At 36.2% G+C, this 72,089-nt stretch overlaps 5 non-coding genes and 8 pseudogenes across 5 annotated transcripts; 11 read left to right on the top strand and 2 right to left on the bottom strand.

Annotated features, from left to right (window-relative positions):
• Positions 1-29,004: 29,004 nt before the first annotated feature.
• LOC149511939 (25S ribosomal RNA) lies at positions 29,005-30,842 on the bottom strand (annotated as a pseudogene).
• Positions 30,843-31,091: 249 nt separating this feature from the next.
• LOC149511938 (5.8S ribosomal RNA) lies at positions 31,092-31,246 on the bottom strand (annotated as a pseudogene).
• Positions 31,247-39,467: 8,221 nt separating this feature from the next.
• LOC149511937 (18S ribosomal RNA) lies at positions 39,468-41,270 on the top strand (annotated as a pseudogene).
• A 255-nt stretch (positions 41,271-41,525) lies between these two features.
• Positions 41,526-41,681, top strand: LOC149511936 (5.8S ribosomal RNA). Its single transcript, XR_016333429.1, has one exon. It is a non-coding gene; the product is annotated as a 5.8S ribosomal RNA (ribosomal RNA).
• Positions 41,682-41,910: 229 nt separating this feature from the next.
• On the top strand, positions 41,911-44,826 carry LOC149511935 (25S ribosomal RNA; annotated as a pseudogene).
• Positions 44,827-46,417: 1,591 nt separating this feature from the next.
• LOC149511934 (5.8S ribosomal RNA) lies at positions 46,418-46,573 on the top strand. The gene has a single exon (XR_016333452.1). It is a non-coding gene; the product is annotated as a 5.8S ribosomal RNA (ribosomal RNA).
• Positions 46,574-46,802: 229 nt separating this feature from the next.
• On the top strand, positions 46,803-50,161 carry LOC149511933 (25S ribosomal RNA). Its single transcript, XR_016333445.1, has one exon. It is a non-coding gene; the product is annotated as a 25S ribosomal RNA (ribosomal RNA).
• A 5,016-nt stretch (positions 50,162-55,177) lies between these two features.
• Positions 55,178-56,980, top strand: LOC149511932 (18S ribosomal RNA; annotated as a pseudogene).
• Positions 56,981-57,271: 291 nt separating this feature from the next.
• Positions 57,272-57,427, top strand: LOC149511931 (5.8S ribosomal RNA). Its single transcript, XR_016333444.1, has one exon. It is a non-coding gene; the product is annotated as a 5.8S ribosomal RNA (ribosomal RNA).
• Positions 57,428-57,636: 209 nt separating this feature from the next.
• Positions 57,637-59,827, top strand: LOC149511930 (25S ribosomal RNA; annotated as a pseudogene).
• A 7,104-nt stretch (positions 59,828-66,931) lies between these two features.
• On the top strand, positions 66,932-69,886 carry LOC149511929 (25S ribosomal RNA; annotated as a pseudogene).
• Positions 69,887-70,327: 441 nt separating this feature from the next.
• LOC149511928 (5.8S ribosomal RNA) lies at positions 70,328-70,483 on the top strand. The gene has a single exon (XR_016333435.1). It is a non-coding gene; the product is annotated as a 5.8S ribosomal RNA (ribosomal RNA).
• Positions 70,484-70,713: 230 nt separating this feature from the next.
• Positions 70,714-72,089, top strand: part of LOC149511927 (25S ribosomal RNA) — a 3,331-nt pseudogene continuing 1,955 nt past the window's right edge.

The following is a 72,089-nucleotide window of genomic DNA, read 5'->3' as shown; positions in this document are numbered from 1 at the left end:
TTAAACTTCATTCATATAAACTTCATGACAAATGTTATTTGATCCTTATTTATTATTAAGTTGTTGATGTTGTATATTGTATTCTAATCCAGCAGCACTAATATATGTATTCATCCATGTATCGTAATACGGCAAACATCAGTATTTGTATTCATACATTATCGTGCATACATTCATGTGTTTATGAATCATAGTTTGTTGTGTCAAGTATTCAATGCATTCATTCATTCATGCATATAGGATTTTTAAATAAGTTAGGTTAATTTTGAAAGCTTCTTTGCATACAGACTTAGTAACATGAGCATGTTAATTATGGTACATAAGGTTCAAGGATAGCTTTACCATTCAAGGATCCTGTTCAAATGACCTATCATCAATATAACACTACAGCATAAGCCAGATAAATGGAACAAAAAAATACAAATCGTCTGGAAAAAAATAGAGAAGGCCCAAGAAAAACTTGATTGAGAGTTGAGTAAAATTTTAGAAGCCCTAAATAAGTTGAACAAAGAGAAGATCGTAGAAAAAAATGCCAACCCATAAGACCATCTGTCACAGGATGTTGTTGATCTTTTTTATCCACCTAGTTATGACCTATATCAGGCTTAATCTACACAGGGCATTCTTTCGTAACAATTTTCTTGCCCAGCAGGATAAACCTATCCAGGAGTATCTTCTGCATCAATTTAAGGGTATTTTTAGAGTTATGTCAATTTTATCTTTACAAAAAAATGTGAAAAGAATCAATATAAGTCCTTAGCTTAGATCATCTAAAAGAGAAAGAAAAGCTGAGGTTGAAGGTGGTTAAGACTTTAGAAAGCTTAAAAGCTGAACAAAAGATAAACTTATTGTAGAAGAGATTACGAGCAATTGAGGGGATGGATTTTTATGGTTCAATAGATGTAGTTGACCTTTGCTCAGTTCGAATATAGTGATCCCATTGAAATTCAAGGTTTCAGAGTTTGAAAAGTATGATGGTACAAAATGTCTAATAACTTATGTTACTTTGTATTGTTAAAAAATAGTTGCTTACATAAGCAATGAGAAGTTGTTGATGCATGTGTTTTAAGATAGTCTTACTGGTTTTACAATTAGATGATACGTCCAATTGGACAAAATTCGCTTTACTTCATGGAAGGAATTGACAAAGGCATTTATAACCGAATACCAATACGTCATAGACTTGGCTCTAGATCGTCTCTCTTTGTAGAGCATAAAAAAGAAAGCCACATAATCTTTCAAAAAATATGCCTAAAGGTGGAAAGATATGGTTGCTCAAGTCCAACTACCTTTTATTGAGAAAGAAACCATCATCCTATTTGTTAGTACCCTAAACGTTCCATATTACGAAAAGAGGATAAGGAAGAGAACAAAAACTTTCACTGATAAATGGTGATCTTTGGAGAGATTATTAAAAATACTATTAAGAGTGGCAAACTTTAGGAAGGAGAAACCACCAAGAAAGAAGGGTTGTTTAAAAAAACAAAGAAATCAAAGCCTATGCTGTGAATTTTAATGGGTAACAATTCAAAAGCTATGCTCTATATCTACCACCTGTTCATCCTGCTTACTACCTTACTATTAAAGGTATTGTGTAAACCCCTTACCAATCATATCCACAACTAGCTTACCCACTAACCTACCAACTAGTCTTTCAAGTACCTACATATGGGTCTAGTTATATCACTAAATCAGCTTCAAGGCTCAACAACCAAACGAGTGATTTGAGGAGATCTCAGAATAACCAAAAAAAGGCATACATTGATCCTATCCCCATGACTTACACTGAATTATTTCCAAAACTAATTAAGAATGACTTGGTGTCTCCAGTTATTCTAAAACAATTGAAGCCACCATATTCCTAATGGTATGATGCTAAATGGCACATGTGATTATCATAATAGGAATGTGGGTCATTCTATAGAAACTTGCTCTGCTTTTAAGCACAAGGTGCAAAGTTTGATTTGAAAAGGCTTGGTGAGCTTTGATGAATTAGTGGGTTGGATGCTAATAAAATTTTTTCGCCTGATCACACAAAGGCATAATTTTGAGAAGGACAAGGCTGGTTGAAAGTTATTTTTCATTTTGGGATTTCTTTTATGTGATAAGGCTTCATTTTTTATCATTTTAATAAAATGGTAAGTTGATGCATTGCATTTCATTTTTCCTTTCATCCAAACCACTATTCCATACTTTTTTCCCATGTCTTTTTATTCTTATTCTCAAACTCCAAATGATAAATGTTTAGACAATAATAATAATAATTCTAGTATTTAATTTTGGAAACTCATTCATATTAATCTATAGAGACTATTTAAGCAAAAGAAGCAAGCTATTAGTAGATTGAAATAGATATGTCTTGAAAGCATGTGGTCTTTTATAATGATCTATGAGTTTATCTTTGTTCAATAAATAACTTTCAAAGAAAGTACTCATATCTAATATGAAAAATGACCATATTTCTTTTGTCATTCATGAAATTATCCATTGCTACCCATTTTGTTCATGTTATGATTTTTTTTCTAAAAAACTCCAACCAAGGATCACCCTTTACATTAGAGGACAAGTTTCGAGAAGAGACTTATTTGAAAAAAAAGAAAAACCAAAAGTTTACAAAAGGTCTTAAAGAATTGAGAGTGAAAAAAAAAAGAGAAAAAGTAAATACCACAAATGACTTAGGGCAAAATAATGAGAAATCTTTTGTGAGAAATAAGATGAATGAAAAATGAAAAAAGAAAATGAGATCATGAATAATAGGGCAAAGTGCCAAGCTACATCACATGATGGAGAAATGATCCTTTAATTTGAACCTTTTTAAACATATGTTTTGAGCCCTATTTTATTAATTATTTCATGATCCTATAACCTACGTTACAACCCTTAAAACTCTATTTTGATTAAATGTGAATGCTTGAATTAAATGATCATATATTGAGCTAAGGCATGCTTGTAATGGAGTAATGGAGTCGTGCTATGTTCTCATATTTTAGAGATTGATGTGTGAGAGATATCAATAATGGATGAAGTAAGAAAATAAAAAATGAAAAGAATGAAAATGTGAAAAAATGAAAAAAATGAAAATGTGAAAAAATGAAAAAAAAGAGAAAAAGAAACCTTAAATTGAAAACCCGAAAGGGTTATAGGGGTAGAAAAATATCTAAGCTAAGAGTTGGATAGGTAGTTTAATATATGGAAGATCAACGTCATCCAACAATCTTTCAAAGCTGCAGCAAAGTTTGATGAGCTCAAAATGATTTCAAAAGTCAATAGAATGAGTTTTTAAAAAAGAATTATGGATTAATGTTAAGAATTTTTTGAATATTCATTGTTTGGACATTGCTATACCATTTAAATACCATATCTGGTGACATGCTTTGAGTTAGTTCCTTTGCCTATTTTTTTGTACCAGGTTCATTCTTGTATTGATTACCTATCTCTCAATTCACCTTGTACTCTTATTTTTGCATCTCTAGAATAAATCAAGAAAATGTATGATTACATTATATTTGTCGTTAATTGAAATGGTAATGAATGAATGATAATGTTCATAAAAGATTCCTACGTTCTTTTAAAAAAAATCCAGGACAATAAGGGCAAAAAAAATGAAAGATGAAAGAAACCTAAGAAGATGAATTAGAAAGGCAAATAAGGTGACCAAGTGATGAATATGGTGGTGGATTAATTGATATAACCTATGAGCTATGATCAAATGATGGAAATAATGTGGATTAATTAAATTTATTCTGAAATGATTAGTGCTGAGATGCTAAAAAAAAATGAGATAGTGGAGTTTTAAGAGCCATATTACCACAATTAATTAGAATTTCATGATATTAATGTTAAACGCAATGTATTACATGCATTGTGTTTACGTTATTGTTTGAATAATACATGTATATAATTTGGTGAATATTTGAATCTCTATTTGGTTATGCATTTGCATCATGCAATAAACATTTGAATCATTGTTTAGAGTATGGCATCTACATTATGGTGAGAATCTAGATTATAGTATTTGCATAATGATCATGACATTCATTAAATAGAAAATTTTGACTATGATAAGAGTTTCAGGATCTTCATGAAAAGAAATTTTGAACCTTTTGATGAAGTCTTTTAAGAAGAAATTGTGAATCCTCAAATGAGGAAAAATATTTTATGAGAAAAATGTTTAATTTAAAGTTGTGGAGCCTTTTAAAGGAGTTTTTTTAATGTTAAGAATGATTTGTAAGACCTCTAGGCATAATTTTTAAAATTTTCAAATGAGAATATTTGAAAATTTGGTTGTGAGTCCTTAAAATTTTAATGTGAATCCTTGAAGTTTTTTAAATGAGAATTTTTTAATGTTAAATGAGAATCTTGAAAATTTGTGAATCTCCAAAGTTTTTTAAATTAGAATCTTTGAAATTTTGGATGAAACCCTAGAAGTTTTGAATGAGATCCTTTGAAGTATTGGATGTGAAACACCAAAGTTTTTTTAATGAGAAGCTTTGAAACTGTGGATGTGAACCCCTGAATTTTTCGAATGTGAATCTTTAAATTTTGCATGTGAGCCTTGAAGCTTTGGATGTGAATCTTTAAAATTTTAAAATGTGAATCTTTGAATTTTGATGCGAATCTCTGCATTAAACTTTGGATGCGAATCTCTTGAATACAAAGTTTTTAAATCCTTGCGAATCTCAAGTTCTTGTGAATTCAAAAAATTTTTGCGAACTTGATTATTCTTGCGAATCTCAAGCTTTTGTGAATATGAAAAATTTTTGTAAAATTGAAAATTCTTGTGAATCTAAAAATTTTTATGAATCTAAATTTTTGTGAATATTTGAACCTTGCTAATATTTGAATTGTGAGCTTTTGAATTTCAAAATTGTAATTTCTTGAACTCAAATTGTGAAACTTTGAGTTTCAACTTTTATTGTGAATTTTCAATTATGAAATTTTGAATACTTCGAGTTGTGAATCTTTGAAGTTTTAAAATTTCATAGTTGTCATCAAGTTAAGCCCGAGTGTGATGAGTGTTTATGTCTTTACACAATTTTGTTGCATAGAAAATGCACAAAGAGAGACAACTATAAACATCAAATTTAGTTTGAGATCTAAGCCGACTAAACCCGACTCAATTTTAAGCCCACATTTACATTTTATTTATATTTCTATATTTACCGTTATTCTTATCGTAATCTTTATTTCATTTATTATATATATTTACTTTATTTTTATCTTTATCTTTATCTATTCTTTATTTTATTTTGTTTTATTTAATTATCTTTATTAGTTTATTTTATTTTATTTGGATTTTTTTTGTTCATTGTTATCTTTAAAAAAAAGGAATATTGAAAATTAAAAAAATTGTGGCTCAAGTTTTGATAATTTTTGGAATTGATAAACTTTTGGTGATAATTTTTAGTTTAAAAAAATTTATCTTGATTGAGTTGAAATTTTAATAATTTTTGCCTAATAAATAAGCCAGCATTTGGGTTCTCGATCAGCACTCCACCATCGTAGCTCAATCACCACACTGCCATCCCTACTTGAAAACCAAACCAAATCTTCCCGGCCATATTCCACTTAGACTCAAAACCACCATTGTCCATCACCATTGTTTGCCAAAGCCACTTATAGAAAACAATCTCACCTTCACTGTTCAACCACCTTTAATTTCCCCAACCAACCATTCAGCAATCAAAGTCCCAAATTAAATCAATTTCTAGAAAATGAAACCCAAAAACACAGATAGCCATCAAATCCACCCACAATTCAAACTAGTCATCCATACTTCAACAGGATCAAAAGCAATCATTGAAACAAAACCAATGAATAGGACAATGCGTTTCGATGACCAAAAATACTGGGATCGGTAAAAGCAATGGTAGCTTGGGCTTTGAAAGGTTTTTGATTTTTTAAATAGCTTCGGTCAATAAGGCAAAGGAAGAACCGAAAACGAGGGAAAGAAAAAGAGAATAATTTGTTGTTGGCGTGTCAAGATCGACAGTGCATTTGGCTAGTAAAGGAGCGTGAGTCTTATTTTGCTTTGACAAAAAAGTAAAAGAAGATAAATGGGGATAAAGAAACAAGATGCCTAAAGAGAAGAGAGTTGATAAGTTTTATTTGGCTTTTTTTTTTTTTCTTTCTTTCATTGTTTATTTATTCACGCATAATTTGGGAAAGGATTTTTATTATTTGATATTAATAAAAAGCATAAATAATAAATAAACAAACCCAATTAACTTTTTTAAATAATAATTTTAATAATTGAAAATCTAAAAGTCAAGAATGGTTAATCTTTTAATAATTATTAAAGGAGAAATTTTTAGAAATTTTGTCAAAATAGTGACAAAATTAGATAAAGTGTTGATAGTAATAATTAGCACTTAAATTCAAAACATAGTAAAAATAATAATACAAATAAATTTTAGAAATAATAAAAAATAAAATTTGGAATAAGAATAAAGTAAATTTGATGATAAAATTTTTAGAAATTAAAAATGGTTGATTTTCTTAGAAATTTCTAAATAAGAAAATATTTTTGAATTTGACCTAAATGGTGAAAGATTTAGAACTACAAGATATTTCTAAATTTGGCTAAATCGGTGAAAAATTAAGAAATAAAACTTGTAAAATAAAGCATAAATCCCGAGGATGAAGTTCTTAGTAATTGCAAATGGATAATTATCTAAAAAAATTTTAGGTGAGGAAATATTTTTAATTTAATCCCAAATGGTGAAAAAATTATATATATTTTCAATAAAGGAAAATTTAATAAAAATAAATGATTAAGCATTTTTTCAATGATAGAGTCTATTCAAGAAGATAAATGAGATTCTTGAATACTCTTGAGGTGAAGAAATATTTTAAGAATTTTGTCAAATTGATGGAGAAATCTTATAAATTATTTTTAATATTTAAACATTAAAATTTAATAAAAGACCATTAGAACCACATATTGTTAGGATGATTTAAAATAAAATGGTATCATCCTTTGAATGGGCATGTGGAGGTGCTATAAACTTCTTTATATGTAACCGAACTCCCGAACCCTATTCTGATTAGTAATTCTAAACCTATTACTTAGGTACTCTTAGTCAAGCTTAGGATATCCTAAAAGGGATAGATTCACTTAGGTGATCAATCATATCTTAACAAAAAAAGTTTTGTGGTGACTCCTTAGGTTGCATTTAATTACAGGCTTACGGATCTATATGTTATGACAGTTAGAAACAAAAAGATCTATTACTTGTATGTCTTGTTATTGTAACAATAAGATTGCATGTAAAAGTACAAATATACATTAATTAAATAACATAATGGGTACATTGAGTAAAAGATATCAAAGAATAAATAAAAAAAAAAAAAAAGACTGACATAAAATTGGATTAAACATGTACATAATGAGAGATTCAATTTGAAATATGAGTCGAAGAAATCATCGGATAATTTATAATATGTTTTAGTTTTCAAGATTTGAAATATTTTAAAAAAATTGTGGGTTCAAAAATTAAGTTTTTAGGATTGCTAATAAAAATAAAATTTCACAAAAAAAATTATAATATCTTTTTTAATTTTTTTTTAGCATAAATGGTAACTTATATTTTTAGAAGTAGTTTATAGTAGTTTGTCAAATCCTCCTTGCTAAGTAGTTAGGAGATGAAAATTGTGGGAAGAAACAATTTTTTTCCTTTCATATAAAATGTTGTGTTTAGTTTTCATTGTCAGCAATGTATTACTAAACTCTAATACAATTTGTTTTAAAACTAATATGTGAGGCTGTTTATAAGGATTATAAATTACTTTATAATTATTATGGATAACTTATGAACAAGGAAATTATCATATAAATCTTTTTACCAAGTTAGTTGTAAATAAAAACAATTAAAATAATTGCCTTGTTAAAACTTATTATGCCTAAGCATTTATGGTTTCATTATTTTCATTAATGCAACAAGGTCATTGTAACAAATATATAACAAGTTTTTTTATTGTTTATTGGATTTAATTTTACATAATTTCTCCAACCAAAAAAGAATTATATTAGAAATTATAGTTTATATTTTAATGGGTAAAATAAAATTTTCATTGATTGGGAGATATTTCAAGACTTTCAAAATAATTTGGTAGACTCGACATGACAAAATCGTCGCAAAGGAAGTTTTTAATTTGCACGGTTAAGATTCTCAGATGTACACGTCCTGTGATTGTCAATACGGATAACCACCTCATCTTAGGTTCATCCTACCTCATCAAGTTGACGTGTTGTTTGGTTAGTAAAAGATGCAAGGCCACATCAAAGTTGACCTATTGCACGTTAAGTTAGACTCAAACACATTAGCTTTGGCATAAATACCCCTCTCCAAGTAAGGCTAAACAATCCATTTCTCTTGTTTTTCTTTCATTTTTTATTCGATTCAGATTAAGTTTGGATATTAAATGTTGTTATTAGGTTTTGATCAAAGTTCAGGTTGGGAAGTGAAAAAACTAAAAATATTCGAACTGAATTATATATTGTTATTAGTTTTTATATATTTTTAAAATTTTTATAAAAAAAATAATTATTTTATATCTAAATTTATTTAAATATATTAAAATTTATATTAAAATAATATAAAAAAATTAAAAAAATAAAATTTAAAATTGATGACTCAAATCGAATAAAATCAAAAAAATTTGGTTCGAATCTGATTAGTTTCAAAGGAAAGCCAATTCATATTTTGAAAATTCATGATACTATGGATTATCTGAAAAAACTAAGCCAAATACAAACCACTACCTTTTCCTCAGTTACTCATTAACTTGAGCATCGAAAGACAAACGTTGACACTGCTTCCAACCTTTGTTAACTAGTGTTATTGCTTTCAAGTGCTTGCTCTCAGTCTAGATTTTCACACTAACATTTAGTGCACTAAGTAGGGGACTTCGGAATGGCACTTAGGAAAGATTAATGGAGGAAAGAGATTCAGTCATCATGGTAGAAAGCACATAATCTGATATGAATCAACCCAACCAAATGACCTCCTCCTATCGCTATGCAATTTGATGTTTTGACCTGCTAGCTTTAAAGCTTGATGGAGGTAATCCAGAATACTTTGGCTCTATCTCCACACTAAAATAACCCTCTTTCACCACAAGAAACCCACCCCAATACAAAATTGCCAACTTACAAGAATAATGACATTGGTTACTCAACTTTGGAGGAGACTTTTAGAAACCATAACCCTTCAACTTCCATAACTAAGCAAACCACCTTGACCAAGCAAACCACCTTATTGGCAAAAGAGCTCTTAGTAAACAAAGAGCTAGAAACTCAAATGGTGGTAGTAAAAAAACAAATTAAGGACAAAACCTCTATGTTCATGGATAAGCTCAAAATGTTAGAACCCTTACCATTCACTAAGGGCATTGTCTGAGCTTAGCCTTTAGAATGCCTATAATTGAAGCCTATATCGTTACCTTTTATTCAATCAATCATTTAAAATTGTTTCAAACTAACATATTAATACAATAGATAGATAAGCCATTGATATAAAAAGCATTTTTAGCTACATTGAGATGAGTTGCTAGAGCTTACTACTCTAGTTTAAAGCCAAGGTAAATTAACTTATTTAAAGAGCTCATCCACTCATTCTTTAGGCATTTTAAGCGACAACATACCAAAAGGACTATGTTGAGCTTATTAACCATAAAACAAAGGAAAAGAGAATCATTGAGGGAATATGTTATGTGTTTTAATGCATAAGCTTTATAGGTCAAAGACCTAGAATAGTTAGTAGTTGTGGCTGGCCTAATGAACGAGCTAGACAACAAGGAATTCCATTTCAAATTCTTCGTCTCTTTAGAACCCTAAAAAATAAAAGGTTGAGCTACTACGATGAGCTAAAAGTATATCAATGCAAAAGAAACAATGGCAGTAAAAATTGACCTAAAAAAGAAAAGACATGAGACTTACCATAATAGTAAAAAACGTTAGAAAGGTCAAGAAAGACAATAAAAGTAAAAAAATCAGTCAACTTGGGGGATATTTAAAGGATAGAAGCCTTGATAGAAAATACAACTACTACACTCCATTAAATACCTCTAGAGAGAATTTTGATGCAAATAAAAAAGAGTTCCCAATTAAGGTGAACACAACAATGAGCAAGATATCTCGAGACCAAGAATAAGAGATATGCATTCCACTATGACTATAGTTATACAATAGAAGTATACATTGACTTAATGAATGAGATAGAAAATCTCGTGAGATGAGGTCGCTTAAACAGATATGTGGAAAATTAGAGACAAAATTAAAATAAGAGAAGCTTTTAGAAATGTGATTAAAAAGGGTAGCTAAGAAGAAGTTATGAAGTGCACCACGCTATTTATGATTGAGGTAATACGAATAAAAGGTTTGACCAACATAATGACTTTAGAAATGAAAAGGTAAATTATAGACATATTATAGGAGTCATGGATGTTATTATTGGTGAGCTATGACAAACAAAGAAGAAATTTGATAAAGATGATATAATGTCCATAGGTTTAATAGCAAAGAAACCCAAATCCTAGAAAAACAAGCTAATCTTATTCCTCGTAGAAGATCTTAAAGGTATTGTGATTGCTACCATAAGTGCATGGATCGTAACAAGTAATAGAGAAGTAAGTAAGGTTCATTCCCATGAATATTGTCGTAGAGTTAGTACTAATTACCGAAATTATAACACCCTAACTATATTCAGACTAATCAATATTTAATATGCAAGAACTAATTTAAAGTACTTAACTAAGCAAAATAGTAAATACTTATACAATAAACTAAAATCAACATGCAATAACTGGAATAACAACTTAACTAAACAAATAAACATGTAAAGATATAGATTAAACTTAAAACATAATGTAACTAACTTAAATTAACTAGAAATGAATGCAAGTTAAACTTATTAAACCTATGAACATACAAATTAAACTTAAATAATATGCAATAACATAATCAACTTAACCTAAACTTAAAATCCATAAAAAACATAATTGAATTAAACCAATTAACCCTAAGAATATTCAATTACTAAGAATCTTTAATTAAAAAACTTAAACTTGCAAGAACTAAGCTTGAATAAACAATAAAAAATTGGTTAACCCTAATGACATACAATCTAATCAAATTTAGAGGAATTAAACTTAAGAACAACAAGTTAACTTAGAATTGAATTAGCTTAAACTTAATAGCACGTAAACTGAATTAATTAGCCAATTTAAACATGTAAATAGAAAATTAAAGCATTAGCAAAACTTAAAAAGAATGAATCACAAGAATCAAATGTAACTAAAATAAAAAATACAATTTAAGGCGAAGAAGAAAGCAATAATAGGATTTAAAGTAATTTTGAATTGAAATTAAACAAAACAGAAACTTAAACTAACTTGAAAAGTAAAGTCAAACTTGAATAAATTGAAATCAAAATAAAGAAAACTTAAGAACTTAAAAATATAAAAAAAAAAAACTTAAAAAGTAAACTCTAAAGAACTAGAGAACTCTAAAGAACTAAGGTTAGCTTGTCATCATGATCATAAATGATATAAAGAAAACTACAAACAACTTGAAAAACTAAAGTTCAATGAAATAAAAACTAAGACTAAGAACTGGTTTGTCACCCTAGGTCCATGTTTTTTCTTAATGCCTACGCTAACTATTTATAAAACAAAACTATAAAAGAACACTAAAGATAGGTTTGGCAAACTTGAACTCTTTTTCTTGAAGAAGATTGGTTTGGTCTTGCTCAGTTTCTTGAATGTACAAACCTTGTTAAGATAAATCTTCAAATAGATAAGGTTGACTTAGATCTTTTTTTGTTGACTAGGATATATCTTGTATGATTGGCTAGTTTGAATTGATCAGGTTTGGATTGGTTGACTTCTTGAATTGAGAAATGATTTGTTCTCTTTTAAACTTTGTCAAGTAGCTCTCAATATCTTAACTTTGAGCTGCTTGCGATCTTATTTTTGGTAAAGAATCTTATACGATTTAATATTTTTATCAACTTAGTCTTAAAGTTTTTAGTCGCTTAACTCTTCTTGAACTTTAAGTATCTTAAAATTGAAGAATGGCATGCGACTAGGGCTTGTTGAAGAGAAAAGAATATGTTGTAATTACTTTTGATTGGTAGACTTTTAGAAACAAATCTTCAACTTGGAGTAGGTTTTATATTTGTTGGAAACTTTTTGGAATTAGAGTAAGATTTCTTAGAGAAAATAAAACTCTAAGTAGTGTTCTCCTTTTAACAGTCTATTATCTTCATGCAAATCCTAAGCTTACTATGAATACCAATTCAAACTAGGATTTCTTAGTCAATTTAAGAAAACCAACTCTAAGTAGGTTAACCAAGTGCATTTCCTAATAAAGGTAGGAATTCCAACTTAATTTAGGATTTCCTATCAAATGTGGGAATCCTTCTTGAAATAGAATTAGTAAAGATAACTTGGACTTTTCCAAGTATGGATAGAATTACCAAGTCCATCGTGCCACATAAGCCTTCAGATAATCTCTTTTGGCCAATGAAAAAAGACTTGTTACCATGTCATCCATTAGTAATCACATGCATTGCTCATTACAGAAGTTGTGCATGAAAAATCAAAAGAAAAATGGATAAAATACTAAAATTTTTCAAATTTTGAAAAACATTTTCCACCATTTTTTTCTTCAAAAATTAATCAAACAACACTAAAAAATCACCAAACCACCTACCAAACTAACATTTTATTCATGGAATATTAAATCGAACATAATGAAAACTTGACAAACCTACCAAAAACATAAATCAAACACATGGAATTTGGTAACATTTTGCCATAAAAGGGACAACAAGTTTTGGCCAAACACTTCCACAATCATATTCTCATTTCATTTCACTCAAACATGCATAGAACATCACAATATTCATCACTTGAAGGCATTTACATCATAAGGGAAAATTCATCAAACATATAGCAAACTAAAATAGCAAAGAATCCATGAAGAACTAGAACATGAACCAAACACAAACATATATCACTAACAAATTAAAAGTCATGTAAAATACAAACAAACTCTTCATTCCATCACTAGAAACAACATTTAAAAGCAAGTAAAACATTAAAAGGAACTAAAAGGAAGTTTAGCCATGGTGAGGTGGTTGGCTAACCTTTAAATGGTATTAATGGTAGTCTTGAGTTTCTTGTTACTTGATTTTATAACTTTAATCCAAATTATGAACTAGTTGGATGAAATTTGATTCAAGCTTTAATATTAAAAGCAAAAGAAAAGATGAACAACAAATTTCTAAAAAAAAAACAAAAAAATCCAATGAAATATCAATATGAAAATGTTATAAAAATGTGATGAACATGTAATGAAATGTAAAAAAAGAAAGTATAGATTATACCTCAAAGCTTTCTTCAAATATTTTTTTCACTATTTTTTCCCCTATTGTTTATGTTTTTTTTTCTTCTCCCCTATTTTTTCTACGTTTTTCCAACCGTTCTCCTTCTTTTTCATGAAAACCTCTATGCCTTCTTGAAGAAGATGGAGAGATATCCTATGTAAGATTGAATGCTAGCCTTTGGATCCAAAGTACATCTAATAGGCCACATTTCTCCATTTTTTTAATTGCAAGGAGCAAGCTTTCATCATTAGATTCACCTTCCTAAGATGATCTAATGCACACTGCCAAATATGGCATTTTAAAAACTATTAGGTCTATGTGAAAGGACTAAATTGCCCCATATTACAAAGATTTTGGTTTTTATGTCATTTCTTTGGAAATCATTGTCCCTTTGTTCATTTTTGAGATTTTAAAGTACCAAAAATTATGAAATAAAATGAAATTAAGATTTGAAAAATTTTATGAAAAATTTGACCTCAAGAAGGTCAAATTATGAAATTACCCTTAAAGGGATATTTTTGTAATTTCACACCTCTTAAAGTGTGTCTATGGTTTTTAATGCACCAAAAATCATCAATAATTCAAAAACTTGATCTAAAAAGTTTCACAAAAAATTGACCTTAGAAAGATCAAATTATGAAAGTACCTCTAAATGGTATTTTGGTGATTTTACACCTTTTGAGGTACAATTAAGGTTTTCAATATTCCAAAAATCATTCAATAATATAAAATCATGATTTGAAGCTTTTTGCAAAATTCTAACCTCGAAAGGTGAATTTACAAAAATACCCCTAAAGGGTATTTGTGTAATTTCACACCTTTTAAGGTGTGATCAAGTTTTTTAATGCATCAAAAGTCATTAAAAAATTTTCAATTATAATATGAAAGTTTTCATGAAAATCCAACTTTGAAAAGATCTAATTATGAAAATACTCCTAGGGCATATTGGTAATTGTACACGTTTCGAAGTGTGAAATTTTTTTAATGCTTTAAAAATAAAAAATTTTAATTTAAAACCACATTGATCTCAATTTGTTGCAAATTGTGAAAGTTGACCTGAGTTCTAACCGTTTTGACTGATTTTGATTAATTTTGACCAAATTTGATTGGGTTTGACCAAATTTGACTTTAAGGCATTTAGGTTAAATTGATCTCAATTTTAATTTTCAAAACTTGTCAAAATTGAAAAAGTGTTAGATTTGAACCGAGTTGGATTTGAAGAGTTTCATAAATGATTGAAAATTTCCTAGACAAAATTAGGTATTACAACTTTACTTTTTGCATATTTCTGAGAATAAAAAATAATACAAAGACCAAAAACACCAATTTTGTCGAGACCAAGGGTTGAGGGGTTTTGTTTATGTGCTGTTTGTTTGTTTTCATGTTGGAGTAGTTTTTTTTTTTTTTTTTAGAAAAAGGTGCTTTTATAAAGATAGGCAACATACTTTTAAATCTTATTTTGAAAATGGCTCTTATAAAGATAGGCAACAACAAACTTTAAAAGTTTTTTTTTTTGGAAAGGGTTCCTATAAAGATAGGTAACAAACTTTAAAAATCTCATTTTGAAAAAGGCTTTTATAAATATAGGCAACAAACTTAAAAAAAAAATTTTTTGAAAAAGACTTCTATAAAGATAGACAATAAACTTTAAAAATCTCTGTTTGAAAAGGTCTCCTATAAAGATAGGTAACAAACTTTAAAAAAATTTCTTTTTGAAAAAGACTTCTATAGAGATAGGCAACAAACTTTTAAAATCTCATCTTTGTGCTAGCTAATTTGGACTTAAATATCCTTGATGCCAGCTAAACTAGGCTTAAATCTTCATAGGTGTAGCTAGATTGGGCTTAATTCTCTTTGGTGCCAGTTAGATTAGGCTTAATTCTCCTTCGTGCTAGCTAAATTGGCTTTATTTTCATTTTTTAAAAATTTCTTTATATTTACTCAACTTGTTATCTTATCTCATCTCATCTTTTTCATTCATTTTTTAGCAAACCCTCTTTTGTTACAGATTTTTTTTTTATTTTTCAAACTCTTTTTTCATTTTTATCTCTGGTCAAACTATTTTCTCTTCTTTCTTATTTTTCTCCCTTTTCCCATGGCATTCCTTTTCTTTTTCTTTTTTTTTTTTCTTTTGTCTCATTTTCTTTTTATTTTCATTTTTTGCTAGTATTTTTTTTTTTCAAACTTTTTCCCTCTATCTTTTTCTTGTTAGAATTTTTTTTCTTGTTTCTTGAATTGGGAGATTCTTTTCTCTTTTTATCTTTTTTTAAAGTTTTTTTATTTTTTTTATATTTACAAAGTTGACAAATGCAATCATGACACAAATGCTAATTCATAAGAAATGATGCGAATGCAAATGCAAGAATCCATGCTGAAACTTTTTCATGATGCGAATGTTTAATGCAAATGCAAGTGACTTTTCATGGTACAGATGCCAATGTTCTTTCCATGTGGATGATTTTACAATGATTCAAATATGAATTTCTTTTTATGAAACAAATGTACCTAAAAAGATACATGACAGATTTTTTATCAGCAGCTTTTTTTTTTTCATGATGCAAATGTCTCATATGAATGCAAATGCCAAGTGATGATGTTCATGATATGCATGCCTAAATATGCAAATTTGTAAATTCAATTTTTCCCCTTTTGTTTTTTTCTTTTTTTGAATACTCCCTACAGGTACAAAACTTCATTTCACAAATGACAATGCTTGTACAAATGCAAGAACTTCATTATCTATGTGCCCTAACATAAATGTAAACATAAAAAATTTTGCTTATCTCCCATTTTCAATTCAATTAAATCTTCAATTTCTCCCAAAATGATCTCCATTTACCATTATATTGGTTTTTCATCAATTCCATCTTGTTTCTTTACCAGTTTTTGCTTTTAGACATGTTTTTTTTTTCTTCATTTTCAACATGCTTCCTTTCATTTTTAGTTTCAACATATGACATGCAACATACAAAATGTGCTTTAGAATTGTTTTCAAAAACAAGAAGATATATTACCAATCCTAATTTATTCATTTTTCAACACATTAATTATTCCATGAAAAAAATAATTTTCTTTCTGGAATACAAACGGGCCCAAAGATTCTCATATGATTTTTTAATTTTTTATAAAATGTGTAACTGATTATTCAAATTTTTTTTAAAATGGTCAACAAACTTTTTCCCACATAATTAAATTTCATGATCAAAGAGAAATGAAATATCTGAACAAATATGACTTTGGGAGTCTCTTGGGTATTGACATTCCATATTAGAAATGAAAGAGGCAACAATTTTCTTTTCAAATTGGTTGAATGGTTCAATGCATCAATGTTTTAGTTAATTCAAGAAGGTTTCATGACTTGAAGAGGATAAAAGAGGTGTATACTTTTCAATGCAAGCTCACAAATGAAACATAAGTTTTTCTAAAAAGATGAATCCTTTGAAAACCAAACAAGTTTGACACTTTCTTTAGTTTAAATGTGGCATTTTGATAGATGGAAAGGCTAGTAGTGATGGGCTCAAAATTTTGGGAAGTCAGTTAAGGATGACGAAATAAGTCTTAAAATTTTAAAATCTTTTTTTTTTTTTTGTATTTCAAGCTTTTGGATATTTCAAAAGGATATGGGTTAACTTTGGTTAGCATCTATCTTGCTTAACATTAGGAGTGGTTTTAAAACTTTTAGGGTTTGCTCTAGACTGTCCTTTTGTAAGGTTTTCACTCTAGAGTCACATTCATTTTTTTTTCCTTGTTTTGTTTTTACTTTCTTTTTTTTCTTCCCTTATTCTCTCTCTCTCTCTCTTTATATTTTTTTTATTATTACACTATGCACTCAAAAATTCTAACTTATCCAAAATGATATAATGGTTCAAAATGAATTATGTAATAAAAGGAGACAAAAAATGTTCATGGATTTTATGGTCATTCCTTAACAAGAAACTCTTCAATTTTAAGCATCTATGCTTGATCTAATGTGGACTTTATAAAGATATAACGTAGGCCAAGGCTTAGGGTTTTCAAAGAAATGGATAGATAGGCCCAAAATAAGTGTTTGAGGGTGATTAAACCAAAGATCATTTTTTCATTTGAAGGATTCACTTTAGGGCATTTATCTTTTCATTTTTTCATGCCTTCCATTCAATCATTCTTTTTTTTCTTCTATTTCTCCTAATTTTTTGCTTTTTCCTTTTTTTTTTTTTCTATTTTTTTCTTTCATTTTTCCCTTTTCTTACTTTTTTATTTCTTCACTTTATCTCTTTCTTTTCTTTTGAGTGGATTCAAAACTTTGAAACTTTTTATCGGACATTTTGCCCCTAACATATAAGGTTCATTCTTGGGCATTACCATTCTTAATCCCTTTAATACATCCATTTTTGCCCTCAGTGTAGAAGGTGATCCTTAGTTAGACTTTACTTTGAAAGAATTTAATGAGGCTTAAAGGGGTAACAAGGGTAAATTTCTTATATTTGTGAAAGGATGATGAAAAAAGGTCATTTATCATCTCAAGCACAGTTGCTTCAATTTGAAGAGTAATTCTTTTTAGAAAAAGGTTTTAAAGAAAGGTTTTTTTTTTTTGTTTTTGGAATATCCTTAGACATTAACTTTTTTTGAACTCTTTGATTTTCTCATTGGTTTCTTCATAAATTTATTGAGATCTTTTCATTTTTGGATTCATTTGAATGTCTTAAGTGCATGATGTCATAATAAATTTTTTTTTTCTTTTTCATTTCTTTTCATTTCATTTTTTTCTTTCATTTTTCCTTTTTCTTTTCTTTTCTCTTTTTTTTTTCTTCTTTGCATGCCCCCACCACCATTCAAGAAAGATAACTTGCTTTTGCAAACCACCCATATTGAAGGTTAATGTGAAAATATAAGTATGATGGAATGAACTTGCTTAAGGTGTCAAATGGTTCATGTCATTTCACAAAAAGAGAGGTTTGATCATAATTCAAGTTGTTTAAAGGGCAAGGAAGTTTTTCTTTTTTTTTTATCAATGCGCCCTAAGACATTGGACAAGGATAATTTTTGGGGTAAAAAACTGAAAGACTAGTATGCTTGTGGTTATTCAAAAGGATTTGGATAGCTTCAATTTTAAAAACTTTTGGAGCTTCAGCATTACCTTTACATATTAAATTACCACATCCAAATTTTAAAAAATGATGTGTTTGCCTAATTTTCTAGACATTCAAAATTCTTTTTTTTTTTAAATTGGCTGTCCAATATCTATTACCTAGGAAAAGAATATTATCCTTTTATATCATAATATTATCAAGTGAAGGTAAGGTCCACGAATTCAAGTTCACGCTTTTTGAGGGATTATGGTTGATGAATGAAATGAACTAATTTGAAAAAAAATGTGAAGGTATTTGATGATTTTATTTCTAAAAATAAATGCCAATTCTTTTGAGACTCTTTTCATCTCTTATTACAAAAGAAAAAAAATCTTTTATTCTTTTTATAGACACTTAATTTGGTCCAAGCCTGGATCAATTGGGCCTGATCCAAATGGGCAAGATAGGCCCACATTATTTATTTATTTATTTATTATTATTAGTATTATTATTTTTTTTCTCGTTTATTATTTATTTTTATTTATTATTATTATTATCATTATTTATTTTATTATTATTATTATTATCATTTTTTATTTTATCATTTTTTCATTAATTAGGAGATAATGATCAGATTAATTAAAATAATATAAAAAAATGATGGAAGTGGATTTGGCAAGGAATTTAGGAGCTGGCAGAGTTGGGATTGGATTCAAAGATTGAATTCCAATCCTAGATGAAATTGAGATTGATCAGAAACTCTTCTGATCAATCCTTATAAATAGAGGTTGGAATATACAGAAAAAAGACCTGAAAAAAAGGGACAGAGAGAAAACAAAAGTAAAATAGTGTTTAGAGGCAGTTTAGAATTCTTAAGAAAATTTTTTTCTAAATTTTTGACTTTTTTTTTGGGAAATTCTGGAAATTCTAGATTCCAAGCAATTTTTCAACGACATTCAAGTTTTTCGACAAAAACCCCATTTTTTGGCGTGTTTTCCAGATTTTGGTAAAACTTTCAACCGAAATTTGGGTTTTGTTTAGAAAGAAGGAGGAGAAAAAAAAGGGAAGAGAGAGAAGAAAAAAGACGCATCTGCTAAAAAGGCTGAGTTTTTAGCCTTATATACCCTACTGAAATGACGTCGTTTTGGCATTAGTAAACCCATAGGATCTTCGTGTTTTGTCAATATTCGACCCGACCAGTAGCGCACCTGAACCAGTGACCCGTTTCTTCATCTAGGTTCCAATCGAGCCGAGCTGTTTCCTATCGAACCGCACATTTGAGCCGCTTCTGTCTCTCAAGCCAAGCCGAGCTGTTCCAATGTTTTTTTTTAAACTTTATTTATTTTATTATTATTATTTTTTGAATTAGAATTATATGGTATTCTTTAATTTTTGTTTTTATTTTATTTTATTTTTATTTCTTTTTTTAATGATTTTTATAAAATAAAAAGTTTTAAAAAATATTTTTAGGGAAAAGTTGAAAGTATCAATTTTTCTTAAAAATAAAGTTTCTAAAATAAAAAATTTTCAAAAACATTTTGGAGGGAAAGTTGAAAGTATCAATTTCTCTGAAAATAAAAAGTTTAAAAAATATTCTTAGGAAAAAGTTGAAAGTATCAATTTTCTTTAAAAACAAAACTTTCAAAATAAAAATTTCTAATTGCTTTAAGGAAAAGTTGAAAGTATCAATTTTTCTTGTATAGAAGCAATAAGTTTTTTTAAAATGAAAAAGGAAAGGATTTATATCAAAAGGTGAATCATTATTCTTTTTTATTGTTTTATTTTATTTTGTAATTTTTTTTATGTTAAATAATCTGACGATGAAGTCTTTGCAAGTGAAATAGTAGTTTTCTTCTATACTCTTGAGGTGAGGGGATTTTTCTTAATTTTTTACCAAAAGTATTGGAGTCAATTAAGAATAATTTTCAATAATTAATTACTTGGTAAATTTTTTATGCTTAATAGGTAACACGAAATCAAGCTGGTATCATCATTCGATGGGCGTTGTGAGGGCGCTATAACCTTTCTCACTCTTAACCGAACTCTCAAACTCAGTTCTGATTGATAAACCCGAATCTATTCTTTTAGGGACCTTTAGTCAAGTTTAGGTGTTCCTTGAAAGGATAGATTCCTTAGATGGCCAATCGCACCTAAACAAAAAAGATTGGTGGCGACTCCTTAAAGTCAATGTCTAGCGATAGATCGCCAGATCTAAACGTTATGACAATTTGGTGACTCCACTGGGAAAAAGTTGAGAGTTAGGCCAACAAATAAATTCGTGTTATCCAAAAGCCTAATAAAATTGAACCTTTTGTATAGATTTTTTATTCATTTATATTTATTTACTTTGTTAATTATGTCATTCATATGCATGTGCATAACATGAGCTCTATACCCGAGCTCCGTCCTGTTAGGAGAGAGTAAAGTACCTATTGCTTTCATGAGGTTTTAATGCCTTTGTAGTGGCTAGCGAAATACTCCCACTCAAATTGAACATTTTTCGCTTGTAGCCTGTAATAGGTGAGGATTGAGGTGCCTTACTATTCTGTAATAGACGATGATGTAAGAAGCAATTTGGGAACCTTTAGACTTTAACCTTGAACCACATATAGTGGACCTTAAAAGTGCCTAACCTATAGATAAAGCCATCTTATTCCTTTTAGAATTGACCAAAAACATAGGATTCATTCATCTTATTATGTGTGACATTTTAATTTTTTTTATTTATTTCTTTATGTGATAGACTAACCTCTTTTCTTATTCATGTTTGCATGGTTCATGCTCATATCATAGAGTTGCATAAAGAATATTTGCTTGAAAAACGATCTTCAACAAAGAATTTTTCATGGATTCCATAAAACGACTAGTTTGCTCTTCGTCTGTATTAGCTCTTTGTGAGTCACCCAACGAAGTAAAGGTCCAGTCAGAAAGGATTAACTAAAAAAGGGGAATTGTCTACTAATTGGCTATGATTCCACTTTGACTCAAGAAACACCTATCCTCCTCAAACAAAATAATCTAGAAGACTTAGTTGATATATGGAAGAAGATGAGTTCAGCTAGACAAAAGGAGTTTTTTCGAAGGCATGGACATATAATGCACCTCTTTGCAGTGAATGTCGACAATCAATTAATTAAAGCTGCAATGTAATTTTGGGATCTTGCATACAAGTGTTTCATCTTCAATAAAGTTGATATGACACCCACTAGTGAAGAATATTTGACTTTGTTGGGTTTGCACCTCAAGGCTCCTGACAAGATATATGTCAAAAAACACATATTAGGATTTTGTAAGAATTTGGCCAATCTTATGGGGATAGATAAGGAGATTGTCGATCTCAGACAAAGAAGAAACAAGAACAAGTTCATGATTTTCTAGTGCAACATGCCGACGAAAAATGAGGGTTAAATGTATTTGCTTTAGCTATATATGGACTGGTGATATTTCTAAAAGTTTTGGGTTATATTGAAATAGCATTGATTGACTTTTTTGAAAGTGTGATCAATGGTTGTAACCCTTCAACGGTAATATTAGCAGAGACTATTAGATCTTTGAGTTACTGTAATCGAAATGGTGGGCATTTTATAGGCTGTATATAATTATTGTAGTTATGGATGAAAAGCCACATTGAGTGGAAAAAAAATGCTTTCTCGAAGCTTTATGTCAGCAGTCGAGCTCTAATTAAGGAATTTTGTGAAAGTGGGTGCTTAGAACAAAAGTCTAAGAAAAAATGGGTAGCTTTCTTACAAAAACTGACAAGCACTGAAGTAAGATGGTTGGTCCCATAGATGAATCATGAACCTATGCTATATTAGTGTGGAGATAACACTGTGGTCCCACTACTGGATTTATGGGGAGCAACAAGTTATGCACCACTTCTAGTGAAAAGACATTTTGGGGTAGAACAGTTCATTCTCACGGCACACGAGCTTCATCAATAAGATTTTTCTTACAGTGAGCCAAAAGTATTATAGAGGATGAATGAGGTGATTAAGGCATGGAAAAACCTTCATAGAGTGGACTGTTCACTAATAAAATCACTTAGGGGTACCTGGTTTGGAGAGCAAGACGAAGATAGAAAATGGTATTCACTTATGAAAGCTTTCAACCGCCAACAGGAGAAATGCTTGAAGAAACACCATTAGAATTAGAACTTGCAAGGAAAGAATTCAAGATCGAAAAGGATAGGTTAAAGTAAGAGATTCAGAAGCTTCGAGAGGAGAAGGATCAATGAAAAGATAGAGCTGAAAAGCATGAAGTCAAAGTTTACAAGATTGCTAGGGAAAGTGATATAGTTGTCAAAGGCTTATTAGAGTTACACCATGAACATAAGAGGTTGTGTGTGAGGGTACAAACCAAAGAGATAGCAATTGTTGAGCTGACTGAAGAAAATACATGATTGAAGCAAGAATATACTGAATTGGAAGAAAAAAGCACCCAAGTACGAACAGAGAATAACATGTTGAATAGCTATCTAAGTAGGTTGAGACAGAAGTTAAATGAACAATAAGACTACATTGCTGCATTGGTTAGAGAGCATAGAGAGTTATCATACCAAGTTTGGTGTGGTAACAGAGAGAATCTAGAAAGAAAAAAGTACATTGAGCACCTAACGACCCAAATTTGTAAAAGGCTATGTAAGGCAAGAGAGATGGTAGAAGTGGTAGAGGCATTGAAACAAGTGGTGGCCCTGTAGGAGAACATGAGTAGTACCTGTTGAACTTCATCAAGAAAGCAAGAGACCAGTATGACCAAATCAAACGATTTTATAGTTATAACTCTAGGATGATAAATTTTATGTAAACGAAAGTTCTTTGGAATAAATGAAATCTTTTGGTTGAACGTTGTCTCAAAATAAATGTTCTTCGCATACATGCATTTTCATTCATTGCATTCTCATTCAACATATTTAAAATAACCATGATATAGTCATATAAACTTGCTAATCCTAAAATATGGTATTCAAGGTTCAAGGATAGCTCCATCTAGCAAAAATCCCACCCACCGATATAACACAAGAGCTAAAACCAGACAAATAAAGCAATAAAACTCTCACCGATTTAAAATTTTGAAAAAATCACAGGAAAAGATTAAGAATAAGTTGAGTAGGATTTTGGATGCTCTCAACAAGCTAAATAAAGGAAAAGGGATAGAAGAAAACACAAGCCAACAAAGCCTTCCATCACAAGAAGTAATCGACCCTATATATCCCTTAGGTTTTGGTATAGAACAAGCTCAGTCCACACAGAATATACAGCCACAATAGTTTACATATCCTGTATACCCTGAAATGCCATCAGCTTCAAACCCTGGGCATTACCATAGTTATGTGAATCCTATCTTTACTGAAAAGGTAGTAGAACCAATCCAAGTTCCTAATCTTGATGATTTGAAAGAGAAAGAGAAAGAAAAGGTAAAAGTGATGGAATCTTAAGAAGATTCGAAGATTAGTTTGCTTGAACAAAAGTTACGAGCTATAGAAAGAATTGGGTTTTATGGTTCTGTTGATGTTGCTGGGCTATGCTTGGTCCAAGATGTGGCTATTTCACCCAAGTTCAAAGTACCAGAATTTGAGAAATATGATAGTATAAAATGCCCAAAAACTCATATCACCATGTATTGTTGAAAGATGGCAGCCCATGCCCATAATGAAAACTATTAATGCATGTTTTTCAAGATAGCCTTACGGGCTCCACTATTAGGTGGTATGTCCAGCTGGACAGAACTTGCATCCGTTCTTGGAGTGACATGGCCCATGACTTTATCAGTCAATATCGACATATCATGGATTTAGCTCCTGATCGTTTGTCTCTGCAGAACATAGAGAAAAAACTAAATGAGTCCTTTAAAGAATATGCCTAGAGGTGGAGGGAAGTAGCTTTTCAAGTACAACCACCTCTAACTGAAAAAAAAAGCTATAGTGCTATTCGTTAGCACTCTGAAATCTCCTTATTATGAAAAGATGATAGGAAATGCAACCAAGAATTTCACTGACATGGTGATTTCAAGAGAAATTATTGAGAGTGCCATCAAGAATGGCAAGTTAGAAGGAGCAGAGGCATCAAGTAAGAGAGCCTCAAAGAAAAAAGAGACTGAAGCTCAAGCTATGAGCTTTGATAGGCAACAATTCAGGGGTTATCAACCCTACCCATCATAAGGATATCCTTCATATTATCTTGCTATAAATAACACTTCTCGTTACTTATACCAACCAATCCTACAATCATATTACCCCCGAACCTATCAACCTTCTTTAAGACCTCAAGATATCGCATGCAGCCCTAACACTCAACCTACCCCAAAACCTAAAACCCGTCTAACCAGCCCAATTGGTGGTTTACGGGAGCAACGAACTACTCACGAAAAGCTTGTATTTGACCTAATTCTCATGACCTATACAAAGTTATATTGTGAGCTTTACAATAGTCATCTGATTGCTCCTAGCAAATTAGAGCCACTCAAGTTGCCTTACCCTAGGTGGTATGATCCCACTGCCCATTGTGACTATCACTACGAGATTGCTGGTCATTCTATTGAAAATTGCACTGCCTTGAAACACAAAGTGCAGCAGTTGATCAAGGATGGAATGATTAGCTTCGGTATAGGAGGGGTAACTGCATCAAATGTTAGTGGCAATCTTTTACCTAATCACAATGTGAATACTCTGAGTGAAGAACAAGAAAGTCACTCAAAGAGAAAAGTGGCAGATATTAAGACACCTCTTAGTCAATTGTTTGATGCTTTATAGAAAGCTAATATGATACAACCAGTGAGTTCACACAGTTATCATAGAGCATATATAGCAGGCACTAGTTGTAAATATTATAAGGGGCAATTAGTCACTCTATTGAAACTTGTGAGCAGTTTCACCAAGAGGTACAAAAGCTCTTGTTGATCAAGAAAAAAGAAAAAGTATAAAAAAAGGTCGAGTTGAGTCTTGAATGGGTGTCTACATCTTTGTACAATTCCTGTTCCACAAAAAATTTGTAAAGAGGGGCAGCTGTAGACACCCAATTTGATCTAGGCTCGAATCAATTGGGTATGGTCCAAATGGGCAAAATAGGCCCACATCTTTTTTTATTTTATTTATTATTATTATTAGTATTATTATTATTTTCTTTTCCCATTTATTATTTATTATTTATTTTTATTTATTAATATTTTATCATTATTTATTTTATTGTTATTATTATTATCATTTTTTTATTTTATCCTTTTTTTTATTAATTAGGAGATAATGATTAGATTAATTAAAAAAATCAAAAAAATGATGGAAGTGGATTTGGCCGGGAATTTGGGGGCTGGTAGAGTTGGGCTTGAATTCAAAGATTGAATCTCAATCCCAATCCTAGATGGAATTAAGATTGATCAGAAACTCTTTTGATCAATCTTTATAAATCGAGGTTGGAATATATATAGAAAATAGACCAGGGAAAAAAGGATAGAGAGAAAATAGAAGTAAAAATAGTGTTTAGAGGCAGTTTAGAAATTTTAAAAAATGTTTTTCCCAATTTTTGGTTTTTTTTTAGGAAATTCTGGAAATTCCAGATTTCGAGTAATTTTTCAAAAACATTCAAGTTTTTCGATGAATATTTCGACGAAAAACCCAATGTCTGACTTGTTTTCCAAATTTTGATAGAACATTCAATCGAAATTTGGGTTCTATTTTGAAAGAAAGAAAAGAAAAAGAAGGGAAGAGAAAGAAGAAAAAAGACGTATTTATTGAAAGGCTGAGTTTTTAGCCTTATATACCCTGTTGAAATGATGTCGTTTTGGCATTAGTAAACTCATAGGATCAGCTCGTTTTGCAAAGATCCAACCCGACCCGTAGCACACCCGAGCCAGCGACTAGCTTTTTCGCTTGGGTTTCAGCCTGGTCGAGTCGTACATTTGAGCTGCTTCTGTGTCTCAAGCCGAGTCGAGCCGTTCCAAGGTTTTTTTTTTTTAATTAATTAATTAATTAATTATTATTATTGCTATTATTATTATTATTGAATTAGAATTATTTGGTATTCTTTAATTTTTATTTTTATTTCTTTTTTTAATATTTTTATAAAATAAAACGTTAAAAAAATGTTTTTAGGGAAAGTTAAAAGTATCAATTTTCCTTAAAAATAAAGTTTCTAAAATAAAAAATTCTAAAAATATTTTGGGAAGAAAGTTGAAAGTATCAATTTCTCTGAAAATAAAAGGCTTAAAAAATATTCTTAGGAAAAAGATGAAAGTATCAGTTTTCCTTAAAAATAAGACTTTTAAAATAAAAATTCCAATTGCTTTAAAGAAAAGTTAAAAGTATCAATTTTTCTTGTATAGAAGCAATAAGTTTTTTTAAAATGAAAAGAAAAAGATTTATATCAAAAGGTGAATCATTATTCTTTTTTATTATTTTTATTATTTTATTTTTTTCTTTCTTTTTTTTGTAATTTTTTTAATGTTAAATAATCCAATGATGGAGTTTCTGCAAGTGAAACAGTAGATTTTTTGCATACTTTTGAGTTTTATTTTATTTTTTTCTTTTTTTTGTAATTTTTTTAATGTTAAATAATCCAATGCTGGAGTCTCTGCAAGTGAAACAGTAGATTTCTTGCATACCCTTGAGGTGAGGGGATTTTTTTAATTTTCTGCCAAAAGTATTAGAGTCAATTAAGAATAATTTTTAATAATTAATTACTTGGTAAATTTTTTAAGCTTAATAGGTAACACAAAATTAAGCTGGTACCATCATTCGATGGGCGTTGTGAGGGTGTTATAATCTTCCTCACTCGTAATCGAACTCTCGAACCCCTGAACCCCATTCTAGTTGATAGACCCGAACCTATTCTTTTTGGGACCCTTAGTCAAGTTTAGGTGTTCCTTGAAAGAATAGATTCCTTAGGTGGCCAATCGCACATAAACAAAAAAGATTGATGGCAACTCTTTAAAGTCAATAACTATTGATAGATCCCCAGATGCAAACATTATGACACTTTTCAACTTTTTTTTTTTAAAGGCACTTTCTTTTCCTTCTTTTTTTTTAGGACTTTGGAAATTAATTATGTGGGGCTTTAGTCCAAATCCAATAATTTCCTTTTAACTTGTTTTTTTCTAGGAAAAATCTTAAAATCCATGACTTAAAACAAATTAAAACTTTAAATGACTATATTCATAAATGCAATGAGATAATGCAATGTACTATATCTATTCATTCAAAGCAAATATTCAAGCTTAATTCAAAATTCACATCTTTAATGGTGGTCACAAGATGATATAATCTTAAACAAGAAAAGTCCCTTTCTTGGTGCCTTAATTTTACAATCTTAACCTTTAATTCCATTGCCATCAATTATCATAGCCACCAACCAATTTTTTAAATTTCATAGGATCTGTATTGATCAAAGACTAAACCATATCTTTGAAAGTAGTGCAATTTTCTATGGAATGTCCTTAACCCACCATGGTATTCACATTTAGTATTAAGATAGTATCACCTTGGGTAAGGAGCTTTCTAAGCTTTGCAAGGATGGGGGAAATCATATGATTATTGACAAGCATAAGGAAAAGCTCTATGTAGGACATTAGAAGTGAGTGGTGTGTTCTGGCTCTTTTTCTTTTATGGCTTTGTGGATGAACTGAGTTGATCTTTCATTTTGTAAATATCTATGGTGACGGGGTTTGGTATATAGACATTAGGATATAAGGATGAAATGGTTGAAAAAGGTCACTAGCTTGAGGTGTCAAATTGTAATAAGGTTAAGACAAATGCAATGACCAGTGAAAATGATCATTCACCAAATCTTCTTGTATTATGCTGATGTTTCCTTCATTTTGCCTTTCAATAGTTATTTTTTAAGCATTTTCACCTGAAATAACTCCTTTCTTTCTATTTTGAATTTGTGCACTAGCATCCATACTTCTTCCCATTTTTATTCCCTACTCAATTCTACCTATGGTAAATAGTAAGTAAAATAAAGTTAAAAGTAGTGGTATTTTAATTTCGCCCAAGGGCTTTCATTTATCCTACACCTTTTAAGTCATTTCACAATGTCGAACTAGAGTCAAGCTTAACAGGGTCTTTGTTCTCCGCTGATTCTGCCAAGCTCATTCCCTTGGTTATGTTTCATTGGATAATAGATAGGGATAGTTAGAATCTCATTAATTCATTCATGTGCATCACTAATTAGATGATGAGGCATTTGGTTGCCTTAAGAGCATCATAGTTACTCCCATCGTTTACCCACACTTGGTTGAATTTCTTCACTTTGACATTCAAAGCACTGGGTAGAAATCACATTATGTAAGCAACTATAGAGATCATCGAAATGCTTTATTTTAATTAAATAGTTAGATTCCCCTTGTCGGTACAAATTTTGAGTCGACTGTTTATTACCCAATAAAGGCCTCTCAAAGAGTAGTTCCTAGTCTATCTCCTAGTCGACAGGCAGTGACTTGCTCTCACCATGAAAGTAGCTCGAGTAGTGCATTGGTAGCTAACTAGTTTGGGACACCCATGCCTAGCCCTCAGAGCCAATCCTTTTCTTGAGGTTGTGATCCATTTTGCCACCTTCCCTTGCCTACATTGTTCCATCAACCAAAGCCTATTCACCTTGGAGATCTAATATGGTTATGAGTACAACTAAGCACAGACTGCATTCAATCCTTTAGATTTTCAAAAGTTGTTAGAGGTGCACCAAACTCCACGCCATGTGTGGTGCTCTTTTGATTGCTAGACCCTACCTTCAATAAAGCCATTTCCAAGGTTGACAAGCCATTAAATAGAAAAGATAACTTTTCTTGAGGCTTTTACTAGTGTTTTTAGACTCCCTAATGTTATCATTAGTCATTGCATCTCGGTTTAAGAAATTTAACTTGATTCTCTTTTGAAGCTCATGCTGAACGTGCTATCGGAAGGGCTTTCTTATTTTTGGGATCTACTAACCCATGTTCAAGTGCCATTCACATAGAACTTTTCCACTTTTTGGCTTTCAAAGTTTTCATTTAAATTTTTGCTAGTACCACCAAGATCTACACTAACTGTAGCTCTGCCTAGGCTTGTGTCTAGAGTTTTGCACGGTTATCGTGCCTTCCTACTCATTTGGGCCTGGTCCTTACCCCAATGGTTGGGTATTGGTCGTGCGTGTAACTGCCATCCATTTTCGGGGCTAGTTGATTTGGTAGGTAAGTTGTTACATACTTCTTAATGGATTTCAACTTCTATGACCTCTGTCTTGCTATCTTAATTGACCAACACCCTTTGTGAGTTTTAGGCTAACACGTAGTTGGGCACCGTAACTCAAATTTTGGTTTATCTCATATTGCCAGTTTTGCTTACCAAAAATGGCCCACTTGGACCTCTCGATTCCATGGCGTAGCTCAATGAAGTAGCTGTGCCACCCTACTTATTTAAAGTTTGAGAATAGGTCGAGGGCATTACGCCCCTTATGGCTCTAATAATTGGCTTTACCTAATAGAACTCGCTAAGAGCTCCAATTATCCTGAAGAAAACTTCGAAAGGAACCAGCTACTAAACGAGACACGATTTACACGTCAGTATCATTGCGAGCCTCCATTAGAGTTTCCTCTAGCTTCACCTTGCTTAAGTATAGTTCACTATCTTTTGGGTCCTGACAGGCAAGCTCATAATTGAACCTTTTTCAAAAGATCAAGGTCGATTGGCGATGCACTTATGAAGGATCTTGCCAATTAGCTTCCTTATGCTTTATAGGTTTTCTAGCCTGTTGACTCATATACATGTCAGATTTCTTGGTCTTTATTTCAAGACAGGCCAGATGGATAGCTTATAGGCTAATGCTGGAAGCACGCTAGTGCTGAGGCATGTCGAGATAGCATGTGCTGTATTACATGATCGTAGTGATGATGTCTCTGTAGGCATATTGAAAGCTTGGGCTTTGCTTGTCGCTATGACACACGTTGATCCACACATTGAGCTAATTGACACTGGCTCTCGTCATTCCACATCTGACTAGGGTTCATCATCGGCCTTTATCTATTTTTTTGTCGATAATTTTAAGCATTTTTTGACTCTCTTTTCAAAGTCCTTATCATTTTTCCCTTGCAGTACTTGTTTACTATTGGTCTCTCGCTTGTACTCAACCTTGGATGGAATTTACTATCCTATTGGGGCTGCATTCCCAAACAACCAAACTAGAAAACAATGCCTCAAGATGCGATAAGTTTCAGGCATGATAGGGCTTACCCTTTTTAGTGCCCCTTTCTAAGGGACATAGGCCTCATTCATCACTGAAAATGTTTTTCTATACTATAATTTGAATGTTGAGGGTGCTCGATTCTCATATTGGGCTTTTTTTGGTTCACTCACTGTTATTGGGGGAATCTTAGTAAGTTACTAGGAGAATCCTGGTAAGTTACTTTTCTTCTACATATTGATATACTTAAACATAGTAGGTGATCTTGCCTAACCTGAAATCTCGATGCGAGCATCGACTGAGTAATATAGGAGGTCCGATGGGGTATGGATGGACAATGAGCATGTGTCACCAAAGATGAGGCATGCTGAGAGCTTTACCACCAGCGATCATGATGCTATCGTTGCTTATGACTCATTTTTGGGCCAACCATGATCGACCAGATCATGGGAGGCCATCTTTTGCCCCTTCACCCAGAGCCCGATGGGGTTGGAAGGGGCAATGATGCATGATACCTAGGCAGTCATGCCCTTGACCTAATGGCTTGGGGCATAACTTACATTCAAAGACTTGATGGTTCACGAGATTTAGCAATTCACACAAAGTATCGCATTTCTCATGTTTTCCATTGATGCAAAAGCTGAGATATCCATTGTCGAGAGTCATTTTGGTTTTTCATGACAAAAAGAGTCACGGTGCCACCTGTGAATGAGATGGCAATCGCAGACACATTCTTTTTCATTCTAGTTCTTTAGTGTGATTTGTATTAGGGGTTTGTAATTCAATTGCAAGCGATGATACCAATCATTTTGCTTAGTCAGAAGGTAAAACAAAGTGATTGTTGCACCTGTTTAGGGCCAAAAGGGGTTTGGGGCATGGAGGCACCCTTACCCCTTTCATTAATGAGTTTATAGGTTATTCATTGAGTGGGTTTCGACAATGATCCTTTCACAAGTTCACTTATAAAAATCTTGTTACGACTTTTCCTTCCTTTAAATGATAAAGTTCAGTGGACTTTATACGACATCATGGGCAGTGAACCATCCACATCACCATGATTCAAATACTTCACCTGACCATTCAATCAGTAGGAGCGATAGGTGGTGTATGTAAAGGCAGGGATGCAGTCAATGCGAGCTAATGACTCATGCTTACTAGGAATTCCTCATTGAAAACCAATAATTACAATTTTCTATCCCCATCATGATGAAATTTTAAAGATTACCCAAGCTTGCTGGCCAAGGCTATAGACTCGTTGAATACATCAGCATAGTGTGCGTGTGGCCCAAGCCTAGGCCAGACAAATCGTTCCATAAACAAAGTCCAACTTGTAGCCGTTAAGGACACAAGACGGATAAGGGATGGTAAGACATTTGATTTCCATTGATTTAGGAATGCAGCGCAAGATCCTAATTACGCCCCCAAGGTACGATACCACATTGGAGGAGATTGAAGAGGATTATGGGTCGATAGTTTGATGTGTTGAGCATGGAGCCTATCAACACACAAAACTATAACATCACTGATATGTCTATTACATACAAGTGGCAGCATCCATGCATACTAGTCCACAACCTACCCAATTGATTACTTGATGAGTGAGTAGAGGAAACAACGTATCAGGCCATGCCATAATCGCTTGCCACTAGAAAAACACAAGGACCACGAGACTACCTTTGCCATCGAATAGGCAACAATAGCATGACACCACCAATGCTTGGATTGGCTAAAACTGTACACACAAACCCTACTATCACCACCCCATGGGGATGTTGCCCAATTCAAAAACTTGTTTTTGAGGACTTGGGTAGAGCATCGATTGCATGCATAAGCTTGGCTAGGCCAAGTTATTTTTATAATCGATGAAAAAGGACCATGAGACTACCAAATACTTGAGAGATTTGGCCAGACCAAGCCCATGACCATAGCTTATGCTTACACCACTTTAGGGAGCCATTGCTCAATTCAAGAACTTGGTTTAGGGTCTTGGGCAGCATTAACCATAGATGTCACAGGCCGAGAGCCTAAGCTTAGCTATCATGCGACCTTAGGTAGGAAACTATCATTCGTATGCCTAAGAAAGCCTCTAACTGGCTCTACGATGTGCACTAACTGACTGTGCTGTGCACTTGTGCTGGAACTTGACTAATCTTTTAAGAGTTTAGGAGAAAGCTAGGAACGAAATGGTTAAGGCAAGAGTAGTTTATTTATTGGATAAGGTATGTACACTTACTTATAAAACATAATCCCTATGTGTTCTCTACAAAAGCTCTTGAGGCTTAGGTTCTTAATCCTTTACACTCTTGCTTCCCTTACATGTTGTCACTTATTGCTTTTGTACAAATAAGGGGGAGGCTTTCCTATATACTTAAGCCCTTTTGGTACTTGTGGTTACAATTAATCCAAGTGTATGGCTATTAAGGGTTTTTTGGATAGTTCTAGGGTGCCTAGGCTGTAACAAGGTCGATTAAGGACTTTCTAGAGATATGTTCATTTTAGTCTTCCTGTTAAGCCCCTAGGTTTAGAAAAGTTCAAACACTCCCGTTGAGTGCCCACACTTTGTGGGTTCCAAAACCTTTTCCATTTAGGCACCACTATACTTGTAGCTAGGACCTTTTAGAGACTTCCTCATCTGGGCGTAATAATGCCTGACACTGTGCCTGTATTTGGCTTTTCTAGAACTTTCAGTGCCTACTCACTTGGCTTGTCTGGAAGCTTCCGTGCCTACATGCGTAGCCTATCTCCAAGTAATTCTAGTCTTTTCTATGCTAGATTACCCATACCACATCTTAGGGTGTTCTAAAACCTACCAATGAGTAGTCCTCGTCCCTAGCACTATGTAGCTCACCTCGAGTGTACTCTTACACTTTAACCTTGGCCTTGGCCTACACACTTGGGTAAAGTATGCGCCTTTAGGACCTTGGTCTCAATCTTTTCTAGTGCTTTACCTGTGCCATCTTGAGTAAGTTCTGTCACGTGTCATGTGACCTTCTTGGTTTAGGATATGAGCATGGATCGTGACATTCTCCCCCAATCGTTCTAGCAATGCCCTCATTACTAGGGGAATGTCAATTTTCACTTCATGCACATGCTGGATCGATGTTTGTCTCTTGTCTTGATGGCCTTTGGCACTCGATCATGATCATTTTTTTTTCTTTCCTTGACACTAACACTTCTGTTGTCAAATTGACTTTCTCTTAAGAGTCACATGCTATGCACTCTAATGGAAGGGTTCTAGCTGATCACTTTGGTTTGATTGGTGGCTTTCTATGGCCAAACTTTGCTAATCCTATTAGCTTGACTGGTGGCTCTCTACTGCTGCACTCTTATTGTCCTCATCAAAAGTTTGAAATGTTTATTCCTCTTGGCTCAACCGAATAGCACTAAGCCTTAACACACCATTAGAGTCTTTAATCGTTATTCTTGCCATTGGACTCCTCATAAATCTTCACAATGGCTGCAAGCTTCTTCCATTGTGGGCAATCCTTGGGCCTATGTGATCCGTAACACAAGAAGTAGCTAAAGGTAATGGCCTTCTTACCTTTATCCTTGTTAGGCTCTTCAGCCCATGCTTTACAATGTCGAGGCTTATCCTCAACCTTATCCTTTGATGAAGAGTGGTTAGTCTTGTCTACCCCACTCAAGTGACTGTCCTTAGGCTCGAGAGACTTGGTGTGCTCATAAACTCGACCAATGATTCGATAATCGTAATTGCTTAACTCAAGTCTTAGACCTTATGCCACTTCAATTTGATTCTTACCCATGGCTTTATCCATTAAGGAAGTAGAATAAGGCTTCTTGCTCACCCATATTGGGAATTATAAGCAATAGTTTTGAGAACTCCCAACAATAGTCTTGCATTTTTCCTTTTAAGTGAGCCAGGGATGCTTTGCTTGAGCTTTTTCTTTCGTATGCTCTGGCTTAAACTCTCTTGTTAGTTCCCTTACAAACTGATCCTATGTGGTGATTATAGTCTCCCTTCACTGCATGCCATTGCACTTTCGAGTTCACCACAGCAGGGCCATGTTAGTTAAGTACATGGTAGCGATGTTTACCTTGGCTTTCTCTATTATACCAACCATTTGAAAGTATTGCCTTATCCCTCATACAAAGTTGTTGACTTCTTTGGTCGAGTGACTTCCCGTGAATAGCTTTGCTTGGGCATTTTCACCATAGGTCCCAAACCCGTATTTGCAACCATTGCAGCTTGAAACATAGCAAACTTTCACCTGAATTGCTCTAGTTCTTTCTGCAAGGCTACCACTTAAACCTTTAAAGCCTAGTTATGCTACATGAACACTTCCATCTCTTAGGTCAAGGCATCATGCATCTCATCTTTGAGCTTTTTCTATGTCGAATCCAACTCTTGGATGTGATCTTCAGTGTCTTCGAACCAATCCCTCAAATCTTCCATGGCTAACTCACACTTTACCAACCGAGAGTCCATAGATGACAACATATCCTTTGAACTAGCCTTTCTCCCCTTGTATGTAGGTAAACGACCCTTTTGCACTTCACTCGTGCACTCCACCTGAGGGTTACTAGACATGTTTTTACGTGCATGCCATAATCATAAAGCTTAAACTAAGGATTTTCCATAATTTCCTTAGAAGCACTTAAGCGTCTTTGTGCCCTACTCTCAGCACTAACAACTAGCAATTGCCCGTACAACACTTCCCATTGCAAGTCAATAACACAATCGGCACACTAGCTTACTAAACTACATGTGAACTCGAACCAACATAAACACTGGTCGTCATCAAGGTTTGAAACCTACTATGATACTAACTCTAGTTAAAACTAGCTCTAATACCAATTGTCATGGGCTAAGAGCTTAAGCCTAGCTACTATACGACCTTAGGTAGGAAACTACCATTCGTATGCCTAAGTTAGCCCTTAAATGACTCTTTGTGCCTTGCACTTGTGTTGGAACTCGACTAACTTTCTATGAGTTTAAGAGAAAGCTAGGTAGGAAATGGTTAAGATAAGAGTAGTTTATTTACTTGGTAGGGTATGTACACATTCCCTTGGAACACAATCCCTATGTGTTTTTACAAAGGTTTTTAAAGCCTAAATCTTAATGCTTTACACTCATGCTTCTCTTGTTGTCACTTGGTTATGGCTTATATACAAATGAGAGAGAGGCTTTCCTACTTATATTTGAAGCCTCTTGGTACTTGTGGTTATAATAAATCCAAGTATATGGCCATTAAGGGCCTTCTGGATAGTTCTAAGGTGCTAAGGCTCCAATAAGGTTAATTAAGACCTCTTTAGATTTCTACTGGTTTTAGGCTCCTTGTCAAGCCTCGAGTCTGGAAATATCTAGGCACTTCTACTGAGTGCTTGTGCCTAGTAGGTTCCAGAGTGTTCTTCATCTAAGTGCCACTTTGCCTACAACTAGGGCCTTTTAAAGACTTTCTCATCTGGGCATTATAGTCTTGGCACTGTGCTTATGCCTGGCCCTTCTAGAACTTTTAGTGCCCATACATCTGGCCTTTTTATAGGTTTCTCTAGACCCTTCTATGCCCATAGCTTGTCTCTAAGCTTCTCTAGGCCCTTCCATACTCGTGCGCTTAGCCTGTCTCCAAATAGTTTTAAGCCTTTTTGTGCCTAACTACCCGCACCATATCTTGAGATGTTCTAGAACCTTCTAACAAGTAGTCCTTATCATTGGCACCTTGGCATTTTTATGGCTTGTAAATTCATATAAGCACTCACCAGCACCAGCACCAGCACCTAGGCTTAGCTCAATTATGTCGAACCTGAACACTATGTTGAATCTTTTGAGACTTGATCACTATTATAACACTGTTTTAGGCTAGTTCCTTATGACTTGAGCCTCCAATAGGCCTCAAGACCTAGTCACCTTAGCTGTCAGACCCTATCCCATTAAAATCAAAACTACTCCTCGACTTGGAAAAAAACCCCTAGGCTTGGACCAGCATGCAAACCGTGACACATGCACATGCCTCGACCACCATCAGGACATGTTGGCCCTTGGTCTCGATACATGCTTCGACCACTAATGGCATATGCTAGCCCTTTGTGCAAGTAATTCCCTTTAACACTATTGGTACATGTTGGGCATCACACCATTAAAGGTATCTTGGGCTTGGGCTTGGGCCATGCACCGTGTGCACCGCGATCTAGTAATTGGTGGGTTCAGGCACATCTTCATATTTCTATTGTATCGATGTCATTGTTATGGCTTGAAAATTCATATAAATGTTCACTGTTGCCCCTACTTGAGGTTGGATAAATTTTGTCAAACCTAAACATCGTGCCTGAGCCTTTCAAGTCTTCATTACTGCCATTATTACTGTTTTGGGCTAGTTTCACATGACCTGGTCCTCCAATAGGCCTCAAGGCTTGGTTTCCATAGCTATTGGACCCTATCGGCCTAGAACCAGAGCTGTTCATCAACTTGGAGAGAACCTTTAGGCTTAGAATAGAATACGGACTATAACACATGCATATGCCTTGACAATTGTCAAGACATATTGGCCCTTAGTCTTGACACATACTAGCCCTTTGTGTAGGTAGTTTCTTTAGATACTATTGGCACATGCTGAGCCTTACAACAAGTGAGGGTATCCTAGGCTCGGGCCATACACCATGCACAGCACAACTGGGTAGTAGGTGGGTTCAGGCACATTTTCATATTTTTATTGTCCCAATGCCATTTTTATAGCTTGTAAATTCATATAAGTGTTCATCAACACTCGCACCTAGGGTTGGCTTAATTTTGTAAAACTAGAACATCGTACCGAGCCTTTAAAGTCTTGATCATTGCCAATACCACTGTTCTGAGCTAGTTCTCTATGACCTAGGTCTCCAGTAGGCATTAAGGCATGGTCCTCCTAGTTTTCAAACCTTATCCCCTTAGAATGAAAATTGCTCTTTGAACTGGAGAGAACCCTTAGGCCTAGGCCAACATGCAAACCCCTGTGATGAACCCCTGCGACATGCACATCCTTCAACAACCATCAGGACATGTTGGCCATTGCTCTTGGCACATACTTCAACCACTATTGGCATACGTTGGCCCTTTGTATGGGTAGTTTTCTTAAACAACATCGGCACACCATGTAAAGGTATCCTAAGCCCAGGATGTACACCATATGCACCATGATTGGGCAATGGGTGGGTTCAGGCACATCTTCATATTTCTACCATGCCAAAGCATTTATAGGAGCTCGCACCTAGGGCTAGTTTGATTTTGCTAAACCTGAACACCATGCCAAAGCCTCTTGAGTCTTGATCACTACAAATACCACTGTTCTGGGCTAGTTCACTGTGAACTAGGCCTTTAGTAGTTCTCAAGGCCTAATCCCTCTGGCTATTAAACCTTGTCCCCTTAGAATCAAAATTGCTTATTGACTCAGGAGAACCCTTAGGCCTGGACTAGCATGTGGATCGTGACACATATACATGCCTAAACCACCGTCAAGACGTGTTGGCCCTTGGTCTCAACACATGCTGGCCCTTTATGTAGGCAGTTTCTTTAAACACCATCGATACATGTTGGGTTACACAGCACACGAAGTTATCTTAGGCCCAAGCTATGCACTATGCACACCATGATGGGGTAATAGATGAGTTTAGGCACATCTTTATATTTTTACCTTGCCAATGCCATTTTTATGGCTTGTAAAGTCATATAACGATTCCCTAAGTGTTCATGTGAAGTTTCATGGCAAGATTTATCATTTTCTTTTTTTTCATAATTTTTAGAATTTTTCATGGTTTAGGATCTTTAAAATTTTTTTTATGGTGTTTTTACCCCAAATTTCGTATACGTGATCCTTGTATTTTTGTTGGCATCCCTAAAAAAATTCAACTAAAAAATCAAAGTGTAGAAGATTTTGTGGCCATTTGAAAAAAGCATCCCCATTTTAGACACTTGAATGGTCATTAGTTGTAACCTGTAAAAGCTCGTATGCTTTTTAAGAGAAGTGAGTAGTTAAGGTTATTTAGAGGATATGGGGCCAATATAAGGGTTAAGGACTAGCACCTTTCGCACATCATGTTTGCACACTCTTGGCCTCTTTCTTCAATTGTCGAAACCCCGATGTTTGGCAGTGATGTGGTCCCTTTTCGTCAACCTTAAAAATGCCTTGGACTTGCCAAGCTTATGCATGCAGCCAATGCTACCCAAGACCCTAGGAACAAGTCCCAGAATTTGGCAATGTCCCTTTGGGAAAGTGATAGTAGAGTTTACGAGTATAGTTTTGGCTAGACCAAGATTGGTGGTGTTATGCTATTGTTACCTGTTGGATGGCAGGGGTATTCTCGTGGCCATTGCTTGTGTTTTTCCCATGCCAAGAGGTTATGGCATAGCCTTGTGTGTCATTTCCTCTACTTGCTCATCGAGTAATTGATTGGGTGGGTTATGGACCGATGTGCGTGGATGCTGTCACTTGTACACAATGGGCATATGAATGGTGCTATGGTTGTGCATGTTGGCAGGCTCCATGCTTGGTGCATCAAACTATCAACCCATCATCCTTTTCAATCTCTCCTCATGTGGTTAACGTGCTTTGAGGGTGTAATCAGGATCTTGTGTTGCATACCTAAATCGATGGAAACTGGATGTCTTACCATCCTTCATCCGTTTTGTGTCTTTAGGGGCTATGGGTTGGAACTCAATCATGCCCTGTATCCCAATTGTACCACCCAAAACCTTGTGGCTACATTGTGCACTAGTGTTCGATCGTGCTCTTAAATGTGAAATGTTTTGTAGGTATGGGCCCTCGACCCTTGTTCATCCAATGCTATACATTTTACATGTTTGACATGCACAATACTTGTGCTTCATATTATCTCTTTCTATCACTCAATTGGTGCATTGAGACCCATGCTGTGCCAATGTCTCAAAAGAATGCTACTTGGTTGATCCTGCAAGTAGTCATATACTTGTCTTAAAGATTAAGCCATACATGTGTAAGTATGAAGTAATTCAAACAGTGAAACTGTGAATAGCTCATTAAATCAATTATAGTTTGTTTGATGGTATCTACTACTTGGATAACTATAGTAATTCTAGAGCTAATACATGAAGAAAACCCCAACTTCTAAAAGGGATGCATTTATTAAATAAAAGGTCGATGTGGGCTTTGCCCATTAGTTTGATGATTCATGATAACTTGATGGGTCACGCGATCATTGGGTCGGTGATGCATCATTCAAAATTTTTCCCTATTAACTTTCGATGGTAGGATAGTGGCCTACTATGGTGGTGATAGGTGACGGAGAAATAGGGTTTGATTCTAGAGAGGGAGCCTAAAAAATGGCTACCACATCCAAAAAATATAGTAGGCATGCAAATTACCCAACCTTGACACGGGGAGGTGTGATAATAAATAACAATACTAGGCTCTATAAGCTTGATAATTGGAATGAGTACAATCTAAATCCCTTAATAAAGATCCATTGGAGGATAAGTCTAGTGCCAACAGGTACAATAATTCTAGCTCCAATAGCATATATTTAAGTTGTTATAGTTAAAAAGCTCGTAGTTGAAACTAGGGTTGGGTTATCTTATTTGCCTTACGATGAGCATTAGTCTACTCATCGGTACTAAAGACGATAAGCTACTAGCCTTAACTGGCCAAGTCATTTCTCCAACACTATTACTTTGAAAAAATTAGAGTGCTTAAAAAAGGCCTACACTTGAATACATTAGCATGGGATAACATCATAAGATTTGGGTCCTATTATGTTGGCCTTTGAAATCAGAGTAATGATTAACTGGGACAGGTAGAGGCATTCATATTCAATAGTCAGAGGTGAAATTCTTAGATTTATGAAAGATGAACAACTGTGAAAGCATTTGCCAAGGATGTTTTCATTAATTAAGAATGAAATTTGGAGGCTTGAAGATGATCAGATTTTTTCCTAGACTCAACCATAAATGATGTTGACCAAGGATCAATGAATGTTACTTTTAAGACTCTACCAACAGTTTATGAGAAATCAAAGTCTTTGGGTTTCGAAGGGAATATGGTTGCAATGATAAAACTTAAATGAATTGATGGAAGGGCATCACTAAAAGTGGAGCTTGCAGTTTAATTTGACTCAACATAAGGAAATTTACTAGGTCTAAACATAGTAAGGATTGATAGATTAAGAGCTTTTTCTTGATTTTATGGGTGGTCATGCATGGCCATTCCTAGTTGGTGGAGTGATTTACTTGGTTAATTCTATTAATGAACGAGACCTCAGCTTGCTAACTAGCTATGCAGAGGTGATCCTTTGTGGCTAGCTTCTTAGAGGGACTATGGCCACTTAGGCCAAAGAAGTTTGAAGCAATACTAGGTTTGTGATACCCTTAGATGTTTTGGGCTACACATCGCTACATTGATGTATTCAACCAGTCTATAGCCTTGGTCAATAGGCTAGGATAATCTTTGAAATTTCATTGTGCTAGGGATAGATCATTTCAATTATTGGTCTTCAATGAGGAATTCCTAGTAAATACGGGTCTTCAACTCGCATTGACTATGTCCCCACTCGTTGTACATGCCACCCATCGTTCTTATCAATTAAATGATCTGGTGAAGTGTTTGGATTAAAAAGATGTGGATAATTCACTGCTCATGTCACGAGAAGTCTACTGAACCTTATCATTTAGAGGAAGGAAAAGTTGTAGTAAGGTTTTTGTAGGTGAACCTACAAAAAGATCATTATCGAACTAGCTTAACGAAGGTATGGGTGCCTTTATGCCCCAAACCTTTTTTGGCCCAGGGCATGAGTGATGGTCCTTTCATTCCACCTCCAAGTGGATGAAATGATTGGCATCATTACCCATGACCAAATAATGAACCCTTGAGTAAATCATGCCAAAGAGCCAGAATGAAAAATAGTGTTTGTGCTATCACCATCCCATTCGCGGTGTATTCGCTGGTGGCACCATGGCTCCTTTTATCAAGAATAATGAAAATGACTCTTGGCAACAAATATCTTAGCTCTTGAATCGATGAAGAAAGTAATAAACTGTGATACTTGGTGTGAATTGTAGTATCATATGAACCATTGAATCTTTGAACTTAAGTTATGCCCTAGGCCATTAGGCCAAGGGCATGCCTACCTGGGTGTCAAGCATTGTCACCTTCAACCCCTTGCCTATCAAGCTTTAGGTGAGGGGGCAAAAACTGGCCTCCCATAATCTCATCAATTATGGTTGGCCTAAAAATGAGTATTCAGTAACGATACTGCCATGATCATCAGTGGTAAAGCTCACTATACGCCTCATCTCTGGTAAAGCACGCTTATTCTCCATCGAAACCCCATCGAACCCCCCACATCATTCAGTTGATGCTCACATCATGACCCTAGGTTAAGTAGGATTACCCACTAAGTTTAAGCATATCAGTAAGCAAAGGAAAAAAAAACTTACCAAAATTCCCCTAACAACAATGAGTGAATCAAGAAGAGCCTAGCTGGAGAATCAGGCATCCTCGATGTTCAAATTGTAGTCTAGAGAAGCGTCATTAGTAGTAGATCGACCCAAGTCCCATAGAAAAGGGCACCAAAGAGGGTGAGAGCCCCGTTGTGCCAGGACCCTATTGTACCACTAGGCATTGTCTATGAGGAAAGTTATTTGGGAAGACAACCCTAATCAGGTGTTAAATTCTATCTAAGGTTAAGTACATATGATAGATCGATAGCGAATAAGTCTTATAAGGGAAAGATAAAAAAGACTTTGAAAAGAGAGTCAAATAATGCTTCAAATTATTGGGAAAGAAGTAGATGGAGGCTGACGATGCACCCCAGTTGGATGTGGAATGGTAAGAACCAGTACATCAATCAGCTCGGGGCATGGACCAACACAGGCAATGGTGGTGGCCCAAGCTTGGGCTTTCAATATGCCCACAAAAATGTCATTACCACAATCATGGAATGTAGCACGTGCTAACTAGGCATGCCTTGGCACTCGCATGCTCTCAGTGTCGGCCTACGAGCTCCCTATTCGACTTGTCTTGAAACATGGACCAAAGAGTTTGACATGTGTACGAGTCAATGGGTTAGGAAACCCGTAAAATGCAAGAAAGCTAATTGGCATGATCCTTTGAAGGTGCACCACTGATCGACCTTGATATTCTAAAAAAGGTTCAAGTGTGAGCTTTACTGTCGAGACTTGAAAGATGGTGAACTATTCTTGAGTGGGGTGAAGCCAGAGGATGATACTGACGTGCAAATTTTTCATCTAACTTGGGTATAGGGGTGAAACACTAATCGAATCGTCTACTAACTAGTTCCCTTCAAAGGTGCCCTTAGGATAGCTAGAGCCCTTAGTGAGTTTTATAGGATAAAGCCAATGATTGGAGGCATCGAAAGTGCAATGCCCTTGACCTATTCTCAAACTTTAAATAGGTAGGATGGCACGACTGCTTCGTTGAGCCACACCACGGAATTGAGAGCTCTAAGTGGACCATTTTTGTTAAGCAGAACTGGCGATGTAGGATGAACCAAAAATTAAGTTACAGTGCCTAACTGCGTACTAACCTAGAACCCATAAAAGGAGTTGGTCAATTAAGGTAGTAGGACAGTAGCCATAGAAGTCAAAATTTGCTAAGGAGTGTGTAACAACTCATCTGCCGAATCAACTAGCCCCAAAAATGGATGGCACTTCAGTGCATGACCCATACTTGACCGTCGAGGCAAAGGCCAGCTTTGATAGGTAAAAAAGCACAATAGTTATCGTAAAATTTGAGGCACTAGGTCGAGAGAAGCAGTTGCTGGTGTAGATCTTGGTGGTAGTAGCAAATATTAAAATGAGAACTTGAAGGACAAAGAAGGAAAGGTTCCATGTGAATGACATTTACAAATGGGTTAATCGATCCTAAAAGATAAGGGAACTCGATTGAAAGCACATCCGGTACGAGCTTTAAATGGGAATCAGGTTAAAATTTTTGGATCATGACATGGTAATTGATGACAATGTTAAAGTGTTTAGAGACGTCGACGGGGGCCTTAGAAAGAGTTATCTTTTCTATTTAATGACATGCCCACCTTCGAAACGGTTTAGCCAGAGGTAGGGTCCAGTAGTTAGAAGAGCATTATAGATTGCATGGTGTCTGGTACACCCTTAGTGGCCGTTGAAAATTCTGAGGATCGAGTGCTTTCCCTGTCCGATCATACTCATAAGCCCATCAAGTCTCTAAGGTGAACAGCCTCTGGTTGATGAAACAATGTAGGCAAGGGAAGTTGGCAAAATGGATTTGTAACCTTAAGAAAAGGAATGGCTTTGAGGTTTGGGCACAAGGGTCCTAGTCCCAAACCCATCGATTATTGGTGCACTACTTGAGCTACTCTTGTAGTGAGAGCGAGTCATCACGTACCGACCAGGGGATGGACTAGGAACGGCTCCCTCAAGTGCTTTCCCTGGGCGATGAACATTCAACTCAAAACTATTATGAATAAGGGGAATTTAACTGTTTAATTAAAACAAAGCATTATAATGATCCCTGCAGATGGTCACACAATGTGATTTTTGCCTAGTGCTCAAAATTTCAAATTGAAGAAATTCAATGAAGTGCGAATAAACGGTGAGAGTAACTATAACTCTCTTAAGGTAGCCAAATATCTCGTCATCTAATTAGTGATGCACATGAATGGATTAATGAGATTCCTAGTGTCCTTATCTACTATCTAGTGAAACCATAACCAAAAGAATGGGCTTGGCAAAATAAAAGGGGAAAGAAGACCCATTTAAGCTTGACTCTAGTCCGACTTTGTGAAATGACTTGAGAGGTGTAGAATAAGCGACAGCCCTAGACGAAATTGAAATACCACTACTTTCAATGTTATTTTATTTATCCATGAATCAAAGACGATGCACGACCCCTTCTTTTGGACCCAAAGCTAGCCTTAATTAATCAATCTGGACAAAAAAATTATCAGGTAAGGAGTTTGGCTGGGGTGGCACACTTGTTAAAAGATAATGTAGGTGTCCTAAGTTAAACTCAACGAGAAAAAAAATCTTATTTGGAAAAAAAAGGTAAAAGCTCATTTGATTCTAATTTCCAATATGAATACAAATCTTAAAAGTGTGGCCTATCGATCCTTTAAACCTTCAGAATTTTTCCCTATTAACTTTCGATGGTAGGATAGTGGCCTACTATGGTGGTGATAGGTGACAGAGAAATAGGGTTTGATTCTAGAGAGGGAGCCTAAAAAATGGCTACCACATCCAAAAAAGATAGTAGGCATGCAAATTACCCTACCTTGACACGGGGAGGTGTGATAATAAATAACAATACTAGGCTCTATAAGCTTGATAATTGGAATGAGTACAATCTAAATCCCTTAATAAAGATCCATTGGAGGATAAGTCTAGTGCCAACAGGTACAATAATTCTAGCTCCAATAGCATATATTTAAGTTGTTATAGTTAAAAAGCTCGTAGTTGAAACTAGGGTTGGGTTATCTTATTTGCCTTACGATGAGCATTAGTCTACTCATTGGTACTAAAGACGATAAGCTACTAGCCTTAACTGGCCAAGTCATTTCTCCAACACTATTACTTTGAAAAAATTAGAGTGCTCAAAAAAGGCCTACACTTGAATACATTAGCATGGGATAACATCATAAGATTTGGGTCCTATTATGTTGGCCTTCGAAATCAGAGTAATGATTAACTGGGACAGGTAGAGGCATTCATATTCAATAGTCAGAGGTGAAATTCTTAGATTTATGAAAGATGAACAACTGTGAAAGCATTTGCCAAGGATGTTTTCATTAATTAAGAATGAAATTTGGAGGCTTGAAGATGATCAGATTTTGTCCTAGACTCAACCATAAATGATGTTGACCAAGGATCAATGAATGTTACTTTTAAGACTCTACCAACAGTTTATGAGAAATCAATGTCTTTGGGTTTCGAAGAGAATATGGTTGCAATGATAAAACTTAAATGAATTGATGGAAGGGCATCACTAAAAGTGGAGCTTGCAGTTTAATTTGACTCAACATAAGGAAATTTACTAGGTCTAAACATAGTAAGGATTGATAGATTAAGAGCTTTTTCTTGATTTTATGGGTGGTCGTGCATGGCCATTCCTAGTTGGTGGAGTGATTTACTTGGTTAATTCTATTAATGAACGAGACCTCAGCTTGCTAACTAGCTATGCAGAGGTGATCCTTTGTGGCTAGCTTCTTAGAGGGACTATGGCCACTTAGGCCAAAGAAGTTTGAAGCAATACTAGGTTTGTGATACCCTTAGATGTTTTGGGCTACACATCGCTACATTGATGTATTCAACTAGTCTATAGCCTTGGTCAATAGGCTAGGATAATCTTTGAAATTTCATTGTGCTAGGGATAGATCATTTCAATTATTGGTCGTCAATGAGGAATTCCTAGTAAATACGGGTCTTCAACTCGCATTGACTATGTCCCCACTCGTTGTACATGCCACCCATCGTTCTTATCAATTGAATGATCTGGTGAAGTGTTTGGATTAAAAAGATGTGGATAATTCACTGCTCATGTCACGAGAAGTCTACTGAACCTTATCATTTAGAGGAAGGAAAAGTTGTAGTAAGGTTTTTGTAGGTGAACCTACAAAAAGATCATTATCGAACTAGCTTAACGAAGGTAGGGGTGCCTTTATGCCCCAAACCTTTTTTGGCCCAGGGCATGAGTGATGGTCCTTTCATTCCACCTCCAGGTGGATGAAATGATTGGCATCATTACCCATGACCAAATAATGAACCCTTGAGTAAATCATGCCAAAGAGCCAGAATGAAAAATAGTGTTTGTGCTATCACCATCCCATTCGCGGTGTATTCGCTGGTGGCACCATGGCTCCTTTTATCAAGAATAATGAAAATGACTCTTGGCAACAAATATCTTAGCTCTTGAATCGATGAAGAAAGTAATAAACTGTGATACTTGGTGTGAATTGTAGTATCCTATGAACCATTGAATCTTTGAACTTAAGTTATGCCCTAGGCCATTAGGCCAAGGGCATGCCTACCTGGGTGTCAAGCATTGTCACCTTCAACACCTTGCCTATCAAGCTTTAGGTGAGGGGGTAAAAACTGGCCTCCCATGATCTCATCAATTATGGTTGGCCTAAAAATGAGTATTCAGTAACGATAGTGCCATGATCATCAGTGGTAAAGCTCACTATACGCCTCATCTCTGGTAAAGCATGCTTATTCTCCATCGAAACCCCATCGAACCCCCCACATCATTCAGTTGATGCTCACATCATGACCCTAGGTTAAGTAGGATTACCCACTAAGTTTAAGCATATCAGTAAGCAAAGGAAAAAAAAACTTACCAAAATTCCCCTAACAACAATGAGTGAATCAAAAAGAGCCTAGCTTGAGAATCAGGCATCCTCGATGTTCAAATTGTAGTCTAGAGAAGCGTCATTAGTAGTAGATCGACCCAAGTCCCATAAAAAGGGGCACCAAAGAGGGTGAGAGCCCCGTTGTGCCAGGACCCTATTGTACCACTAGGCATTGTCTATGAGGAAAGTTATTTGGGAAGACAACCCTAATCAGGTGTTAAATTCTATCTAAGGTTAAGTACATATGATAGATCGATAACGAATAAGTCTTATAAGGGAAAGATAAAAAAGATTTTGAAAAGAGAGTCAAATAATGCTTCAAATTATTGGGAAAGAAGTAGATGGAGGCTGACGATGCACCCCAGTTGGATGTGGAATGGTAAGAACCAGTACATCAATCAGCTCGGGGCATGGACCAACACAGGCAATGGTGGTGGCCCAAGCTTAGGCTTTCAATATGCCCACAAAAATGTCATTACCACAATCATAGAATGTAGCACGTGCTAACTAGGCATGCCTTGGCACTCGCATGCTCTCAGTGTCGGCCTACGAGCTCCCTATTCGACTTGTCTTGAAACATGGACCAAAGAGTCTGACATGTGTACGAGTCAATGGGTTAGGAAACCCGTAAAATGCAAGAAAGCTAATTGGCATGATCCTTTGCAGGTGCACCACTGATCGACCTTGATATTCTAAAAAAGGTTCAAGTGTGAGCTTTACTGTCGAGACTTGAAAGATGGTGAACTATTCTTGAGTGGGGTGAAGCCAGAGGATGATACTGACGTGCAAATCTTTCATCTAACTTGGGTATAGGGGTGAAACACTAATCGAATCGTCTACTAACTAGTCCCTTCAAAGGTGCCCTTAGGATAGCTAGAGCCTTTAGTGAGTTTTATAGGATAAAGCCAATGATTGGAGGCATCGAAAGTGCAATGCCCTTGACCTATTCTCAAACTTTAAATAGGTAGGATGGCACGACTGCTTCGTTGAGCCACACCACGGAATTGAGAGCTCTAAATGGACCATTTTTGTTAAGCAGAACTGGCGATGTAGGATGAACCAAAAATTAAGTTACAGTGCCCAACTGCGTACTAACCTAGAACCCATAAAAGGAGTTGGTCAATTAAGGTAGTAGGACAGTAGCCATAGAAGTCAAAATTTGCTAAGGAGTGTGTAACAACTCATCTGCCGAATCAACTAGCCCCAAAAATGGATGGCACTTCAGTGCATGACCCATACTTGACCGTCGAGGCAAAGGCCAGCTTTGATAGGTAAAAAAGCACAATAGTTATCATAAAATTTGAGGCACTAGGTCGAGAGGAGCAGTTGCTGGTGTAGATCTTGGTGGTAGTAGCAAATATTGAAATGAGAACTTGAAGGACAAAGAAGGAAAGGTTCCATGTGAATGACATTTACACATGGGTTAATCGATCCTAAAAGATAAGGGAAGCTCGATTGAAAGCACATCCGGTACGAGCTTTAAATGGGAATCAGGTTAAAATTCTTGGATCATGACATGGTAATTGATGACAATGTTAAAGTGTTTAGAGACGTCGACGGGGGCCTTAGAAAGAGTTATCTTTTCTATTTAATGACATGCCCACCTTCGAAACAGTTTAGCCAGAGGTAGGGTCCAGTAGTTAGAAAAGCATTATAGATTGCATGGTGTCTGGTACACCCTTAGTGGCCGTTGAAAATTCTGAGGATCGAGTGCTTTCCCTGTCCGATCATACTCATAAGCCCATCAAGTCTCTAAGGTGAACAGCCTCTGGTTGATGAAACAATGTAGGCAAGGGAAGTTGGCAAAATGGATTTGTAACCTTAGGAAAAGGAATGGCTTTGAGGTTTGGGCACAAGGGTCCTAGTCCCAAACCCATCGATTATTGGTGCACTGCTTGAGCTACTCTTGTAGTGAGAGCGAGTCATCACGTACCGACCAGGGGATGGACTAGGAACGGCTCCCTCAAGTGCTTTCCCTGGGCGATGAACATTCAACTCAAAACTATTATGAATAAGGGGAATTTAACTGTTTAATTAAAACAAAGCATTATAATGATCCCTGCAGATGGTCACACAATGTGATTTTTGCCTAGTGCTCAAAATTTCAAATTGAAGAAATTCAATGAAGTGCGAATAAACGGTGAGAGTAACTATAACTCTCTTAAGGTAGCCAAATATCTCGTCATCTAATTAGTGATGCACATGAATGGATTAATGAGATTCCTAGTGTCCTTATCTACTATCTAGTGAAACCATAACCAAAAGAATGGGCTTGGCGAAATAAAAGGGGAAAGAAGACCCATTTAAGCTTGACTCTAGTCCGACTTTGTGAAATGACTTGAGAGGTGTAGAATAAGCGACAGCCCTAGACGAAATTGAAATACCACTACTTTCAATGTTATTTTATTTATCCATGAATCAAAGACGATGCACGACCCCTTCTTTTAGACCCAAAGCTAGCCTTAATTAATCAATCTGGACAAAAAAATTATCAGGTAAGGAGTTTGGCTGGGGTGGCACACCTGTTAAAAGATAATGTAGGTGTCCTAAGTTAAACTCAACGAGAAAAAAAATCTTATTTGGAAAAAAATGGTAAAAGCTCATTTGATTCTAATTTCCAATATGAATACAAATCTTAAAAGTGTGGCCTATCGATCCTTTAAACCTTCAGAATTTGAAGCTAGAGGTGTTAAAAAAGTAACGACAAGGATAACTAGCTTGCAGCAGCCAAGCATTCATAGTGACATTACTTTTTGATCCTTCGATGTTAGCTCTTCCTATCATTATGAAGTAGAATTTACCAAGTGTTGGATTGTTTAGCCACCAATAGGGAACATGAGTAGGGTTTAGACTATCGTGAGACAAGTTAGTTTTACCCTACTGATGGCAGCATCACAATAGTAAGTCAACCTAGTATGAGAGGAACCATTGATTCATACAATTGGTCATCGCACTTGGTTAAAAAGCCAGAGACATGAAGCTATCATGCACTGGATTATGACTAAATGCCTCTAAGTCAAAATTTGGGCTAGAAACGATACACGTGCCCACCACCTGATTGTCGACTTTTAGTAGGGGCCTATGGCCTTCGAAGGCACATTTCATAGGTGTAGCCCCTATGGTGGACAAGATGCATGGGCCTCTTTAGAGCTCAATTCTTATTGAGCAATGGGTAGAATCTTTTGCAAATGATTTAACTCAATGGGGTATTGTAAGTGGCAAAATGGCCTTGTTGCCTCGATCCTCTGAGATTTAACCCTTTGTTGCTTTGATTCATCCATCTCCCCTTCTCATGCATTAAAGCCTTCTTACTTCATTTTTTTGCATTGCACCCTTCTAAGGTTGGGGATGAAGTGTGTTCCTTATTGCAATCGATTTGATCAGGTGATGACATAGCGTCCAAGTAAACGGTGACCAAATGCCTTTAGTATTTGTTATAGAGATAGGCTCACCCTTGGTGTGGGCTCTTACCTTAATCTCCATCGACACACACTGGCCCTTAATATAGGTTATTACCTTGAATGCCATCGATTGTATTTAACCTTCGATTGTTGTGTAGGTAATAGCATCAAACATCATTAGTAGATGCTGGCCCATTCTTGCCTTGGACACTACTAGCAGATGTTGACCCATTCGTGTAGGATGTTACCTTGGACACCTTTTTGGTAGAAGGGAGCTCTTGCCTTAGCCACTATTGGCACAAGCAGGTAGTTTCCTCAAACACTATCAACACATGCTAGGCCACGCACCACGCGAAGGTATCCTAGGCTTGGGCCACTCACCATGCATACTATGACTAAGCAGTAGGTGGGTTCAAGCACATATTCATATTTTTGCCATGTCAGTGCTCTTTTTATGGCTTGTAAATTCATATAACATTCCTTTAAGCCTTCATGTGAAGTTTCATGGCAAGATGACTCATTTTCTATTTTTCATGATTTTTAAAATTTTTCATGGCTTAGGATTTTTTAAAATTTTTTTAGAAGGAGTTTTAGCCCCAAATTTGGTATACCCGATCCTTGTATTTTTTTGGCATCCATAAAAAAATTCAGCTAAAAAATTGAAGCATAAAAGATTTTGTGGCCATTTGAAAAAAGCATCCCCATTTCAAACACTTGAATGGCTACAGGCTCTAAACCTATAAAAGCCCTTATGCTCTTTAAGAGGGTGTGAGTAATCGAGGTTGCTTGAGGGATAATTGGCCATATAAAGGCTAAGGACTAGCACCTATCCCACATCATGTGCACACACCCCAATCCTAGCCTCTTCTTCTAATCGTCGAAACCCCTAATGCCACCAATCAAGTTCTTTCGTAATGCTTTAGCGATAGTGCCCTTAGCAAAAAAATACAACACCAGCACATGCCTGAGCCCAGCATATGCACCATGGCCAGGAATCAAACTTCGACCATGGCTTCACCTATCATCGATACATACTGGCACATGGTGCAGGCCAATGCCTCACCATCATGGCACAAGCTAGCTTTTAGTACGGCACTTTGCTTGACTACCATTGGCATAAGCTAGCTTTTGGTATAGGTAATTGCCTCAACCATCATCAGCACATATTGGCCCTTAGTGCAGGCATATGCCTCAATCAGCATCAAAAGAATATGGCTCTTTCATGTGAGCAGTTGCCTCAAACACCATCGCACATGCTATTATGGGAATTTACCTCAAACACCATCAGCACATGCTAGGCCTAGAGCAAGCACATGCCTTGACCACCACTGGCACCAATGGACCCTTGGTGTGGGATATACTTGTTTGAAAAAAGTGACCCTATTTAAGACATTTTAATGTCTATTGCTAACATATCTATAAAATCTTTTATGCTCTTTAGGGGATGGTTATCCAAGTGCCCCTTTTCCTCCCCACGGGGGGAGTAGGTGTGCATGATGGGCCTTTCATTGGATACATCCATGGTAAAGTCCCTGGGGCAAAATCCAGGCCGTGCACACCTTTTAGCCATGTTGTCTAGAGATTAGTCGTTTCGATAACTCACAGGAGCTTGTGGCCACAACTAGTTTGCGTGCACTTGGAAAAGGCTGAGCTCAAACCTATACCTGTGGTTAATGCTGCCCCATACCCAAGACTAAGTCCCTGAATTAGGCAACAGCTCCCTGGGGTGGTGCAACAAAAGCTACTTATGATACCCTAGCCTAAATAATAATTGGGCTAGACTAATACCAAGGCCTATTAGTTTATTAAGAGATTGATTAGTAAAAGAAAAAGGGTTAAGTTATTAAATGAAAGAAAACATAGGGCTAAACTAATACCAAAGCCTATCAGTTTATTAAGAGACTAATTAGTCAAACAAAAAAGGTTGGGATATTAAATAAAAGAAAACCTAGCTATCCAGAAACAAAAAGGAAATGAGAGTTTTTCTTTCTTATCTTCCTTGGGGTTAGAGAATATGAAAAATCAAGTTGGAGATTTAAAATCGGAGGCTACAATCAAGTTAATCCCTTAAAGGTGAATACATGCCCTCTTTTTATTTAAAAAAAAAAACCATTTTGGTTCTTATTATATGGAGTTAAAGTTTTGAAAGAAAAACTAAGAAAATTATGAAATTTTTCATTAATCTTCAGGATCTATTTGGGTAAATTATTGGGCTTTGTTTATTTTATGTTCTTAAGATTTATTGATGATTATTGAATGGAGTTTAAGGCTGAAAGTAGGGATTTGAGTTTTTAAAGATTGAAGAAGAAATTCTATTTTTAAATGAGATACTATGATCAGCAATAGTGAATCAAAATGGAATTTTTTTATTAATGGATAGATTATTGCTATGATTATTATATACCGTTGAAAAGCATGTTGAATCTGCTTTCTAATGAAATAAACAGAAGTCAAATTTGAGTTTTTTTATGAAGAGTTGTCTAATTTTAACTTAAAGATATGCACGCTGTAAGGCAATAGCATCAAGGTTAAATTTTGAAAATTATCTTAATTTTTATATAAGGAATTACAAATTAAGCTATATATGTTTGGAAAGCTTATTGAGTCTACTTTCTAACGAAACAAGCGGAATTGAACTTGGAGTTTCTTATGAATAAATACTTAATTTTTATTAGAAGGTATACAGGCTGTCTGGCAGCAGCATATAACGTAGATTGCAAAACTTGTTATAATTAATCCATAAGGAATCACGAGATGGGCCATATATGGTTAGAAAGCTTATCGAGTCTAGTTTCTAACACATTAAAAAGATTTTAATTTTGAGTTGGATATCTCAAGATGTGATTATTTTAGTGAAAGTAGCACAGGCTGCCAGAATTAGTTGCTTGAGTTAGTTTTTGTTTAACTTAATTGTTTTGGTACAGTGGTCTCAAATGGCTTGATTAATTACTATTATGTTGAAATTATCTTGAATAGGCCATTAATTATTTGGGGAGAAAAACTAGGTGATGAAATTGGAAGGAGGTAACTAGAATCTCACATACTTTACTTGTTTTTGAACCTATATATATGTATGTTTCTAAATAAGTAAACATTTTATTTCATTAATTTCAATGTATGAAAGTAGGATCAAGCATATGGTTATTTTGAATTTCTCTATATAAATGATGGATCATGCTTATGAATGAAATGAAAAAAAAATTATTTATGTTTAAAGAATGATTTTATGATAGCTACATTTTTACATCCCTGAAAAGTGGGATCATCGACACCTGAACTAGTTCTATGGCCCTGGCTAATGGGTTATAGTAGTTAGCATAAAGCCCTAGCTAGCAGGTTATAATAGTTAGCAATGATCATGAGGATGAAATCATCGATACGGCCAATATCATGGGTTATAGTAGTGACCATAGCTAATGATAAACGAATGATAATGATGATTTATGATGATGATAATTTATGATTATTTTAAACATTGATCCATGATTTGTATGAAATATGTATTAGATTGCGATTTATGATTTATAATTGATGAATTGATATGTTTTGACATTGATTTATGAATTTATGAAATGTTTGACAAAATGATGATCTTTGAAATATTTTGACATTATGATTTGACAAATATTTTGAATGATCTATATGATATGTATGAAAATGATGCTTGATCCTATAAGGAGTGTGAGCCTATACTTGCTAAGCTATGGTTTGCTCATTCCCCTTTTACATTTCTTTATAGATGAGAAAATGATAAGTTTACTTAGTTTTGTGAAAAGCTAGAAGATCTAATGGAAAAGATTACTTAGTCATTGAAGACAATGTTGGCCAATGAGATCTTATGAAACGATTTTATATTTTAATATGGTTTGTATTTGGATATATAAAGATGTATCATTAGTTAGATTAAAGATATTGATTTTACTTGGCTGATTATATCAGTTTATTAAAGAATTTTAGAATGATTAAGAAAGCAAGCTTCATATTACTTTGGAGTTTACTTCAAGGTAATATGGTCGTGTTGCGTCTTGGTCTCAGAGCATGAAAATACTATCACTAGCTTGGGTAGCCACGTCTCTCGAATATTTGGCAATTTTGTGGTCCCTTCTTATTAACCCAAAAAATGCCTTAACTTGACCAAGCTTGTGCATGCAGTCAATGCAGCCTAAGACCCTAGGAACAAGTCCCTAAATCGAGCAACATTCCCCTAGGGTGGTGACAGCAAAGTTTGCATGTGTGGTCCCTTCCAGACCAAGCATTGATGGTGTCGTGCCATTATTGCCTGTTGGATGGCTAGGGTAGTCTTGTGGCCCTTGCTTATGTTTTTCCCTTGCCAAGCAATTGTAGCATGGCCTTGTGCATTGTTTCCTCCGCTCGCTCGTTCAGTAATCAATCAGGTGGGTTATGGATTGTTGTGCGTAGATGCTACCATTTATATGCAATGGGCATAAAGTGGTGCTATGGTTGTTCTTGTTGGTAGGCTCTATGCTCGATGCATTAATCTGTCAACTTGTCATCCTCTTCAATCATCTTCTATGTGGTCATTGTACCCTGAGGATGCGATCAAGATCTTATGCTGCATTCCTAAATTGATGAAAATCAGATGTCTTGTCATCCCTCATTCACCTTGTTTCCTTGAGGCTATAGGTCCAACCTTAATCATGCCATGTGTCCCAAGTGTGCCACCTAAACCCCTATGGCTACATTGGTGTGTCAGTGTTCAATCGTGCTTTTAGATGTGAAACATTTGATAGGTGTGGGCCAACTGCCCTTATTCATCTAGTGATATGCATTTTACATGCTTGACACACATGATGCTTATGTTTCAAGTTGGCTTTCTTTGCCATTCAGTTAGTGTTTAAAGCCCATATGGTGCCAATGTTTCAAAAGAATACTACCTAGTTGATCCTACTAATAGTCATATGCTTGTCTCAAAGATTAAGCCATGGATATGTAAGTATAAACTAATTTAGATTATGAAACTGTGAATGGCTCATTAAATCAGTTAAGTGTGTTTGATGGTATTTACTACTCTGATAATTGTAGTAATTCTATAGCTAATACGAGCAACACACCCTAACTTTTGGAAGGGATGCATTTATTAGATAAAAGGTTAATGTGGGCTTTGCCCATTGCTCTGATGATTCATGATAACTTGATGGATAACATGGCTTTTGTGCCGGTGATGCATCATTCAAATTTCTACCCTAACAACTTTTAATGGTAAGATAATGGCCTACTATGGTGGTGATAGGTGACAGAGAATTAGGGTTTAATTCTAGAGAAGGAGTATGAGAAATGGCTACCACATCTAAGGAAAGTGGCAGGCACGTAAATTACCCAATCTTGACATGAGAAGGTAGTGACAATAAATAACAATATTAGGCTCATAAGTCTAGTAATTGGAATGAGTACAATCTAAATCCTTTAATGAGGATCCATTAGAGGGCAAGTCGAGTGTAGCAACGATGGTAATTCTAGCTTCAATAGCATATAATTAAGTTATTACAGTTAAAAAACCTATAGTTGGATCTAGGGTTAGGTCATCCGATCTGCCTTTTGGTGAGCATTGGTCTACTTATCCCTATTGTCGGTGATGCACTCCTGGCCTTAACTAGCTAGGTCATTCTACTGAAGCTGTTACTTTGAAGAAATTAGAGTGCTAAAAGTAAGCGTACGCTTGTTTACATTAGCATGGGATAGCACCATAGGATTTTAATCCTATTATGTTGGCCTTTGGGATCAGAGTAATGATTAACACGGATAGTTGGGGGCATTCATATTTCATAGTCTGAGGTGAAATGCTTGGATTTATGAAAGATAAACAACTATGAAAGCATTTGCTAAGGATGTTTTCATAATCAAGAACGAAAGTTAAGGGCTAAAAAATGATTAGATACTGTCCTAGTCTTAACTATAAATTATACTGACCAAGGATCAATGGATGTTACTTTTAGGACTCCATCGACACCTTATGAGAAATCAAAGTCTTTGGGTTCCAAGAGGAGTATGGTTACAAGGCTAAAACTTAAAAGAATTGATGGAAGGGCAACACTAAGAGTGGAGCCTATGACTTAATTTGACTTAATATAGAGAAACTTACTAGGTCCAGATATAATAAGGATTAATAGACTAAGAGCTCTCTCTTAATTCTATGAGTGGTGGTGCATGGCCGTTCTTAGTTGGTGGAGCAATTTGTCTAGTTCATTTTGTTAATGAATGAGACCTCAACCTACTAACTAGCTACATAGGGATGATCTTTCATGGCTAGCTTTCCAAAGGGACTATGGTTGCTTAAGCCAAGAAAGTTTGAGACAATAATAGGTCTATGATGCCTTTCAATGTTCTAAGCCACACGTGCATAACATTGATGTATTCAACGAGTTTATAGCCTTGGCTGATAGGATCAGGAAATCTTTGAAATTTCATCATGATGGGGATAGATCATTGCAATTGTTGATCTTCAACAAGGAATTCCTAGTAAGCACGAGTCATCAGCTTACATTGACTATGTCCCTACCTTTTGTACACATCACCCTTACTCCTACCAATTGAATGGTTAGGTGAAGTGTTCAGATTGTGACGACGTAGATGGTTTGCTACTCATGGCATTGTGAGAAATCTACTAAACCTTATCATTTAGAGGAAGGAAAAGTCATAACAATGTTTTTGTAGGTGAACTTACAAAAGGATCATTGTCGAAACCAACTCATCGAACAACTCGTGAATGCATTAATGAAACACCAAGGGGGCAAGGGTGCCTCTATGCCTCGAGCCCCTTTCGACCTTGGGGGTGTGTGACGGTCACTTCATTCTACCTTCTAGGAGGATGACATGATCGACATCATAGCCCACAGTTGAATAACAACCCCTCTGCATGAATCGCACCATGGAACCAAAATAAAAAAGAATGTATGTATCGTTGCCATCCCATTTGCATTGTTTGCACGAGTGGCACCGTAGCTCATTTCGTTGTGAAAAACCAAAATGACACTTAGCAAAGGATATCTCGGCTCTTTCATCAATGAATAACATAGTGAAATGTGATACTTAGTGTGAATTATAGAATCTCGTGAACCATTGAGTCTTTGAACGCAAGTTGCACCCTAAGTCATTAGGTTGAGGGCACGCCTACCTTGGTGTCATACATCATCATCCCTAACCCTCTGCCCATCAAGCTCTAGGTAAGGGGGCGGAAGTTGGCCCCTTACGATCTCGTCAATCATGGTTGGCCCAAAAGTGAGTCTTTGACAACGATAGCACTATTACCATCGGAGGTAAAGCTCATTGCATGCCTTGTTTCCAATGATGCACACTAATTGTCCATCCAGACCCTATCGAATCCCCTATATCGTAACCATAGGTTAGGTGGTATTACCCGTTGAGTTTAAGCATATCAATAAGTGAAGGAAAAGAAACTTACTAGGATTCCCCTAGTAATGGTAGGTGAACCAAAAAGACCCAAGCTTGAGAATTAGGTGCTTAAGCGTGCGACTTATACCCGACCATTGGGGCAAAAGCCAAGCCTTATTGAATTGGAATGCATGGCATTTGTCACAAAATTCTGGGCACGAGCTTGGGCAGAGCAGTTGTTAGTGCATATTTTGGTGGTAGTAGCAAATATTCAGATGAGAACTTTGAAGGCTGAAAATGGGAAAGGTTTCATGTGAATGGCACTTACACATGGGTTAGTCGATCCTAAAAGATGGGAGAAGCTTGTTCAAAAGTGCATCCAGTGCGAGCTTTGACAAGGAATCAAATTAAAATTCTTAAACCTAGATGCGATGGCTAATGGTAATGTTAGAGAGTCAGAAAATGTTGGCGAGGGCCTCGAAAAGAGTTATCTTTTTTATTTAATAGCTTGTCTACCCTAGAAATGGCTTAGCTAGAGGTAAGGTCTAGCGGTTGGAAGAGTACGGTATGTCATGTGATGTTTGATGTGCCCCCAGCAGCCTTTGAAAATCTAGAAGATTGAGTGCCATCTGTGTTCAATCATACTCATAACTACTTCAGGTCTCCAAGGTGAATAGCCTCTAGTTTATGGAACAATGTATCCAAGAGAAGTCAGCAAAATAGATCTATAACCTAGGGAAAAGGATTGGCTTTAAGGGTTGGGCATGGGGGTCCTAGTCCTAAGTATGACAACTATCAGTGTACTACTCGAGCTACTCCTACAATGAGGTGGGTCTTTACATGCCAATTAGGGGACAGACTGGGAATAGCTCCCTTGAGGGCCTTTCTCAGGTGACAAATAGTCAACTTAAAACTAGTATGGATAAGGGGAATTTGACTGTTTAATTAAAATAAAGCATTGCGATGGTCCATACAGATGCTCATGCAATATGATTTTTTCCCAGAGCTTTGAATGTCAAAAGTGAAGAAATTCAACCAAGTGTGGGTAAACAGCGGGAGTAACTATGACTCTTTTAAGGTTGCCAAATGCCTCATCATCTAATTAGTGATGTGCATGAATGGATTAATAAGATTCCCATTGTCCTTGTCTACTATCTAGCAAAACCATAGCCAAGGGAATGGGTTTAGTAGAATCAACAGGGAAAAAAGACCTTGTTGAGCTTAACTCTAGTTTGATTTGGTGAAATGACTTGAGAGGTGTAGGATATGTGGGAACCCTCAAGAAAAATTGAAATACCACTACTTTTAATGTTATTTTACTTATTCCATGGATTGAAGGTGGGGTATGTCCCCTTTTTTTAGACCCAAGGCCAACCTTAGTCAATTGATCTGGTAGAAAACATTGTTAGGTAAGGACTTTAGCTGGGGTGGCACATCTATTGAAAGATAATGCAGGTGTCCTAAGTTAAGTTGAATGAGAATAGAAATATCATATGGAACAAAAGGGTAAAAGTTCATTTGATTCTGATTTCTAATACGAATATGAACCATGAAAGCATCGCTTATCGATCTTTTAGACCTTCAGAATTTGAAACTAGAGGTGTCAAAAAAGTTCCCACAAAGATAACTGGCTTGTGGCAGGCAAGAGTTCATAGCAGCTTGCTTTTTGATCCTTTAGTGTTGGCTCTTCCTATCATTGTGAAGCAAAATTCATCAAGTGTTGGATTGTTCACCAACCATAAGGAATATGAGCTAGGTTTAGACTTTCCTAAGATAGGTTAGTTTTACCCTATTGATGGTAACATCACAATAGTAATTCAATCTAGTATGAGAGGAACCATTGATTCATATAATTGATCATCTTGATTGGTTGAAAAACTAGTGGCACAAAGCTATCATGCACTATATTATGACTGACAGCCTCTAAGTCAGAATACAAGCTAGAAATGATGCATGCACCCGCCACCCAATTACCGACCTATAGTAAGGGCCCATAGCCCCTAAGGGCATGTCTTGTAGGTGCAACCCCTAGAGTGAACAAGCCATATGGACCTTCTTGGAGCTCAATTCCCATCGAGTGGTGGAAAAAATCTTTTATAGATGACTTAAATACGTGATAAGGTATTGTAAGTGGCAAAGTGGCTTTGTTACCATGATCCATTGAGACTCAACACTTTGTTGCTTCGATTCGTCCCTCCCTCTACATCCACTAAAGCCCTATCACTTCATTTTTTTACAATGCACTTCTCTAGGGTTGTGGATGAATGGTGTTCCCCATTGCAACTGATTTGGTCAAGTGATGACATCTCTCTCTCAGGCATCCAAGTAAACGATAACCAAATGCCCTTAATATTTGTTATAGGGATAGGCTTGCCCTCAGTGTGAGTACTTGCCTCGATCTCCATTGACACATGCTGTCCTCTAGTGCTGGTTGTTACCTCAAACGCCATTGATCACATTGAGCCCTTGGTTACTACATGGGCAATCATATCCAACATCGTTGGCATATGCTAGCCTATTCTTGCCTTAGACACTATTAGCAGATGCTAACCCCTTTGTATGAGATATTGCCTCGGACACTATCACCAGATGCTGGTGATGTTTGAGTGAACACTTTCCTTAACCACCGTTAGGAAACAGGCCCTTGATATGGGTTGTTACCCTAGACACCTCTTTGGTAGATGCTGACACTAGGTGGGGTATGTGTACCATGACCCTCCCACCTATGGCACTTTTTTACCCCTTAATCACCATTGGCTTGAAATGATGCTTGGTGCATGTGTCACAGGCTTCAATCTTAGGCCAAACTCCATGTGGCCTTAGACATGGAATTGACTCTATGTGCCTAGGTTAGCTTACAAAACTTAAGTGCTCATCATAATTCTAGCTTGTAAAAAATTGTGGTGCAATATTAAGCCTTCTAGAAGTGCACAAATTTGATCCTCCTAGGACTTTGTTTAGGCATGCCCACACCTAGGTCTGACTGTGTGCCTATACCTCAATCATTAGTGCCTACACTTGGGTTTGACTGTGTGCCTATGCATCGCTCACTAGCGCTCGCACCTAGGCCTGGCTTAATTTTGCCAAACTTGAACACCATTCTTGAACCTCTGAAGTCTTGATCACTGTCCATACCACTAATTTTGGCTAGTATCATATGACTTGGGCCTATAGTAAACCTCAAGGCCTAATCTTGTTGACTATTGGACCCTATCCCACTAGAACTAGAACTGTTTCTCAACTCGAAGAGAACCCTTAGGCCTAGACCAGCTTGTGGACTGTGATATATGCACATGCATTAACCACCATCAGGGCATGTTGGCCATTGGTCTCAGCATATGCTTCAACCACCATCAACATATGTTGGTCTTTTATGTGGGCAATTCCCTCAAATACCATTGGCACATGCTGGGTTAAGCACTATGTGAAGGTACCCTAAGCTTCAGCTATTCACCATATGCACGACAACCAAGCTGTAGGTGGCTTTAGGCACATTTTCATATGTTTTCTATGCTAGTTACATTTTTATGGCCTGTAAATTCATATAAGTGCTCACCAGCGCCCCGCGTCCAGGCCTTGTTCAATTATGTCAAACCTAACCACCATGCCTAAGCCTTTGGAGACTTGACCACTGGCTATACCATTATTCTAGGCTAGTTTCCTATGACCTAAGCCTCTAATAGGCCTTAAAGCCTGGTGCCCCTGGCTATTAGATGCTTTCCCTCTACAATCAAAATTACTCCTTGACTCGAAGAGAACGCTTGGGCTTGGACCAGCATACAAACCATGACACATACATATGCCTTGACCACTATTGGGACAAGATGGCCCTTAGTCTCAACACATGCTTTTACCACCATCAAGACCTACTGGTCTTTTGTATCAGCAGTTCCCTCGAACACCATCAGCATATCTAGGTTACACACCATGCAAGTTAGGCTAGACTGTGCACCTTGCACACTAGAACCAGGTAGTAGGTGGGTTTAGGCAAATATTCATATATCTGCTATGCCAATGCCATTTTTATGGAATGTAAATTCATAGAAGCACTCACTAGTGCCTGTACCTAAGGCTGGCTCAATTTTACCAAACCTGAACACCATGCCTAAGCCTCTTGAGTCTTGATCACTGCCAATATCACTGTTTTGTGCTAGTTGCTTGTGACCTGGGTCTCTAGTAGGTCTCAAGGCTTGGTCTCTATTACTGTCGGACCCTATCCCTTTAGAACCAAAACTTCTCCTTGACTCAAAGAAAACTCTTGAGCCTGGACCAGCATGCGGATAGTGACACATACATTTACCTTGAGCATTGTTGAGACATGTTAGCCTTTGGTCTTGGCACATCCTGGCCCTTTATGTGGGCAGTTCCCTTAAACAACATCGACACATGTTGGGCTATGCACCACGTAAAGGTACCTTGAGCCTGGGTTATGTACCATATGCACCACGATTGGGCAGTAGGTGGGTTTAGGATCATCTTTATCTCTTCTGCCATGCCACTACCACTTTTATGGCTTGTAAATTCATATAAGCACTCACCAGCACTTACACTTAGGGTTAGCACGATTTTGCTAAACCAAAATGCCGAGCCTAAGCCTCTAGAGTCTTGATCACTGCTAATACCATTATTTTAGGCTAATGTCCTATGACCTGGGCCTCTAGTAGGTTTTAAAGCCTAGTCCCTTTAGCTGTCAGGCCTTGTCCCTTAGAATCAAAACTCTTCCTTAATTCAAAAAGAACCTTAAGGACTGGACTAGCATGTGAATTGTGACACATGTTCATGCCTCAACCACTATTGAGACATGTTGGCCTTGCTCTTGGCACATTTTTCGACTACTATTGACACATGTTAGCCCTTTATGCAGGTAATTCCCTTTAACACCATCGGCACTTGCTAGGTTGAATACCATGTGAGGGTATCCTTGGCCCGAGCTGTGCACCATGTGCACGATGACTAGGTAGTAGGTGGGTTCAAGCACATCTTCATATTTATGTCATGCTAACACCATTTTAATGGCTTTTAAATTCATATAAGCACTCATCAGCACCCGTACTTAGGGTTGGCTCATTTTTAATGAACTTGAACACCCTGCCTGAGCCTCTTGAGTGTTGATCATTGCCAATACCACTATTCTGGCCTTGTTCCCTATGACCTGGGCCTTTAATAGGATTTAAGGCCTGGTCCCCTTAGCTATCAGACTCTGTCCCATAGAACTAAAACTGCTTCTTAACTCAGAGAAAACCCTTGGGCTTAGACTAGCATGTGGACCATGACACATGCACATGCCCTGACCACCATTGGGACATGTTGGTGTTTGATCTCAGTACATGCTGGCCCTTTGTGTGGGTAATTTCCTTGAATACCATTGGCATAGGTTGGGCTGTGCACCACGTGAAGGTATCTTAGACCCAAGTTATGCACCATATGCACCACGACTGGGTAATGGGTGGGTTCAGGCATATCTTCATATTTCTGCCATGCCAATGCCATTTTTATTACTTGTAAATTCACATAACAGTCCCTAAGCCTTCATGTGAAGTTTTTATAGCAAGATGACTATTTTTTATTTTTCATGACTTTTAAAAGTTTTTATAAGTCAAGATTTTTTAAAATTTTTTAGGAGTTTTAGCCCCAAATTTGGTATACATGATCCTTGTATTTTTATTGGCATCCATAAAAAAATTCAACTAAAAATTGAAGTGTAGAAGATTTTGTGACCATTTGAAAAAAGCCTCCCCATTTTAGACACTTGAATAGCTACAGGTTGCAAACCTGTAAAAACTTTTATGCTCTTTAAAGGGGTGTGAATAGTTGAAGTTGCTTGGGGGATAGACGGCCAGTATAATGGCCAAGGACTAACACCCATCACAAATCATGTGCACAAACCCCTCAGCCTCTTCTGCCAATCATTGGAACCCTTAATACCGTCGATCAGGTTCTCTAGCGATACTTCGACAATGGTGCTTTAGGTAAAAAATGTGACACCACCACATACCCAAGCCCAACGTGTGCACTATGGCCTAGAATTGAACTTCAGCTAAGGCCTCGACCATCATTGACACATGTTGGTGCATGGTGCAAGAACATGCTGGTGCATGGTGCGAGCACATACCTCGACCATCATTGGCACAAGCTAGCTTTTAGTATGTGCACTTGTCTTGACCACTATCAGCACAAGTTAGCCTTTGGTATGGGCACTCACCTCGACCACTATCAGCACATGTTGGCCCTTGGTGTGGGCACGTACCTCGATCAGCATCGAAAAAAGATAACCTTTTATATGAATAGTTCTTTCAAACACTATCGACACATACTGGGCCTTGATGCAAGCATGTGCCTTGACCACTACCGGTACATGCTTATTTGAAAAATGTGTCCCTATTTTAAACACTTTAATGTCTACTGCTAGCATATTTGTAAAATTTCTCAAAACTCTTTAGGGGGTGGTTGTCTGAGCACCACCTCTTCCCTCTATTGGAGGAGTAAGTGTGTGTGTTAGGCCTCTCTTTGCATACATCCAAAACAATGTCCTTAGGGTAAAATCTAGGTTGTGCATGCCATCGGGTCATGTTGTCCGAAGACTAGTTACTCTGGTGACCTGTAGAGCCCATGGCCTAGACCAGTTGGTATGCACTTAGAAAATGTTGAGCTTAAGCTTGTGCTTGTAGTTGATGCCACCCCTTACCCTAAGACAAGTCCTTAAATTGGGCGATGGCTCCCTAAGCTGGTGCAAGTAGAAGTTGTAGTCGCAGGCTTGGTCTGGCCTAGTCTATCAGGTATTTGGTAGTCTCAGGGTCCCTTCTCATCGACCCAAAAATTGCCTTGGCCTAGTCAAGCTTGTGCATGCAGTCGATGCTACCAAAGACCCCCGAAACAAGTCTCTAAATTAGGTAATGTTCCTCTAGAGTGGTGATAGCAGAGTTTGCATATATGATCTCGGCCTAACCAAGCATTGATGGTGTCATGTTGTTGTTGCCTGTTGGATGGTAGGGATAGTCTTGTGGCCCTTGCTTATGTTTTTCTCATGCCAAGTGTTTATGGTGTGGCCTTGTGTATCACTTCCTCCACTCGTTCATTGAGTAATTTATTAGGTGGGTTGTGGACCTATGTGAATGGATGCTACCACTTGTACACAATGGGCATATAAATGGTGCTGTGGTTGTGCATGTTGGTAGGCTTCATTTTAGATGCATTGATCTATCAACCTATTATCCTTTTCAATTTCCCCTATATGTTCATCATACACTAGGGGTGTGATCAAGATCCTGTGCTGCATACCTAAATCAATGCAAACTCGATGTCTTGCCATCCCTCATCCGCTTTGTGTCTTTAAGGCTACGAGTCAAACCTTAATTTTGCCCCATATCCCAAATGTGCCATCCAAACCTCTATGGCAGCATTAGTGCACTGGCGTTTGATCATGCTCTTAGATGTGAAATGTTTTGTAGGCGTGAGCCCTCGACCTTGTTCATTCGATGTTATGCATTTTACATGCTTGACACACACAATGCTTATGCTCTGTATTAGCTCTCTCTATTGCTCAGTTGATGCATTGAGGCCTATGTGTGCCAATCTCCTAAAAGAATTCTACCTAGTTAATGCTGCTAGTAGTCATATGCTTGTCTCAAAGATTAAGCCATGCATGTGTAAGTATAAACTAATTCAGACTGTGAAATTGCAATTGGCTCATTAAATTAGCTATAGTTTGGTTGATGGTATCTACTTTTCAGATAGTAATTCTAAAGCTAATATGTGTAATAAACCTTGACTTCTAGAAGGGATGCATTTATTAGATAAAAGGTTGATAAAGGCTTTGCCTGTTGCTTTAATGATTCATGATAGCTCGAAATATCTCACGACCTTTGTGCCAACAACGCATCATTCAAAATTTTGCCCTATCAACTTTCGATGGTAGGATTGTAGCCTACTATGATGGTGATAGGTGACGGAGAATTAAGGTTGGATTCCAGAGATAGAGCTCGAAAAATGGCTACCACATCCAATGAAGGTAGCAGGTACGTAAATTACCTAATCCTAACACAAAAAGGTAGTGACAATAAATAAAATATACTAAGCTTTATGAGTTTGGTAATTAGAATGAGTACAATCTAAATCTCTTATCGAGGATCCATTGAAGGGCAAGTGTAGTGCTAGTAGCCACACTAATTCCAACTCTAATAGTGTATATTTAATTATTGTAGTTAAAAAGCTCGTAGTTGGAACTAGGGTTAGGTTATCCAGTCTGCCTCACGATGAGCACTGATCTACTTGATCCTACTCTAGTGATGCACTCCTAGCCATAATTGGCTAGGTCATTCCTTTGGCACGTTACTTTGAAGAAATTAGATTGCTCAAAGTAGGCTTGCGCTTGTATACATTAGCATGGGATAACATCATAGGATTTTAGTCCTATTGTGTTGGCCTTTGGAATTAAAGTAATGATTAATAGGGATAGTCGGGGGCATTCATATTTCATAGTCAGAGGTGAAATTCTTGGATTTATAAAAAATGAACAACTACGAAAACATTTGCTAAGGATGTTTTCATTAATCAAGAATGAAAGTTGGGAGCTTAAAAATGATTAGATACCATCCTAGTCTTAACCATAAGCAATGTTGACTAGGGATCAGTGGATGTTACTTTTAAGACTCTACTGGCACATTATGAGAAATCAAAGTCTTTAGGTTTCAAAGGGAGTATGGTCACTAGGCTAAAACTTAAAGGAATTGATTAAAAGGCACCACCAGGAGTGGAGTCTGTAGCTTAATCTAACTCAACAGGGGAAAACTTACCAAGTTCATACATAGTAAGGATTGACAGACTGATAGCTCTTTCTTGATTCTATGGATGGTGTTTTATGGCTATTCTTAGTTGGTGGAGCGATTTGTCTAGTTAATTATGTTAACGAACAAGACCTTAACCTGCTAACTAGCTACATGGAGGTGATCTTTTATGGCTAGCTTCTTAGAGGGACTATGACCGTTTAGGCCAACGAAGTTTACGACAATAATTGGTCTATGATGCCTTAAGATGTTCTAGGTCGTATGCACTCTACAGTGATGTATTCAACGATTCTATAGCTTTAGCTAATAATCCTAGGTAATCTTTGAAATGTCATTATGAGACGGATAGACCATTGCAATTGTTGGTCTTCAATGAGAAATTCCTAGTAAGCACGAGTCATCAGCTTGCATTGACTATGTCCCTACCCTTTTTACACACCATCCATCACTCATATCGATTGAATAGTTCGGTGAAGTGTTCAGATCAAGGTGACATGGATGGTTCACTGCTTGTGACATCGTGAAAAGCCCATTGAACATTATCATTTAGAGGAAAGAAAAGTCGCAACAAGGTTTTCGTAAGTGAATCTATGAAAGGATCATTATTGAAACCAACTCAATGAATGACCCATGAATGCGTTAATGAAACACCAAAAGGGTATGGGTGCCTTCGTGCCTTAAGCCCCTTCTAGTCTCTAGCATGTGTGATGATTGCTTTGTTTTGCCTCCTTGGTAGATAAAACGATTGGCATTGTCACCTGTGGTGGAATAATGAACCTTTGACATGAATCATACTAAGGAACCAGATTGAAAAAGTGCACCTATGCCATCACCATCCCATTTATGGTGTATGGGTGGGTGGCACAATGGTGAGTCAATAGGCTAGGAAACTCATAAGGTGAAAGGAAGCTGATTGGCGAGATCTTTTATAAGTGCACTACCAACCAACCTAGATCTTCTGCAAAGGGTTCAAGTGCAAGCATGCCTATCAAGACCCAAAAGATAGTGAACAATGCCTAAGCAAGGTGAAACCAGAGGAAACTCTGGTGGAGGCCCGCAACGATATTGACATGCAAATCATTCATCTGACTTGGGTATAGGGGTGAAAGACTAATTGAACTGTCTAGTAGCTGGTTCCCTCCAAAGTTTCCTTTGGGATAACTAAACCTCTTAGCGAGTTCTATTAGGTAAAGCCAATGATTAGAGGATTAGGGGTGCAATGTCCTCAACCTATTCTCAAACTTTAAATATTTAGGACAACACTACAGCCTCGTTGAGCCATGCCACAAAATCAAGAGCTCTAAGTGGGCCATTTTTGGTAAGCAAAATAGGCGATATGAGATAAATAGAAAGCTAGGTTATGTTGCCTAACAGTGCATTAACCTAAAACCGATAAAGGGCATTGGTCGATTAAGATAATAGGATAGTGGTCATGGAAGTTGAAATCTACTAAGGAGTGTATAACAACTTACCTGCTGAATCAATTAGCACCAAAAATGGATGGCACTTATGGGCACTACCCATACCCAACCATTGGGGCAAGGGTCAAACCCCAATAAGTAGGAGGGCATGGCAGTCATCGCAAAACCTAGGACGTGAACCTAGACAAAATAACCATCAGTGCATATCTTAGTGGTAGTAGCAAATATTCAAATAAGACTTTGAAGGCCAAAAAGGGGAAAAGTTCCATGTGAATGACACTTGTACATGAGTTAGTTAATCCTAAGAGATAGGGTAAGTCCGTCTGATAGTGCATCCAATGAGAGCTTTAAAAGAGAATTAGGTTAAAATTCTTGACACGATGGCTAACAGCAATGTTAGGGAGTCCAAAGAGTCAACGAGGGCTTTAGGAAGCGTTATCTTTTCTGTTTAAGGGCCTACCCACCCTATAAATGGCTTAGCTAAAGGTAGGGTCCAATGATTGGAAGAGCATCATACATTATATGGTGTTCAGTGCACCCCTGACGGCCTTGAAAATCTAGAAGATTGAGTCCCGTCCATGTTCGATTGTACTCATAACTACATCAGATCTCCAAAGTGAACAACCTCTCGTCAACAGAATAATGTAGGCAAGAGAAGTAGGCAAAATTAATCTGTAACCTTAAGAAAAAGATTGGCTCTGAGGGTTAGGCATAGGGTCCCAGTCTCAAACCTATTAGCTATTGGTGCATTGTTTGAGTTACTTTTGTAGCAAGAATAGGTCACTGTATGCTAGTAGGGGAACAGATTGGGAATGACTCCTTCGAAGGCTTTCTTCGAATGATGAACAGTTAACTCAAAATTTGTACAGACAAAGGGAATTTGACTATTTAAAATAAAGCATTACGATGGTCCTTGTGGATGCTCACGCAATGTGATTTTTGCCCCTTGCTCTAAATGTCAAAGTGAAAAAATTTAACCAAACACGGGTAAAGGGTAGGAGTAACTATGACTCTCTTAAGGTAGCCAAATGCCTCATCATCTAATTTGTGACGTGCATGAATGAATTAACAAGATTCCTACTAACCTTGTCTACTATCCAGTGAAAACACAGCCAAGGGAATGGGCTAGGTAGAATCAGTGGGAAAAGAAGACCCTGTTGAGCCTGACTCTAGTTTGACTTTGTGAAATGACTTGAAAAGTGTAGGATAAGTGGGAGCCTTCAGGCAAAATTGAAATACCACTACTTTTACATTATTTTACTTATTTTATGTATCAAAGGTGAGGTACGACCCCTTCTTTCGGACCTAAGGCTAACCTCGATCGGTTGATCTGGGCAAAAGACATTGTCAGGTAGGGAGTTTAGCTAGGGTAGCACATCTGTTAAAAGATAATGTTGGTATCCTAAGATTTGCTCAATAAGAATAGAAATCTTATGTTGAACAAAGGGGTAAAAACTTATTTGATTCTAATTTTTAGTACAAATTTAAACTGTAAAAGCATGACCTATTGATCATTTAGACCTTCAAAATTTGATGCTAGAGGTGTCAAAAAAGTTACAATAAGGATAACTGGCTTATGGCAACCAAGTGTTCATAGCGATGTTGCTTTTTGGTTCTTCAATGTTAGCTCTTCCTATCATTGTGAAGTAGAATTCACTAAGTGTTGGATTGTTCACCCATCAATAATGAACATGAGTTGGGTTGAAACCATCATGAGACAAGTTATTTTTACCTTATTGATGGCAATATCATAATAGTAATTCAACCTAGTACAAGAGAAACCATTGACTTACACAATTGATCATCATGCTTGGCTAAAAAGATAGTGGTGTAAAGTTACTATGTGCTAGATTATGATTAAACGTCTCTAAGTTAGAATCTAGGCTAAAAGCAATGCATGCGCCCACTGCCTAATTGTCAACCCATAATAGAAGCCCATGGCCCCTAAGGGCATGTGTCATAAGTGTAGCCCTCGTAGTGAACAAGCTATGCATGATGATGGGGATAGATCATTGTAATTGTTGGTTTTTAATAAGGAATTCTTAGTAATCATGAGTCATCAGCTCACATTGACTGCATCCTTACCCGTTGTATACACTACCCATTGCTCCTATTGATTGAATGGTCTGGTGAAGTGTTCAAATTGCATTGATATTATAACAGGGTTTTCGTAGGTGAACCTGTAGAAGGATCATTATCGAAACTAGCTTAACGAATGATCCACAAATGTGTTAACAAAACACCAAAGCGGTGAGGATGCCTCCGTGCCTCGAGCCCTTTCTAGCCTTGGGCGTGCACGATGGTTACTTTGTTTCACCTCTTCAGTAGATGAAATGATTGGCATCGTCACTTGCAGTAGAATAATAAAGCCCTAGCATGAATTGTTCCAAGGAACCAAAATGAAAAAGAGTGCGTGTGTCATTACTTTCCCATTTACGGTGTATGCGTGTGTGACATAGTGGCTCTTTTTGTTGTGAAAAACCAAAATGACTTTTGACAATAGATATCTTGGCTCTCGCATCAATGAAGAACATAGTGAAATATGATACTTAGTGTGAATTGTAGAATCCTATGAACTATCAAGCCTTTGAACACAAGTTGTGCCCCAAGCCATTAGGTCGGGGGCACTCTTGCCAAGGTGTCATGCATCATCACCTCCCAACCCTCCGTCAATTGGGTTTTAGTTCAGAAGGTGAAAGATGGCCTTATGTGATCTCCTCAATTGTGGTTGGTGCAAAAGTGAGTCCCCGATAATGATAGCACCATTACTGTTTGTGGTAAAGCTCATTACATGATTTGTCTCTGATGATGCATGCCAATTATCCATCTGAGACCTATCAAACCCCCTGCATTGCTTGGTCAATGCTCGCATCATGACCCTAGGTTAGGTGGATTACTTGTTGAGTTTAAACATATCAATAAGTGAAGGAAAAGAAACTTACTAGGATTCCTCTAGTAACTACGAGCGAATCGAGAAGTGCTCAACTTGAGAATTGGGTATCCCCAACTTTTGAATTGTAGTCTGGAGAAGGATCCTTAGCAACAAACCAAGGCCAAGTCCCCTGGAAATGGGTGCTGGAAAGGGTGAAAGCCCCATTATGCTAGGAACCTATCACACCACGAGGCACTATTTGCGAGTCAGGTTGTTTGGGAATGCAGCCCTAATTAAGCAAAAAATTTGATCTAAGATTGAATATGGGTGAGAGATTGACAGCGAACAAGTATTACAAAGGAAAGATAAGAAGGACTTTGAAAAAAAATTCAAAGAGTGCTTGAAATTATCATGAGAGAAGTAGATAGGGCCTAGCAATGAGCCACAATCAGATCTAGAATGGCAAGAACTGGTCCATCGATTAGCTTGGGGTGTGGACCAACATGGGTCATGGCAATGGCCCAAGCTTGGTCTTTCAATATGCCCATGGAGACATCATAGTTATGATTATGGAATGCAGCATGTGCTATCTCGGCATGCCTTGGCACCCACCATCGGCTTACGGGCTCTATATCTGATCCACCTTGAAAAATGAACCAAAGAGTCTAACATATGTGTGAGTCAATGGGCTAGGAAACTTGAAAGGCATAAAGAAGCTGATTAACAAGATCCCTCATGGGTGCACCATCAACTAGCCTTCATCTTCTAAGAAGGGTTCAAGTGCAAGCACACCTATCGGGACCAAAAAGATGGTGAACTATGCCAAAGTAGGGTGAAGCTAGAGGAAACTCTGATAGAGGCCCGTAGTGATACTTACATGTAAATTGTTCATCTGACTTGGGTATAGGGGTGAAAGACTAATTGAACTATCTAGTAATTGATTCTTTTCAAAGTCTTTCAGGATAATTGGAGCCCTTAGCAAGTTTTTTTACATGAAGTCAATGATTAGAGGCATCAAGGGTGCAATGCCCTTGACCTATTCTCAAACTTTAAATAGGTAGGATGGCACGCCTACTTCATTGAGCTGTGCCACAGAATCAAGAGCTTTAAATGGGCCATTTTTGGTAAGTAGAATTGGTGATGTAGGATGAATTGAAAGTTGAGTTATGATGCCTAATTGCACATTAACCTAGAACCCACAAAGGGTGTTAGTCAATTAAAATAGCTGGATTGTTGTCATGGAAGTTGAAATCTTTAAGGAGTGTGTAACAACTAACTTGCCAAATCAACTAACCTAAAAAATGGATGGCGTTTAACTGCATGACCCATACCCAACCATCAAGGCAAGGGCTAGGATCTGATAAGTATGAGGGCATAG

Source organism: Durio zibethinus, chromosome 24 (genome assembly GCF_047325235.1).
Source record: "Durio zibethinus cultivar Kanyao isolate XHJ-2024 chromosome 24, ASM4732523v1, whole genome shotgun sequence".
In the NCBI taxonomy this organism is placed as follows: domain Eukaryota; kingdom Viridiplantae; phylum Streptophyta; class Magnoliopsida; order Malvales; family Malvaceae; genus Durio; species Durio zibethinus.
Note: the sequence above shows the minus strand (reverse complement) of the source record. Positions and strands in the feature narration are given on the sequence as shown.